This window comes from Acomys russatus, chromosome 15, assembly GCF_903995435.1.
Source record: "Acomys russatus chromosome 15, mAcoRus1.1, whole genome shotgun sequence".
Taxonomy (NCBI): Eukaryota; Metazoa; Chordata; class Mammalia; order Rodentia; family Muridae; genus Acomys; species Acomys russatus.
The window spans coordinates 61046837-61118130 of record NC_067151.1 but is presented as its reverse complement, the minus strand read 5'-3'; the positions used below and the strand labels follow the sequence as shown (position 1 = coordinate 61118130).

General features: G+C 51.9%; 1 protein-coding gene and 1 long non-coding RNA gene across 12 annotated transcripts; one reads left to right on the top strand and one right to left on the bottom strand.

Annotated features, from left to right (window-relative positions):
* The first annotated feature begins 29774 nt into the window (after window positions 1-29774).
* Window positions 29775-36659, top strand: LOC127199405 (uncharacterized). Its single transcript, XR_007831935.1, has 3 exons — window positions 29775-29890; window positions 36144-36317; window positions 36444-36659. It is a non-coding gene; the product is annotated as an uncharacterized LOC127199405 (long non-coding RNA).
* Mef2d (myocyte enhancer factor 2D) lies at window positions 34511-66596 on the bottom strand. 11 transcript variants are annotated; one of them, XM_051157444.1, is made up of 12 exons: window positions 66349-66596; window positions 52434-52613; window positions 51541-51744; window positions 49876-50013; window positions 48717-48927; window positions 48456-48512; window positions 46620-46810; window positions 46235-46255; window positions 44957-45086; window positions 40539-40758; window positions 39967-40273; window positions 38818-39691 (listed from the first exon to the last, which is right to left on the bottom strand). In XM_051157444.1, the coding sequence occupies exons 2-12, from the start codon at window positions 52485-52487 to the stop codon at window positions 39680-39682; spliced, it is 1545 nt and encodes a 514-aa protein (XP_051013401.1). In that variant the 5' UTR covers window positions 52488-52613; window positions 66349-66596; the 3' UTR covers window positions 38818-39679. The 11 variants fall into 11 exon arrangements, with proteins under 11 accessions (XP_051013409.1, XP_051013401.1, XP_051013399.1 ...); XM_051157442.1 differs by lacking the exon at window positions 66349-66596 and adding an exon at window positions 65733-65876; XM_051157447.1 differs by lacking the exons at window positions 49876-50013; window positions 66349-66596 and adding exons at window positions 49692-49826; window positions 65733-65876.
* Between the last annotated feature and the right edge of the window lie 4698 nt (window positions 66597-71294).

The following is a 71294-nucleotide window of genomic DNA, read 5'->3' as shown; positions in this document are numbered from 1 at the left end:
CAACTCAGGGAGAAGAAGACACCCTTTTGCCACTTGAGGTTAGGTGGGTCAGTCCCTCCCTCCCTCCCCCAAAACAGCGCTGGCCACCTAGCCCCACCGACTGGATTAATCATACATTTAGACCTTGGTTGTGAAGGAGTAAGTAGCCATTGGAAGATAAAGGCTGAGATCTGGACTGGGGGACAGGAGCCACCAGCTCTTGGCTGTCTAGACGGGAGGGGTGGGACCATAGGCTCAAAGCAGAGATAAATTATCTTGTTCTTAGAGGACAAGAACGGTTTGGAGGTTGGTTTCCAGGGAATAGGGTTTAATATTTGGTGGAAGGTGAGGCCCCAGTGGTACAATGGTCGGGTCAGGACTCTTTTCTTTCACCCCGACTCTCGGGCCCTCCCCTTTTCTCCCTCCCACTCTTCCTGGCCTGCATGGGAACTCAGTCTGAGCTCAGAGTGACAGACAGCAGGCCTGCATGCTAATGAAGTTTGTCTCAAGTTCATTGTCAAAGCCCCCCCTCCCCACGGCCCCCCTTCCCTTCTCTCTCATACACAAATCTCCCTCCAACTTTTGTCCTGCAGATCTGGAGGCCACTTGAGTCTCTTGCTGGCTGGTTCCCCTCTCTCACCCTCCCCCACGGCTTTCAGTCTCCCTTCCCCTCACTACTTTCCTCAAATGGGGAGCCTGGGAGGGGGCTTTCTTCTCCTGAGCCAGTCCCAGCCACCTTCTGGTCCAGGCATCCCTAAGCCCCAAGGAGGGAATCTGAGGATTGAAGTGTCCAGAATCTTCTAACAGTAGCCCTTACCCATTCCATAGTAGAAAGCCAGCCCCCCTTCCAAGTCTCCCTATCCCCCAACTCCCAGCCCCGTCTGGACCCAGTCTCCCCATCCTAGTCCAGCGGCCCATCCCCCATCCTTCCCATTATGACTATTTCACTCTCCCTTGATTACATCTGCTTCACTAGCTCAGAAATAAAGATCCTTTGAGACTAATTTTGCACCCCCACCCCTACCCTCCCTTTCCTCTAGCCCAGGCTCCCGTTAGCTCCTTTCTCACCGGCTGGAAGACATTGAGTTCCTTGTCTAGGGAGCTGGGGGGTTGATAGGAGGGGGTGCCAATGGAATGGGGGGGGTCTCTCCAACTCCAGGAGGACGTGTCCAGCAATCCAAACCTGTCTTTCTTTTGTTCCTACAATCTCTTCATACTGTCGTCACCCTCTGGAGCTTGCCTCTCCCCCAGTAACCAGGGACAGGGAAGGAGGGGAGGAGAACCCTGAACTCACCCCACCCTCCTTTCCAGGGAAAGAAGAAGAGAAAGGGGGAAAAATTTAAATCCCCCCTCATTAGCCAGAAAGGAAGCAAAAGGGATAATTATAATTAAAAGCAGACAGCTGTGGATCTGTCTTTTATGTCGCTCCAAGCCTCCGCCCCATTTCTCCCATCACCCAGAAATCTGCCCCCTGTGCATCCTGGCCCCAGTTCCTGCTAGAGTGAGGCTCATGCTGGGGGAGACATAGGTGTAGGGGTGGGCCACTCCACTTCCTCTCCCCTGATGGCACTTCCTGGAAAAATCTTATTAGGCCCAGGAAATATTGTCTTCCTCTTCCTGGCTTATAACCTGTACCTCAGAAGGTGGGTCTATGGGAGGTGGGGGCATTCAGAGGAGAATTGCTAACAGTGTAGGGGTAAATCTTTGCTTTTCCTAAAACTAGACATCATGTTAGTAATGGCATTAATACTAAGGATGAAACTATAACTCAGAATATTTTCTCCTTCCTCCTTGCTTGGAATTGCCTTAAAGCGTAGGAAGGGACCGCTGAAGGGAGCATGTGATAACAAAGAAGGCTAGTGGGCTAGAGTACAGGCTCACGATACATATGTATGCCTGATCATTTTGGGGGTGGAGTTGTAAGGCCTATCCCTGCTATCATATATATTTATAGAACTTGAGCTTAGGCCAGAACAGCAGGGTAATTGTAGCATCATTAGCATATATGCAAATCAGGCAACCTATATACACTGAATGGAGGCAAATTATTATTTATTCTCTTTCTTTTCTCCTCTGCTGGTATAAGCTCTGGTTCCTCTTGTAGCTGCACACCAGCAATTGTCTGACGTTGTGAGAGGAGGGGGCTGAGGTGGGGAAGACAGGGAAAAAGCAAAAATGATGAAAGCCAGCAAGAAGGGTTTACTCACTTTTTCCGGGAAGAGTAGGGGGAGCATCAGTGTGGAGACTTGAATGAACAAAGGGGGTGAGGTGCCAGGAGGGAGAGACAGAGGGGGAGGCAGGGTCTCAAGACGGCAGTGGTTCACAGGGACCGAGGAGCCAGGCACAGAGAGTTTTGATTTGGGAAGAACACAAAGATGGGTATATCTGGACTGAGCTGGGCTGGGGGTACCTCCACCTTGACAGCCACTGCAGGCCCAGAGACTATTTCCAGAGCCATCCCTTACTAAGTCTTCTCCCCTTCTACACCTGGCAAGCGGCCATGACCCCCCAAGCAGCAATTTCTGATGGACTTATTCATTGTCACCAAGGCATTATACAAACAAGGACCAAGGCTGACCTTAGAGGCTTTCTTATGAGCACTGGGGTGGAGAGCTCTCTTTGCTTCAGTTGGAGCTCCAGCCTGGACTCTCTGTGTTCTTCAGTCCCCGAGGAGGTGCTCACTAACCCCCCAACCTTCATATTCTATCCCCCTGTTACTCAGTCTTCCCACCACCCGGTTTTATTGATTTCTCTCTGTGTCTTCCTCTGCGTTGAAGGCAGGCTGCTGCTGGCCCTGGATGGCTGTAGAGGCTCCAGAGAGGCACAGTCCAGCTTCCACCCTGCTCAGAAGGAACCTCTAACTCCCAAGGGAGTGTTTCTCTTTGACTGATCCCAAAGCTCTTTAATTTTTTTTTCTATTACATTAATTTTTTTTATAGTGGGGGTTGCCACTGCATACACATGCATAGGGGAGTAGACTATCTGTTCCTGTCCCGCGAATCCCAGGGATTGAACTCTGGTCACCAGGCTTGCACAGCAAGTATTTTACCCACTAAGGCCTCTCCACTCTTTTCTTTGGACACCCCTAGAGGTATCTCTGTCAAGTCCCCCTTCCTTCTCCTCTTTCCCCTCCATCCATCTGGCATCTACAAAGTCTTTGCCAATGAAGTCACACTGTACAAAGGCAGCACTGGCGGGGAGGGGTTAGTGGTCACTGAAGTCACACTGTACAAAGGCAACACTCGGCGTCGGGGGTGGGTGGTCACTGAAATTAGAGTATGGTCTAAAATGTGCCTGAGAGAAATCCATATAAATATTCAAAGAACCAGGAGACAAAATAAAAGGACAGAAAAATAAATAAATAAATAAATTTAAAAAAAAAAAAAAAAAAAAAAAGGAAAGGACAGGAAACAATCTCAGGGCTTTACCCAGATGTCTGTGGGGGGAAAAAAAAAAGAACCTGTGTTTTCTACAGGGTTTGTCACTCAAGACTTCACGGCCACCTTGGGCATCTTTATTGGCCTTCACTCCGGCGTCCAGCCAGTCCAGCCAGTTTCTTTGGGGCCATGTTGAGTGGAAAGGCTGAAGAAGCAGAACCAGGAAGATGGGATGGGGAATGCGTCCTGTGGGAGGAGGGGAGGATGCTGGGGGGAGGCACCGGGAGCCCCGCTAAGGACTCAGCAGTGGGGAGACTGTCAGGCAGCCCCAGGGGCTGAGCCTTCCCACCCGGCAGGAAAGGGCTAGGATGGGGCCTTTTCTTCTGTTTTGTTCTGCCTTCTGAGCAGACTTGCTTGTCACCCCGCATAGTCTGTACTTTACTAACCTGGAGTGGCTTGGACGATGGAAGGATGCCATTGTACACTGGCTCCACACTGGGTGTGTGTGTGTGTGTGTGTGTGTGTGTGTGTGTGTGTGTGTGTGTGACAGCTGGCTTAGGGTTTATATACTTCCTACCTCTGGAGTTCTTCCGTGTGATAATTAAACCCCCAAACTCCCAGAGCTATGTACACAAGCAAATATCTTGTGCCCTCAACAGCTCTCCCACTGCTCCTCCCAGCAATTAGATTGGACACTGGTAACTGCACATGGCTGATCTGCAGGGCCGACCCCGGGGAGCAGATGCTCCTATACCTGTGGCCACATTTGTATTTTATTCAATGTAGTCTATAAGCATCAGACAGACATGCCTAGCTGCCACTTTCACTGACATTTGGAAGCTGAGATCTGGAGGTATAGTTCAGACAGCCCTTCACCCCAGCGTCTCTCTCTAAAGCAGCCCAAATGCCCTCGGTGGGTGGTGGGTGTTATCTCTACAAGAATCAACGATAAACCATCATAACCAACCACACACCCAAAGCACCAGTCACCTCCATCCTGCATCGAGAGAAGCAAAGCCAGCATGCCAGCTTGTTATCAGTGCTTGGAAGCTGGAGAGGACTGTCCTGCTGTCTAATCCCCCGCCTGGGTGTCAGGACCAATACCTCTGTACATGTTATTCCTGGAACTATATGCAACCTGTTTTCACATAAAGAGATCCCCACGTGGGGATCCTGGTTAAACACCAGCTCTGTCTTTGATACAGGTAGGATGGCGTCCCTCTTGGCAGGCAAATGGAATGGCTGTCTGTTGACTTGGTGCAGAACTGGTGGGCAGAATTTTCTAGGTCTGATATTCACTTCTGAGAGTTAGGCAGTCTTCTGGGCTTTGGCTGACCCCCTCTCCTTCCCTCCACTCTCCGCTCCCAGCAGCTCCTCCAAGTTTGGCAAAGGAAATGAATCTGGGTGGGTATATGCAAGTACTCTGTCCCTTTCCCCTACCAAGTTCTGTTCCCAGTGTCATCATGACCACTGAAACTGAAACATGCCCCCTTCCTGGGTGTGAGCAAGTAGGTTTACCTGCCTGTGCCTGGCTCATCCTCTCAGTGTGCAGGCTGTGTGTACTGACTGGTATATATACATCATGATTAAGTGTACAGCTGGGTTCTGTGTGTGCAGTTTGGGGCTTCAAGTAACATTCTGATTGTGTGTGTGTGTGTGTGTGTGTGTGTGTGTGTGTGTGTGTGTGTTGGGTAAACCACCACCCCACCCTGAGGAGCTCCAGTCTGTGCTGCCTCTGTTCTAGGTCAGAGCAGGCAGGACTAGCCTGCAGGCCCCTCTGTGTGACCCCTTCCTGGTCCTCCCCTCCTCCCCAGCTGTGGTTCAGTCTTGCAAATTCAGCAAAGTCCACTTAACGGACCAGTGTGCAGTGTGTGGTGTGGTCCAGCCAGGATGTACTCAGAGGCTCTGGGTGGAAGGGTGGAGTGTGGGAGGGTGGAACACAAGCACAGGGGTAGGAGGGTGTCCCTCGTTGGCCGTCTCTCCCTTGCCACTCACAGAGGATGCTACAGTGTGTGGTTTGTGGGTCTCCACAAAAGGGTCCTGTCCCTCAAGTGGGGAGGAGAGAATGAAAGGGATGAGAGAGAGATTTGGGGCAGGTGGAAGACGCTCGGAAACAGATTTTTGAAATCTACCTGGAAAGAAATAAAACATAATAGACAGTGATGCTAAATGAAGCAAGAAGGAAGACTGCCAAAGCCACCCTCGGGTTAGAACTCCACGCAGGAAGCCCAGCTGGGAGGGGCAGGGGCTGGGTGAGTGAAGCACCCGCCCGATGGGGCAGCGGAGGAGCGGGAGCCTGGCTGCTGGCTCACTGCACCCCAGACCTCGCTCGGACGAATAGCGCCCGGCCCATTGCCGCCCCAGGCCATCGGGCTGTGGGCCACAGAGGAACAGCTAAAGGCTTGAACCCTAAGCCGTCTAAGTGGCGCCCCGGGGGTCCCAGTCCTGACTGAGTGCCTTGGCCGGCGTTCGGGTGGGGCATGGGGGAAGGACGTAGAGCCCGGACTGCGGCTGCTCCCACGCTTTGGTCCTCAGCAGCCCAATTCTCATGGATGCTGCACCCCCCACTCCCCTCGCAGTGGGTTCTAGGCCGCATCCCAAGGCAAAGACTGAGGGAGAGGATGCCGGGAGGTGGCTCTGTGAGCTTGTACCAGGGTCGGGAACAGCCGACGGATCTCCTGAGGCGCTCAAGGATCCTGAAGGGTCCAGGCTCCCGTACCCGAGCAACCGGGACTCCAGTGTTGGGTCATTTCATTTTCTTCGAAAACTGTGCAGTGTCTGTGGGCCCTCCGGATCTTTCCTGTTGGGTGGGAGGCCGCGATGGGCTAGTAGCCACTCTCCCGGGGTCTGGTTCCCGCTGCCTTTTCGGTAAGAAAGGAATGAATAATTGCAACTTTTGCGGGCTAGTTCATGTAAGAGTAACCCTGAGCTGGTGGGTCAGTGCACCTGGTCACAGAAAGTTCTGCACCTTATCAATATAAACGATAGGTGTTACTGCGAGTGGGTGCGGACCACCCCCTTGCTTCTGTTGGGGGCCCAAGGGAACCCGCAGGGGGGCCGGGCCCGGTGATTTGCAGCTTAGCGCCCCCCATCCCGCCCGGGCCCTTTCCTAAATGAACAAAACGGAGGGAGAAAGCGGCAGGCGCCTGCTGTCTGAGCTCTTCTCATTAGCTCAGGGATGTAGTGTGGATTTTCCGTTTGATGTGTCGGAGTGAGTGGACGACTGTCCCTTGCCACTCCTCCTCTCTGTCTGTACCCCATTTCTGAATCCCGCCAACTTCTCTCTCAGATAAATAGATACATGACATACTGTCGCTCTTTTTTTTTTATAAAGGAGAACAATTCACGCCACATTGAAGTAGCCTGAAATGCTGTAGGAGTTAGATTCATCTCAGGGTCTCTTAGAAATGATACTCTCTAAAAAATTTGGAATTTTGTTTGTTTGTTTTTCTTTACGGGCAGTGCTGGGGCAAGCCTCCTGGGCCAGCACTCTGCACTTGAGCCACATGCCCAATCTCCAACTGATGTACCTTCTACTTGGAATTGAATTTGTACTGCCTTCCTATGTTTACCACCACCACCACCACTAGCAGCAGCATTATTACTTTGACACAGAGTTTTGCTTGTTGCCCTGGCTAGCCTTGAACTCACAGCCATCATCCTGGCTTAATAATTTGTATTTCTTAATAATGTGTCTTCTTCTTCTTCTTCTTCTTCTTCTTCTTCTTCTTCTTCTTCTTCTTCTTCTTCTTTCTTCTTCTTCTTCTTCTTCTCTCTCTCTCTCTCTCTCTCTCTCTCTCTCTCTCTCTCTCTCTCTCTGTCTCTCTCTCACTGTATGTGTGTGTTTGGGGGAGCTTTAGGTATTGCCCCTATGGCAAGCACTCTACCACTGGGCTGTCCCCTAGTCCCCTAGTCCCCACGTTCCTTAGTTGTGATTTCATTTTCAGAGAATTATGAAGATGGTGCATATTTTGATTGTGCTTTGGTTTTTCTTTTCGTGGTTTTTGCTTGCTTTTAATAACGCCCATATAGCCCAGGCTGGCCTGAAACTCATATAGTCATGGATAGCCTTGAATTCCTCATCCCCCTGCCTCTACTTTCAAGTGATGGGATTACAAGCACAGGGCACAATGTTTAGCTCTATGCTTTAGTTTTTAATAGTCAAAGTAAAATCTATAAATGTAATTAAATTCACTCAGATTCCTGTCCAAGATTAGAGCCACTGGGAAATGTAAACCAGCTATGGTGGTGTAAGCCTGTAATTCTAGCATTGGGGAAATACACACAGGAAGATAGCTCATAAATTTGTGGACAGTCTGGTCTATATAGCAAGTTCCAGGCTAGAAGTATACAGGGAAACCTTGTCCTAAACAAACAAACAAAAAAATAAAGTTTGAGAAATAACATGCTGAAGCCGGGCGTGGTGGCGCACGCCTTTAATCCCAGCACTCGGGAGGCAGAGGCAGGCGGATCGCTGTGAGTTCGAGGCCAGCCTGGTCTACAAAGTGAGTCCAGGATGGCCAAGGCTACACAGAGAAACCCTGTCTCGAAAAAACCAAAAAAAAAAAAAAAAAAAAAAAAAAAAAAAAAAAAAAAAAAAAAAAAGAGAAATAACATGCTGAAACAAACAAACAAGATGTAAAGGGGAAGTTTAGACTTGTTTATCAACATGAGTAGATTTTACAGCATAGTAATTGCATGAAAGGGTTAAAACTGCATGAGATAAATGACACTATCTGTACAAGTGTAAAACTTGCCATGTAAGGAAACTGAGAGCACGCAAGAGAAGCAAGGTGTGGGAAGAGGGCAGGGTGGAGAAGAGGGGTGCATGCAGAGGTTATTTCAGTCCTCTCTCTAACCGGGGTGACCTCAGCAAAGTCACCCGCCTCGTCTCCAGCCACTTCAGTGTCCCCTCACTCACTCAGTGCCAGTGCTGAATGGAACTCTGTAATCCAACTCTTTGTATAGACTGCAAGAAATCAGTTGAAATGGGTCCCCACAAATAACCTGTGAGTCAGCTTTCGTTAGCACCCACAGTCCTGCCATGCCTGGTGCCATTTAGAGGGGAGCCCTTCTTGTCTCTCCCAGGTTCTCAATCCCAGGCCCCAGGAGCCAGTGCTCTCCCCTGGAGTCTGCCGCTCACTGTGAAAGAGGACAAGATAGGCTTGGGCTAAAACTACATGCTGGGGAGGTCGTGGACAGAAAGTTTGAGGCAGAGAGAATTCTAAAAATTGTCTCCCCCACCCCACCCCAGGCAAGAGATTCAGGGACACTATCTTCCCCACCCTGCCCGCCCCACTACCCTGAGCCGCCCCGCACCCCACCCCGGGCAGCTAGGGCTAGCTGTGAGGACTGCCCAGCACATGCAGAAGAAGAAAAGCGAGCCTAGGGGCCCGGCGGTCCTTATTGCTGTCTCCAAGGAATAGAGTTTAAAGAACTTCCCTCGAAGTTCTGCAGTGCAGGATTCCACTGCTCCCAGAGGGGTCCGTTCTAACAAGGTGCCCCTCGGCCTGCCCCTCCCTCCCCAGGAGCTGAAGCCGCCAAAGGTTCTGGAATATAATGGATCATTTTCCAATTTACCAGGGTCTTAGAGATTACGCCGCTAATCCCATCAAAGACCATCTGCTTACATTGTCCCTCCTGAGCCAAAATAAATAGATCCTTTACTCCCTCCACTTGGGCTCCTCTGGGGTATTTGTACCAAGAGAATGGAAAAGCCCGCCCCATCCTCCCCACCCCCCATCTGAGCCCGGGACAGAAAGGCAGAAAACAAACTTAGCTTGTCTGAGGTGTGAAAGGTCACTTAGGCTCCTGACCTGCCTTCTTCCCCGATGGGAATGGGGAGAGGGGCGGGCCAGGGCTCTAGGGGTCTCTCAGGATCAGCCCCCACCCCCACCCCCGTGGAGGTGTGGGACAGGCTATTCAGTACCCTACCGCCCTGCTGTCTTTGCCTTGAGGCCTAGCCCGGGCCAATGCTGGTCTCTTTCTAGGCATTTTACATTTTTCCCACCTGAGACTACTGGGACATAATTACTGAAGTCTGGCTTTCATCGCCCCTTGGCAAAATTATGGGGAAAGGGGCATGGAAATCCAATAAGCACTAATTTGTTTTTATATCCAAGCATTTATTCTGTGGGATGTTCCCACTGGTCAGCACACTTTCTAGAAGGATTTGCTAAGCCACAGGGAAGGTTAGGGGACAATTTTTCAGTCAATCTCTTGGGGAGTGGACTACAAGAGAGTTAGGAGAGTGGGTGTGCAAACTGGGCTTTGGAAATGAGTAGCAGTGTACACAGGCAGCCAGAGTGGGGCTGGGGAGCTGGGTAAAGCAGGTGAGCCTGCAGGTTTAATGCCAACTTGACAAAGCAAGCCTCCATTGAGGAAATGCTGCTCTATCAGACTGGGCTGCAGGCAAACCTGTAGGGCATTTTCTTAATTAGTGATTAAGTGGGGATGGCCCAGCCTACGGTGGGTGCTGCCACCCCTGGCTGGTGGCTCTGGGTTCTCTGAGAACACAAGCTGAGCCTTGAGGAGCAAGCCAGTAAGCCCTCCATGGCCTCTGCGTCAGCTCCAGCCTCCAGGTTCCTGCCCTGCCTTCTGTCAATGACTGACTAGGATGTGGAAGTGTAAGCCAAACAAACCTTTCCTCCCCAGCTACCTTTTGTCATGGTGTTCCCCCACAGCAACAGAAACCCTGACTGAGACAGTTGGGACAGTGCTTGCTACAGGAGCCTGAGGAACTAAGCTTGGATTCCCAACAGCATGTAAAAGCTAAGAGAACTGGTGGCATGCGACTGTACTCACAGCAACGGGGGGGGCAGGCGGACGGGAACGCAAGCCCGGCGGGCGGGAGTCCTGACAGGGTAGGGTCCACAGGTGGCGCGAGGGGGCAAGAGAAACCGGAGGGCAAACACAAAAGGAGGGAAAGGCCAAGGGAGAAAGACACCACCAGCAGCGGGGGCCGCCACCGGCAGGCAGAGTGTCAACCCACACACACACACCACACACCCCCACACATACATGACAGGACATCACACACCCCACCCACCCACTACAGACAGACAGACCATCACAACCACCACACCCCACATCATGAAGGATCACATCAACACCCATACAACATGACAGACACCCACACACCCCACACCGTACAGACATCACTATCACACACCCCACATCAGCCAGGGACACACACACACCAAACCGACCCACATCATGGAGCTAGACCGAACCTCTACACTACATCACTCCCACACAGACAGACAGACACACCACACACACACACCCCACAACAGAAACAACCACACACACATCACCCCACCATCAGGACAGCCACCACACTACAACACACCACCTAAACCCCACGCAGACAGCCCCCACAGGTAGGCCAGACACAACACAGCCCCATCACATCCCCAACCCATGACGACAACATCACACACACACACCCCACAACAGGCCAGATCAACACACCCACACACACCCCAACACAGACAGACAGGACTACCACAAACACACATCCCCACATCAGACAGGACAGACACCCACAACCACACACCCCCCACCGAGACGACACACACACACCATCCATCACACCAACTCCACACATCCCCTAATCAGACAGCGCACACACACCCCCCACACAGACAGACACACACCACACAGCACCACCCCCCAACCGGGACAACACAGCACATCACCCCACACAGAGATCAGCACACACACACCACACCCCCACACAGCCATATCCACACACACAGCCACAGACGCCAACACACACAGCCATCCCACACCTACGCACCGCACACAGATCAGACAGACCCGCACACCCCCACACAGACATGACACACACACACACACCCCACACATACATACACACACACACCACACCCCACCACAGACAGACACACACAACACAACCCCACATCAGACAGAGACACAGATCACAACATACACACACACCCACACCATGACAAGACCACACCACCACACCCCACCACAGCCGACACGCACACCACACCACACACACCCCCACCTCCCAACAGACCCACACACACACCCCACACCGACAGACAGACACACACACACACCCACCCCACACAGACAGAACACACACACACACACCCCACACAGATCCAGCACAGACACACACACACACACCACACACCAGACCCAGACGACACACACACTCACCGCGCACACACAGACAGACACACACACACACCCCTCCCACACCCCACACAGCCAGCACTCACCACACACACATCCACACACAGACAGACAGACACACACGACACACACAACCACACACAGACAGACACACACACACACCACACCCCACAGACAGACAGACACAACACACACACACCCCCCACAGACAGACATCACACCACACAACCACACACAGACATGACACACACACACACACCACACCCGACAGACTAGACACCACCACACACACACACCACAGACAGACAGGACCACCACACACACCACACCCCCATCCCACACAGACAGACACACGCATCAACCACACACCCACACACCTAGCACCGACAGCCACACACACACCACACACTACCCACACACAGACCACTCCCACACACACACCCCACACAGACAGACAGACACACCCCACAACACACCACCCACACACAGACAGACAGACCACACACACACCACACCACACAGACAGACCACACACACCACACACCCACAACAGACAGACACACACACACCACACGCCCCCACCACACAGGACAGGACACTACACACAACACCACACAACCCACCACAGAACAGACACCACCCTCCCAACCACACCACACACACACCCCACACAGACAGACACACACACACCTCCCACACAAGACAGACACCACACACACACACCCCACATGACAGACACACCACACCACCCCACACGACGACACACCCACACACCCACCCCACACAGACAGATCACCACACACTCACACGACCACCCACACCACCACACACGGCACACACACACACACCACCCCACACGCTAGACAGTCACACACATCAACACCCACAACACACCCCACACAACAGACTCCAACCACCACACCACAACACACACACACACCCACCCACACAGACAGCCACCACACCTACACACACACCCCACACAGACAGACGCAACACACACACCACACCCCACACAGACAGTACAGACACACACCACCCACACACACCCACCCCACACACGACACCCACACTACACACCACACACAACACACAGACACCACACATACTACCCCACACAGACAGACACACACACCACACCCCACACAGACAGACAGACACACACACACACCACACACACCACACACGACAGGACACGCACACACACCCACACACACACACACACACACAGGACAGACACACCCACCACACACCCCCACACAGACCGACACACACACACCACCACCACGACCCCACACAACACCCCACACAGACAGACAGACACACACACACACCCCCACCCCACACAGACAGACACACACACACACACCAACCCCACACCACAGACTCCACACACACACCACCCCCACACAGGCACAGACACACACACACCCCACACAGACAGGACAGACCACACACACACACCACACACCACATCCCCCACACAGACAGACACCACACACACCACACCCCCCACAACCAGACACACACACACCCCACACAGACCGACACCACACACACACACACACCCCACTACACACAGCACACACACACCCCACCACCAGACACACCACACCACCACACCCCACACAGCAGACACACACACACACCCCACACAGACAAGACACACACACACACCACACGAGACAACACACACACACCCCACACACATGACAACACACCACACACCACACGACACCCCACACCACACACACACCACACACACCCCCACACACAACACAAACACACCACACCCCACCAACAGACACACACACACACCCACACAACCACCACAACACACCACACACTACACCACACACACCCCACACAGACAGACACACACACCCCACTCACGACAGAAACACACACACACTCCACATCCCCCACCACCGACAGACACACACACACACACTACACACCACAACCACACAACACACCACACACACACCCACACAGACAACACACACACACACACCCACAACCCCACACAGACACACCCACACCCACACACCACACAGAACAACAGACACACACAGACCACCACACCAAGACACCACCACACACCCCATCACCACACACCCCACACAGACACACACACACCCCCACACAGACAGACACACACACCACACAACACCCCACCACACTTACACACACACACACACACACCACCACACACCCCACACCAGTACAGACACACCACACCCACACAGCAGACACACACACACACCCACCCCACACAGGACATACACACACACACCCCACACAGACAGACACACACACACACACCCCACACACGCATACACACACACATACACCACCACACACACAGACCCCACACACCACACACACCCCACACACAGACACCACACCACCACACACACCACACACACACAACATACACCACACCACACCACACACACACCACCCCACACAGACACACACACAACAACACACCACACCCACACATACATACAGACACACACCCAACACACACACCCACACAGACCTACACACACACACACACACACCCACACAGACAACACACACACACACAACATACACACACCACACACACCCAACACACCACTCACACAAACCACCACACCACACACCCCCCCCACACCTACAACACACACACCACACACCAACCCCACACATACCTACATACACCACACACCCACACCCCACCCAACATAACAACACACACACACCCCACACATACATACACACACACACACACCACACACATACATACACACACACACACACACACCCCACACATACATACACACACACACACACACACACACCCCACACATACATACACACACACACCACACACACACCCCACACATACATACATACACACACCACACACACACCCCACACATACACACACACACACCAACACACACACCCCACACAACATACATACACACACACCACACCCACAAACATACAACACACACCACACACCACACACACCTACACTACACAACAACACACCCCCACACATACACACACACACACCACACACACACACCCCACACATACATACATACACACACCACACACACACCCCACACATACACACACACACACACACACACACACACACACACACACCACACACACACACACACCACCACCACCACCACCATGGATATAAATTCACACAGTGCTAGAAAGATTAAAAAGAAATAATAAAAAAAAATAGTGACTGCTGTGGAAAAGAAATATAAAACAGCACTAGATGGAGAGGGTGGGGCCTTATTGAGGAGGTGACTCACAGCTGGAGGAGGTCAGAGATTCTGAGTCAAGCCAGCAGAGTGCCCATCCCAGGAGCAGCCTATCTCTCCACTTTAGTCCTTCAGTTAAGGCTGTTTTCTATCATTCAGCTATTTTTTTTCTTGTTTTTGTTTATTATTTATACAGTGGTACATGTACATCTGCAGGCCAGAAGAGGGCATCAGATTACACTATAGATGGCTGTGAGCCACCATGTGGGTGCTGGGAATTGAATTCAGGACCTTTGGAAGAGCAGTCAGTGCTCTTAACCTCTGAGCCATCTCTCTAGCCCCATTTGGCTATTATTGCTAGCTGCTTTCTTCCTTGTTCCAAGACCTGAAGGGGACAATCTACAGAAGCCAATCTTCCCAGCTCTGCCAAACAACTGCTGGTTTTGGGTGACGCCCACGAATGACTGGTCCCCCCACTTAGAAAAACAGCTGAGGATGGGGGGCAGAGAAAAAAAGCAAATGGCCCTGCTCCTTCCAGCTGTGGGATGTAGGGCCTGGAGCCCTGTGCCTTCTGACCCACATCTCCTCCCTTTAAAACAGAGATCAAGCCTGCCCCCACACTATTCCTGGCGTGCTGCAGAGCCGGGACAGGGAACAAGCCCAGGCAGGACATCCATCCACTGAAGAGACTTAATGGGAATTTTTGAGGCTTTGCCTTCAGAGGCAAAAGATGAACACCCCCTTCCTAAGTTGATTCATTTGATGAATATTTCCTGGGTACCTCCATGTATAAGGCACTAAGGGACAAAAAGTGGGTTGGGGAAGTGTAATAACTAACGAGTGAAAACAGGGCCATCAATTATAGGTAGAAATTCTGTGGAGACATTCTAGCACACACCTGTAATTCCAGTGCCTGGGAGGCTACGGCAGGAAGATGAAGAATTTAAGGGCAGCCTGGGCTACAAGCTAGGAGGGAGAGGGAGAAGGAGAGAGAGAGAGAAAGAGAGTGGGGAGGGGGGTTAATTGGAGCAAAGTAGAATCAGGATGGTTTTGCCACAGGTGTATGAGCTGGGTTGTCTCTGAAGGAGAGTGACAGAGCACACAGGGGGTGGGAGAAAGCAGGTAGTATGAGGGACCATGTTTAATGATGCAGTTATCTGGGTACCCTTCAGCCCACTATGAGCCACCCTCATCGTGTGACCTCTTAGTGCTAAGGCTCGGTGAATGACCTTATCCAGACCAAAGAAGGTGACAAGTGCTGCTGAGACTCCGTCTGAAGCAGAAGGCTGACTGAAGAGACAAGCAGGGCCCGGCTCCATGTAAGGGATGTGGGGCCAGCGCTACTTCCCCTCACCCACCCCACCATCCGTCTGTATCACACATAGCATAGCACAGGCTTTCAGGTGAATGTGAAACGAGATGACATGACTTTGTAAAGTGCCTGCTGTATGGGAGGAATACTTTAAAATACTCTTGAAAAAGAAGGTGTCTTCTGAGGTGAAGATTTGTGGGGAGGAAATGACTCATAGGGATCAAGTGCCTGTCTTTAGCTGTTAGGTGGCTGCCCAGGCAGAAGAGGGTCAGACCTATCTAACAGTACAGGAGACGCTGCCTAGGGGTGGGAAGGAGGGAGGTCAGGGCAGGGTATACAGAACAACACGCAAGCACTGTGGCGTGTACTTCCGGGATCCAGCACTGGAGAGTGGAGGCAAGAGGAACAAGTTCAATGTCATCCTCCATGCTGCTTAGGACTTTTTCTTTTTCTTTTTTTCTTTGTCAATCGGGTTATCTGGGAAGAGGGAACCTCAATTGATTGGCCTACTGTAGGTAAGTCTGTGGAGCATTATCTTGATTGGTGACTGATGTGGGCCCTGCCAGCCCAGGCAGGTGGCCCTAGGATGAATAAGGAGGAAGACTGAGCAAGCCATGGGGGGGGGGGGGGGAAGCAAGCCAGTGAGCAGCATTTCCCCAAGATCTCTGCTTCAGTTCCTGCCTCCAGGTTCCTGCTTTGAGTTCCTGCCCTGATTTCTTTCTTTCAGTGAGGGTTGTGGTGGGAATGTGTAAGCCAAATAAACTTTTTTCTCCCCAGGTTGCTTTGGGGTATGGTGTTTAGCAAATTAGGATAGGTGGAAAGCAAATTAGGATATTGTGGTGGTTTGAATAAGAATGGCCCCCTAGGCTGGAGAAATGGCTCGGAGGTTAAGAGCACTGGCTGTTCTTTCAAAGGTCCTGAGTTCAATTCCCAGCAATTACCTGGTGGCTTACAACTATCCACAATGAGATCTGGTGTCTTCTTCTGGCGTGCAGACATACATGCAGGCAGAACAGTGTATGCATAATAAATAAATAAATCTTTTTAAAAAACGGTCCCCATATGTTCATAAAGGTGTGGCGTTGTTGGAGGATGTATGTCACTGGGGGGGGGGGTGGGCTTTGAGGTCTCAAAAGTTCATCCTAGGCCCCGACTTAATGTCTCTGCTTGGGAATCAGGATGTAGCTCTCAGCTCCTTCTCCAGCACCACGCCTGCCTTTCTGCCACCATGCTCCCAGTCTTCATGAGAATAGAGTAAGCCTCAGAAACTGTAAGCAAGCCCCCAGTTAAATGCTTTCTTTTATTTAAAAAAATTCCTTGATCATGGTGTCTCTTCACAGCAATAGATAGTGACTAAGACAGACATCCTCAAAGGTTAGCCTAGGGCTATGTGGGACTCTATCTCAGAAAATACAAACAAACAAAAACCATGAAAAAGACCATAAACGGCCAATTAGGGGATGAAGAAGGAATTTCTGTGTGGGGCCGATGACTGGAACATGGTTCTTTAGCTGTGGCATGCAGGCAGCACCTGCACCCTTGGCTCATTCTTCTACCAAGTGGCTAACGAGGGCTGAGCACACAGTGGGTGTCTTAAAAAGGCCTGACTAGGGCTGGCTGGTGGGGGCAGGAAGGGGATCACTCACCTTAGTGTCCCAGAGCCCATAGGCAGTGCAGCCAGTCTAGGAGTGGTGGCAGTGCTGTGTTGTGACACACAAGGCAGAGGTGGCTGGATCAACTTCCTGCAGCTGCCTATAGCCAAGGGCTTTTTGGAGTTTCCTGACCAGGACAGAATTACTCAGTGGCCTCTGGCTTCTCTCCTATAGCAAAGATCCACTAGAGGAGAGGCTGGCTCTAAGGTGTCTGCCCCAGGCAGGGCTGGCGAGGAAACACTTCCCCAGGGAGCCACTGTTTGATTTTTTACAAACTCCTGTTCCTCACTCTGCCCCGTCAGCATAGACTGAGGGCTCTAGGCAAAGCCTTCAGATTCCTGTTCCTCATGCCAGGTCTGAATTCCCCTTTGAAGAACTGGAGAAGGCTTGGCGTGGAGGCGCATGCCTGGAGTCCCGGCACGCTTGAGGCAGAGGCAGGCCATGAGTTCAAGGCCAGCCTGGTCTACAAAGCGAGTCTAGGACAGCCAAGGCTACACAGAGAAACCCTGTCTCGGAAAACCCCAAAAAACAAAAGCAAAACAAACAAACAAAAAACAAAAGAGAAAAGAAAGAAAGAAAGAAAAAGAACTGGAAAACTGTAATTTCTGGGATTCTGAGGAGAACCTCTAGGCATCTGGCTCTGCTAGGCTTCTTCCCCCTGCTGGTCAAGGTGTCTGTCCCACCTCTGAGTGGTTTTAGTAAAAGGCCCCATGGAAAGGGAGGCCTGGTGGAGGCCTTGGTTTCCTCTTCTGCTGCTTTGTGCTGCCACCTAGTGTGCCAAGACTGACATGGTGTCCCCTGGGGAGGGGCCACATTCCATAGTACATCCATACATTCACTCACTTGCTCACTCACACCTGGTGTACTAATTTTTGAGAGGGATCTCAAGTAGCTTGGGCTTTCCTACTTTTTAGTTAATGATAACCTTGAGCCCCTGACTCTGCCTCCAACTGCTAAGTATTGGGGTTATAGGCATATGCTGTCATTCCCAACTTTATTATTTTATTTACCAATTCACTCAACCTTTCAGCAAAAAGAGAAAAAAAGACTTTTTCGTCAGGTGGGGCATCTCATGGCTCCAGATGTTTCTGTAAATGCCCGCTGTCCTGCAGTTCTGATAGCTCTGTGTAGAAAGGGTCCAGCCTCTGTCCACAGAAGGTCCTGATCCCTCCTCATTTCCTCTTGTTTGCAGAAGCGGAGACAGGGTTCTCTGAGATCCCTTTCACAAGGCTCAGGCGTCTGGGCACGAGTGTCCACTGCGAAGACAGCAGGTAGAGGGAGGACACGGGTGAGGCCACAGGGTGAGTCTAACCTATTTGGTACTTCCTAGTTGACAAAGTGGTTTTGTTTGACTTTCTATCTATCCTGTGTTTGTTGTTGTTTACTTGCTTGTCTGCCTGAGACAGGAGCTCACTCTGCAGTCCAGGCTGACCTGGAGCTAGTGATGTGGCCCAGCCTGGCTGTAAACTCTTGGCCATCCTGCCTTAGCTTCCTAAGTGCTGCAGGAGAGGTGTGCACCAGAACACCAGGCTTAGGTCGAGGTTCTTCATTTTTACACTGCCTAACTAAGCCCCCACGGAGGGGACCTTTCATAGGCAAAGCAGGGGAGTCACCATCCTTGGCCCAGTGGGCTAAACCTAAAACTAGAGAGTTCCATTCTGGTGGGACCATCGTGGGGGGCAGAATAGAACATCACAAGCTGTTCTCTCCAGAGGCACTAGAGGCTGGCTTCTTGTCGCGGGACAGTTGAATTGCCTTCTGTGGCACATATGCTCCTCCTGGTGGCCAAGACTGTAACAGTGTCCTCTGGCAAAAGGGGTGTGTGAGGCCAGTGGGGCGAAGACAGGGCAGCGGTCCTGAGTCTGCACCAACCTGGGCTCCCAGCAAGGCAGACACACTGGGACTGAGGGGCTGGGACTGAGGGGGAGTAAACAGCTCGCTCCCATTGCTGCTGCACCTCAGAGTTCTCAGACTCCTGCCTGCTCTAACAGCTTTATTGGTTTCATGCTTCATTCTTTGCACTCTGTGACATCCTTGTAAACTCCGAGAGGCCGAGCATGCTGTGGAGTGCTACAGAAAGCCACAGGGAGCTAGGGGTTTTGTCCAGGGACTCAAAGCAGAGATGACTGGGTTAAGATAGTCAAGAATTAGAGACAGGGGCTGGAGAGATGGCTCAGCGTTTAAGAGCACTGGCTGCTCTTCAAAAGGTCCTGAGTTCAATTCCCAGCAACCACATAGTGGCTCACAACCATCTGTAATGAGATCTGGTGCCCTCTTCTGGTGTACATGCAGGCAAAACACTGTGTATGTATAATAAATAAATTGTTATTTTAAAAAAAGAATTAGGGACTGGAGTGATGGCTCAGTAGTTAAGAATGTTTGGTGCTCTCCCAGAGGACTCAGGATTGATTTCCCAGCACCCACATGGCAGCACCCACAACTGCCTCTAACTCCAATTCCAGGGGATCTGACACCGTCTTCAGGTCTCCATAAATACCAGGCATTTAAGTGTTGCACAGACATATGTGCAGGTAAAACATGCATACAATTTTAACACATAAAATAGTAGTAAAAAAATAGTAAATTTTATATAGTAAAATTAAAATTTAAAAACACAAGCAAGGAACCAAAAAACAAAAAAACTTCTGCTGGGCGTGGTGGCTCACGCCTTTAATCCCAGCATTCGGGAGGCAGAGGCAGGGGGATCGCTGTGAGTTCGAGGCCAGCCTGGTCTACAAAGTGAGTCCAGGATGGCCAAGGCTACACAGAGAAACTCTGTCTCGAAAAACCAAAAAAACCCAAAAAACAAAAACACAAGCAAGGAATAAATTATAATAAATTAAAAGTTTAAAAGAACAAATTATAACTAAAAAAAAAAAAAAAAAACCACCACACACACAGGAAAGAGTTACTAACATCAGAGTCCAGAAGGAAAATTACCCTCTTTTTAAAGGAGTAGCTCTGATATATTCCAGCACCTCAGGAATGACAACCTCCAACAAAGTACTTTAGTTAGGAAACATATCACCACAGCTCACCTTACAGAGCCCAAATGCAGGTGCTAACAGTAATGAGAACTGGCAAATCTTTCTATGACTAACTACAATCTGTCATGCTAAGAGGGAGACATTACACATGGCTACATTTTATCTGTGTTCTGCTGGACCCTTTGTGCATAAGTCACTGGGCTGTGCCCCAGCACCCTACCAGCAAGCTGTGGGCACTGAGTAGCTGCGGAGAGGATATTCTTGGTTCAAATGTGGCTAAGAAGTAGTCCCTGTAGCTGGACGTGGTGGTGCAGACCTGTAATCCCAGCACTCGGGAGGCAGAGGCAGAGGCAGAGGCAGAGGCAGAGGCAGGTGGATCTCTGTGAGTTAGAGGCCAGCCTGGTCTACAAAGTGAGTCCTGGACAGCCAAGACTACACAGAGAAACCTTGTCTTGAAAACAAACAAACAAACAAAAAACCAAAACCAATATAAAAAAATGTTAAATATACATAACATTAGGGGCCATGTGTGGTGGTATTGCTTTTAATTCTGCTTTTAATCCCAGAACTCAGGAGGCAGAGGTTCAAGGCCATCCTGGTCAACATAGTTCCAGATTAACCACAGCTTCATAGGGAGACCCCGTCTCAAAAACAAAATGATAACATTTAATTATTTACTTACTGTGTTGTGTACACCCACATGTCACTTCGTGCATATAGTGATCAGAAGACAACTCGAGGCAGCCAGTTCTCCCCTTTCACCTTGTGGGTTCTAGGGACAGAACTTAGGCTGTCAGGCTTGGTGGTGCCTTCACCAGCTAAACCTTCTTCTCACCTGTCTTTGCCAGTAGGATTTCAACAGATTTGTCTGGCAGTGGGAGATGAGTAGAGGAAGAAGAGCCTTAAAGAAGGGAGCAGTGTCAAGAAAGAGAAGGATAGGGCTTGCTAAAGACACACATTTTCAGCTAAATGGACTTAAGATTCACAAAACACTGTAGGATGGAGGGATAAGTGGTTTTTTTTTTTTTTGAGGGGGGTCGACTGGAGCTGACCTCAGGGCTTTGGGCATACCAGGCAGCCACTCACCACTGACCACTGAACTACACCAAAGCCAGAGGCTGACATTAGAAGATGCTAATCGCTGTGAGGAGGTAAGCCTGGAGCATTCTGGCTGTTAGACTAAAAGGTCTAACCTCATTTCTCAACAAGAGCCATTTAGGACTGTGATGCTTTGAATGAGCATGGTTCTCATTGGCGCTCATTGGCTCCCAGTCTGTGGAACTCCTTAGGAAGGATTAGGAGGCGTGGCCTTGTTGGAGGAGGTGTGTCATTGAGGGTGGTTTCAAAAGCTCATGATAGCTTTAGTCTGTCTGTCTGTCTGTCTGTCTGTCTGTCTCTTTATGACTCTCTTTTCTGCCTCCTGCATGTGGATCAGCATGTAAGCTCTCAGCTGCTGCCCCAGCGCCATGCATGCCTGTTGCCATGCTCCACACCATGATGACCATGGACTTACCCTCTGAAATGGTAAGCCAGCCCTCAATTAAATGCTTTCTTTTTTTTAATTGCTTATTTTTAATTTACATGCATGTGTTTTGCCTGCATGTATGTCTGTATGAGAGTGTCAGTTCTTAAAGTTTCAGACAGTTGTGAGCTGCCATGTCAGGGTTGGGAATGGAGCCCAGGACCTCTGGAAGAGCAGTCAGTGCTCTTAACCACTGAGCCATTCCTCCATCCCCCTAAATGCTTCTTTTTATAAGTTGCCTTGGTCATGGTGACTCTTCACAGCCACAGAACAGTAACTAAGGTAGACTTATACTACCAAGGAGTGATGTTTATTTAGTGTTCTTTCTTTCTCATGTGTGTATGTGTATGTGTGAGAGAGAGAGAAAGAGAGAGAGAGAGAGAGAGAGAGAGAGAGAGAGAGAGAGAGAGAGAGAGAGAGAGAGTGAGTGTTCAGGCCCACAGAGGCGAGAAAAGGATGTCATCTCTCCCAGAGCTAGAGTTACAGGAGAGTGTGAACCATCCAACACGGATGCTGAGAACTGAACCTAGGTCCTCTGCAAGAACACTAAGCACTCTCAAGCATCAAGTCATCTCTCCAACCCTCTGTTTTCAGAGATTGTCTCAGTCTTTAGCCCAGGCTTGCCTCAAACTCACAACAAGCCTGTGCTGGGATTGTAGACATGGCCCACCATATGGAGGAAGAGTGGTGCTTGAAGCCATGCTTTAAGGCTTTCCGCTCCACAGTGAGGAGCGCTGTGGCACGGCGCCTGAGTAGCAGCCGCTCATTGCTTTTATCAGAAAAGTCCCTTGGACCCTGTAGCAAGGGATCCGAGAGGAACACTGTTCACTGTGGCACATATGAACATGCACTGTGCCTTTTGACAGAGACTGGCTTGCACAGAGGCGTGGGTGGGCTCTGTTTTCTTCACGAGAACTTCAAAATGCACTCCAACAGAAAAATCACATTATTAAAGGAGTGCAACTCAATGCTCAAGCGTAGAGGCCAAGGGTTTTATAAGGGGATCAAATGTGTGATGAAGAGAAAGCTGTCTGGGTGAGGAGAGTGCTGTCTATTAGCTAATATCTATCATATAACTAGCATATTAATATGTCATATATAGTGCATGTGATATTTGTGACATATACATAATAAATATAACTGAACACACCCCTTTATTCACAGCACTTAGGAGGCAGAGACAGAGATGAACTCTGATTCTCATCTACACAGCAAGGGCTACATAGAGAGACCATATCTCAAAGAAGACCCCCCCAAAAAAGAAAAATTCACATAACTGAAGACAAAAGAAACCCAACTATGCTTTAAATGGAAATCTTATTGATAATTAAGAAAGTTTAGTAATTTTCATGCAAAACAAAAGTGAAGCTGCCTTAAGAAGTTACAGGAGACAGGTAAGGGAGGGACAGATTTCTAGGGAACATTACAAAGGAAAAGGGGGCCTGGGGAGATGGTTCAGAGGGTAACCACTGGCTGCTCATGCAGAGGACCTGGGTTCAATTCCCAGTACTCATGTGGATAACTTGAGTCTAGGGGAATCCAATGCTCTCCTCTGGCTTCTGTGGCATAAGACACTTATGTGGTATACAAGCACTGTGCAGACAAAACGCTCATACCTATAAAGTTTTAATGTTCTGTAAGAAAGATGTACAAAAGCACTTACTGTGACAAAATAAATATGACATTAGGAAGTGACAAAGAACGCACAAAACATGTTTGCTATTCCTCTTTTAAACCTACTGTCACTTGTGCCTGGTTGTCCGTGTGTGCAGACATGTAGACTGCTGGAGGAGGCCAGAAGACGGCACTGGATTCCATGGAACTGAGCTGGTGTCAGAGGTGGCTGTCAGCTGCCTGATGTGGGTGCTGGGGACCACACCTTGATCCTGGGTCCTCTGCAAGCGCAGCAGGTGTTCTTAACCACGGAGGTATCTGCTATTCTTTGTGTGTCTGTCTGCTTGTGTGAACTGGTGTGTGTGTAGGTCTAAGGATGATTCTGGACTGAGTTCTCTCCTTTCAACCTTTACATGGGTTCCAGGAATCAGCCCTGGGTCGTCAGGCTTGCACAGCAAAGGTTTTTTTTTCCCCCCCCCTGCTGGGCCATCTCACTGCTCCTGTTCCTGGTCTTTAAATACCTGCCTACCTACGTGCACACTTCTGTGCACACTCACATTTGGACAGAGAGACAGGCAGACACTATTTGAGCATCTAAGAAAGTAGTGTGACCGTTAGCTGTAGCCAAGAATTCAGCAGGCATCGATGTCTTCAGTGGTAAGGCTACTGGGTTCCCGCTTACATAGCCTATGAGACAGCTCGGGCACACCCCAGTGCCTGAGTACACAGCTGTGAAGCTCTAAAGGGACATTCAGGTTGTAGACAATGGACCGAGAGCCACTGGGATTTAAGGATTGTTTTAATTTGAGGAGCTGATGCTGCTACCCTGAAAAGGAGTAAAGGGAAGGCAGCCAAAAACAGACCTGTCTCCAAAAGAGTAGTACATCCTGCAGGCCAGTGTGCACCAGGTAGAGAAGACACTTGTTAGACAGCAACAATTTTGTTCCCTCACCCATTACGGCAAACAGGGCTTTTGGTACACCAGCCTCTCTGGTGCCACCTTCCCCAGCAGTTTTCTGTCCTGGAGCCTGCTCTGTAGACCACATTGGCCTCAAATTCAGAGATCCACCTGCCTCTGCCTCCTGACTGCTGGGATTAAATGTGTACACCTCCATGCTCCATTAAATTCAGGTTACTTTAAAACTCTGTGCCAAACATACCACAGCTCTCAGTCAGGGCCCACCCTCTCGGGCACGAAAGGCAAAGCAGCAGGTACCAGGAAATGAGTGCAGGGTACAGCTTACTCTGCGATCACCAGTATTCAGTACTGATCCCAGACTTTTACATCCTGCCAGCAATCTGTAGCCACTTCACTCTGTGAGCCTTGGCTATCCTGGACTCACTTTGTAGACCAGGCTGGCCTTGAACTCACAGCAATCTGCCTGCCTCTACCTCCCAAGTGCTGGGAGTAAAGGGGTGCACCACCACACCCGGCTTATTAGCAACTTCTTGTGTGTGTGCCTTCTTCTTCAGTCAAGAACTTACTAAGCAGCAGAGCATGATGGTGAATGCCTGTAATCCCAGTACATGGGAGGCAGGAGCAGTAGGATTTCTATGGGTTCAAGGCCATCTTGGCCTACATGGTAAATTCCAGAACAGCCAGGACTACATAGAGGGACCTGCCTCAAAACACAAATGAGAGCCGGGTGTGGTCGTGCACGCCTTTAATCCTAGCACTCAGGAGACAGAGGCAGGTGGGCTGCTGTGAGTTCGAGGCCAGCCTGGTCTACAAAATGAGTCTAGGACAGCCATGGAGAAACCCTGTCTCAAAAAACAAACAACAACAAAAAACCACAAATGAAAAAGAACTCATTATGCCATTCTACTTCCTAAAGCCACTGCTCCACTGTTTTATATACCCTGTAGGCACATCTTCAAAAGTTCTTTTTACATTTTTCTCCTACAAAAATATGGTAATATAGTGAACTGTATTTGCCATCTTCTTTCTCTCTTTTCCCATTATTAATTGCCACCACTTGTCAACTCAATGCCATGTAGGGTCAACTTCCATCTCTAAAAGGGAAAAGGGTCTTTGCCAGCCAAGTTCATGGATAGTGTCCCAAGAACCCCTTTACCTTGGAGACCAATACTGTGGCTTCCATATTTTAGCATCTCACTGAACTGGAAGATGGGGCAGAATGGGGTGGATGGGATGAGCCACTGGTCCTCACAGGCTGCCTTGAAGATCCCCTCAATGATGCATTTCAGCCTGACTTCTTGATGTCTTGTGCCCTGTCATGAGCAACACATCCCTGAAGGGCTGTGGCCTATGTCAGTGCCTACCTGCACCCCCAGCTGATGCCAGCGCATAGATCCCCTCTTTTGCCTTTTTAAAGATTTGTGTATGGACGGAAGAGAAGGCCCAGTTTAGAGTGCTTGTTGCTGTTACAGAGAACTGGGTTCCAAACCCAGCACCCACACAGTGGCTCACAACCATCCCAACTCAAGTTCCAGGGTATCCAATACTGTTTCTCACCTCCTTGGACACCAGGCACACACATGGTACACATACATACATTCAGGAAAAACATTCATACACACAAAGTTAAATAAATCTAATAAAAGATTTGGTCGGGCAGTGGTGGCGCACGCCTTTAATCCCAGCACTCAGGAGGCAGAGGCAGGAGAATCTCTGTGAGTTTGAAGCTGGTCTGGTCTAAGAAGTGAGTCCAGGACAGCCAGGGCTACACAGAGAAACCCTGTCTCGAAAAACAAACAAACAAAAAAAAAAAAAAAAAAAAAAAGATTTGTGTGTGTGAGGACCTCTTGACAGTTTGTAGATATGATTAGAAGCCAAGTGCAGCACATACAGGTGCACTGCTGCCACTGCCCCCTTTCTCCCTCTTCCTGGAGAGGAGCCCCAGAACACCATCCGTGCCTGACAAGGCTCTACCATTTGGCCACACCAACAGAGTCCTGAGAACTTTTGCAAACATCACATGGTGTGAGTTTTCAAGGGTGAAGAGGACAGAACATTGGGTCAGCACCTGACTTTACAGTGAACACCTTGCATTATTTGTTTTATCATTTATTTACTTAAATTTTTCTCTGGATCCTAATTTGTTCTATTTTGAAGTGCTGGGACTTGAACACGGCGCTGACGTGTGCTTGGCAAGCGTTCTACTCTCCTTCTCTTCTAAGTTCTGTGTAGGATGTGCAGCCTGCACGAATGTCTGCGCACCATGTGCACGCCCAGGGCCCTCAGAGGCCACAAGAAGGTGTCAATGTCTCTGGGACTGGAGTTACAGATGGCTGTGAGCTACCAGGTGGGTGCTGGGAACTGAACTTGATACCCCAGAAGAACAGCCAGTGCTCTGGACCTCTAAGACACCGCTCCAACAATCTTCTTCCTAAACAAAGACTTGCTGTGTAGCCCCGGCTGGCCTTGGACTGTTTCCCGCCAAGATTACAGGTGTGTGCCACCTTGTCTGGCTCATTGTAATCCTCTGAGACAGGGTCTTGATAAATGTCTCACACAGGCTGTGATGACTGATCTTGGCTGTCAGCTCCACACACCTGGGAAGAGGGATCTTCCATTGAAGAGTTGCCTCCATCAGGCTGGCCTCCGTCGGGCTGGCCTAGTTCAGGCTGGCGTCCGTCGGGCTGGCCTAGTTCAGGCTGGCCTCCGTCGGGCTGGCCTCCATCAGGCTGGCCTGTGGGCATATGGGGTATTTTCTTCTTTGCTAGTTGATACAGGAGGGTCCAGGCCACTGCAGGCAACAACCAGGCAGCTTGGCCTGGGCTGTATAAGACAAGGCAGTTCGGGGCTGGGGATATAGCTGAATAGTAAAATGCTTGTCTAGCATGGATGAGGCTGTGAGTTCTATTCCCAGCACCAACTAAACAGACACATTAACAAGGTAAGTTAAATTAAAAAAAAAAAAAGAGGGGCTGGAGAGATGGCTCAGAGGTTGAGCACCGACTGATCTTCCAGAGGTCCTGAGTTCAATTCCTAGCAACCATATGGTGGCTCACTACCATCTATAATGTGATCTGATGCTCTCTTATGGCCTACAGGTATACATGCAGACAGAGCACTGTATACAAAATAATAAATAAATAAATCCTTTTTGTTGTTTTTGTTTTTTTCGAGACAGGGTTTCTCTGTGTAGCCTTGGCTGTCCTGGACTCGCTTTGTAGACAGTGATCCACCTGCCTCTGCCTCCTGAGTGCTGGCGTGTGCCACCACTGCCTGGCAATAAATCTTAAAAAAAAAAAAAAAAAAAAAAAAGGAAAGAAAGAAAGAAAAGTAGTTAGGGGCTGCAGAAATGACTCAGTAGTTAAAAGTACTAACTGCAGCCAGGTGGTAGTGGCGCATGCCTTTAATCCCAGCACTTGGTAGAGGCAGACAGATCTCTGTGAATTCGAGGCCAGCCTGATGGAGGCCAGCCTGACGGATCTGGAGAGGACGTTTCCATGCTTTCTCTGAGGATGTCCTCCCCCCTCCAGTGGGGTGGAGGTGGAGGGGTAACTTAGCTTAGTGGCAGAGCTCTTGCCTACTGGAAGTTCCATTCCCAGATTACAATGACCAGCAAAACCCTGTAGACAGGTGGGTAACCAGGTCACACGTTTAGGATTAGGATTAGGAGTCCCCAAAACACTGTCCAGGTGAAGCAGCCTTGAGTCTTACTACTGTAACAGAACAGTAGCTCTCGGGCTATCTTACCGCCAGAAGACCGGAAAATACAGTCCGGCGTGTCCAACTTGTGGCCCATTAAGGCGGATGGTATCTGTGAATACTGCCCAACACAAAATCATTTGTGGTTTTTTTTTTTTTTTTTTTTTAAATTAAGACAAGAGTCTCATATATTCCAGAAGAATCTCTCTCTCCCTCTCCCTCTCTCTCAAAACTCAACTGGGCTGCTCTTCAGCGTGAACTTTGTAGATAACAACAGTTTTGACAGTGACAAACCGCTGCATTCGCCTGTCCGACGCTCCTTCTGGACCGCCCAGGCGATGACAGATTTTACGCAGCGCTGTCAATCTCAGTAAAACCGCCGAGAGGACTGGGGGCGCTAATTCTCTCAATTTGAGCAGGAAGTTGACTGTACGCGCACCTTCTGGAAGCCCTGGAGGAGCCGGCCTAAAGCAGTCGCCAAATCTGGAGCACGCACGCGTCTTACGCAGGCAGCGGTTGGCCCGTGCTTCCATCACTCACCGGGAGGACCAATGGGAGTGAGCCTTGCTACCTACTTCCCACTGAGCAGCAGGCGGCGCCGGGCGTGGCTTAGGGGGCCTTTGTTCCACTCGCGGCCGGGGAGCGTGTTCTGTTGCCCGTGAAGCCCGGGAGCGGAAGCCAAGCGCTCAGCGACGTCTCTGGGGACCAAACGTGCGGAAATGGCTGTCAGGCGATGCTACCGCTTGCCTCGTACACCTCCCTGCTTTCTCCTTGGAATCGGGGGCGGAGGGAGGCTGCGTGCGTGTGCTTTGATACCCGGAAGCACTTCGTCGGCCGCCGGAACACACTGCGGGTCACACAGGAGGGCGGTGCCAGGCGGGCGCGTGACCTGGCGTCCTGCGGGTCTTCCCGCTCCCTAGGGGCACCCAGCATGCTTTGGGCACGTGGCAGCTGATGTCCTAAATAGGAGTGGTCGTAGGCTGCCTTCCTATGTGGGTGGAGACGTTTCTCGAGACCCAACGAGCACTGAGAGGTTGAGTTGAGCTAATACGGGGTTAAGGGGTAAATCTGACCCACCCGAGAAGCCGGAACTGACCTGCACGTACCAAGGAACTGCGCTAGGCTGGGTGGAAAGAAGTGGGGTGGGGTGGAGGGGGTACACTGCAGGGCAATCTCTTCCTTGTGAGACCCAAGACTATGAAATAGGGCAGGAGAATGGATTTGCTCTTCGTCCAGGCAGAGACAGTAAGTTCAGGCTGCAAACTTTTAAGTCCGGACGGAGCCTGAGGTGGGATCGCCTGGGTCCCTTCCACATCTGCTGTTCCTTAAACAAGTTCTCACACAGTCACAAGGCTGGGAAAGCTGACCCATGGGACTTCAGGGTGAGTCAGAGCATAATAGCTGTATTAGCTTCCGTGGCATGAGCAATAAGATGTCAAACGATTGCACCCCGCGTCATAAGAATCACTGACCTTGATAGCTGAGTCCAAGAATCCCAGACCCCAGTCCCAGTTTATAAGGCAGTATTTAGGGAGCTTGGCCTTCAGCTAAAAAGGAGAGAAGTGGCAAAAAGCTACAACTTAAGAGCTTAAATTTTTATTTCTAAAAACTGTCTTTCTCTCTTTCTGTGTGTATGTGTACACGTGGCTTGAGGAGGCCAGAAACAGGTGTCGGATTGAGAATGTTTGCTGCAGCCAGAAGTGGTGGCGGGCGCCTTTAATCTCAACCCTCGGGAGGCAGAGGCAGGGGGATCTCTGAATTTGAGGGCAGCCTGGTCTACAAATCGAGTCCAGGACAGCCAAGACTATACAGAGAAACGAGAGAGAGGGAGAGGGGAGAGAGACAGACAGACAGACAGTTTGCTGCTCTTCCTGAGGACCTGAATTCAGTTTCCAGCACCTATGTCAGACAGTTCACGACGGCCTGTAACATTAGTTCCAATAGATTAGATGCCCTATTATGGTCTGCGAGGACACCCGCGCACATGTAATACATAGGGACACACATAAAAGTAAATCACATAAGAAAATAAAAATACACTGCATATACACTGTCTCACTTGTCATGTAGACACTGCCAGCTAATGTCATTCCATAGCCTGGTCCTAATTACTACTTTAAGTTCCTTGGGACCATATTGTTAGAATGTTTTGATTTTTTGTTTTTGTTTTTGTTTTTGTTTTTTGAGACAGGGTTTCTTTGTGTAGCCTTGGCTGTCCTGGACTCGCTTTGTAGACCAGGGTAGACCAGGCTGGCCTCGAACTCACAACGATCTGCCTGCCTCTGCTGGGATTAAAGGCGCGTGACACCACGCAGGGCGATTTTGTTTCATTTTATTTACTTCTTTTTTGGACAGAGTCTCATGCATTCCGTGTTGTCCCAAATTCACTATATAGCAGAGGATGACCTCAAAGCGATGACTTCACCTCTTACTGGGACTGCAGCTGGGTGGCACTACCCCGGAAATATTTGGTGCTGAGGTTTGAGCCCAGGACTTTCTGCGTGCTGGGCAAGATCTCTGAGCTACACTCCTGTCCCCAAACATCTGATATAGAGAGCTGCTGCTTGACCTGCCAACCTGAGTTCCATTTTGAAAGGTTAAATGAACTTTGGCTTGCAGCTTACTACTATCAACAGGGCCTAGAATGACTGAGGGGCCTCTGGCATGCCCGGCACGGGGTTTTCTTCCTCAGGCTCACTGAGGTGGGGCCCAGGGTTATAGAAAGGAGAACGTTATCTGAACACTAGCACCCATATCTCTCTCTTTTTTTTTTAAGATTTATTTATTTTGTATACAGCGCTCTGCCTGCTTGTACACCTGCATGCCAGAAGAGGGCACCAGATTACATTATAGATGGTTGTGAGCCACCATGTGGTTGCTGGGAATTGAACTCAGGACCTCTGGAAGAGCAGACAGTGCTCTTAATCGCTGAGCCATCTCTCCAGCCCCCATCTCTCTCTCTCTCTCTCTCTCTCTCTCTCTCTCTCTCTCTCTCTCTCTCTCTTTTTTTTTTTTTTTTAATTGTGAGTGCAAGGTGAGCAGCTGCCTCAAGAGCCTGCCAACATACCAGGCTATAGCCAGAGATTCGGAGCCAAAATGAGCCCTTCCTTTCTCAAGATTTTTTTGTTAACTATTCTGTCACAGCAATAGACTAATACTACCAGTTAGGACAAAATGTCCAGCCATTTCTGAAACAGCCCTCACCCAGTTGCCGTGGCAAACACAACTAAGAGCCTCTTAGTAAGCAAAGGGTTTATTTGGTTTCCACCTCTAGGTCACAATCCCTACAGGAAGGCACAGCAGGAAGTGCAGCAGAAGCCAGGGAGGGACGCTGCTTACTGATTCTGTCCCCTGCTTAAGCTCAGCTTATAAAGCCCAGGAGCACCAGCCTGTACCTGCATCAAGACACTGATCCCACAGCCATGGCCACAGGCCAATCTGATAGAACCGATTCTTTAAATACGTTTTTTGGTATTTTATTATTTTTAAAAAGATTTATTTATTATGAATGCAGTGCTCTGTCTGCATATACACGTGCACGCCAGAAAGAGGGCATCATATCACATTACAGATGGCTGTGAGCCACCATGTGGTTGCTGGAAATTGAACTCAGGACCTCTGGAAGAACAGTCAGTGCTCTTAACCTCTGAGCCATCTCTCCAGCCCTGGTATTTTTATGTGTATGTTTGTTTGTCTGAATAGGTGTATGTGTACCATGTGTGCAGTCCCCAGAGGCCAGAAGAGGGCGTTAGGTCCTCTGGGACTGGAATTACAACTGTGAGCTACCACGTGGGTGCTGGGAATTAAAGCCAGCTTCTGTGGAAGAGCAGCCAGTGTTGTTAACCGCTGAGCCGTCTCTGCAGCCCTGGAGGGTGGTCTTCAACTGAGGTTGCCTCTTCTAGGTGATTCTAGGTTGTTCAAATTGACTAAGTAGGCTACATCTGCCGTTTTGTACTAAATATTTAGGTGAAGCAGCATACTTAGCAAATGTTAATTCTGAAAAATACTGTAGAGGTTCTATATTGTAAACTATCAAATATTCAGCCAAGGTCCCCGCCCCCCACCCCCTCCACTGGGTTTCTCTGTGTAACCCTAGCTGTCCCGGTACTCACAGGGATCCACCTGCTTCTGTCTTGAAAGTGCTGGGAGTAAAAGTGTGCGCCACCATTGCCCAGCCTTTAGCTAAGATTTATATAAAAATACATTCATCTTATTAGTATGAAATTTTGCTTCAAAAAAATTTTTTTGAGACATAGTCTCATGTAGTCTTGACTGGATGCTTTCATCTTTAATAACCTAAAATTATATCAAATAATTTGTGTATTAAAGAATTTTCTTTAAAGTCACTTTTGTGGGCTGTGGAGACAACACTGCATGTGTTCAGGACCCCTGCACTGTAACTGGGCACAGTTGTGAGTGCCTATAGTCCCACACTGGGGCAGCAGAGACAGGAGGATCAGTGACTGGTACTTGTTGGCAAACTCCAGACGCAGTGGCCAGCAGGAGGAAGACTCCCCCCGCCCCATCAAACTGGCCTTCACATGTACCTGCACACACATGCATATACAAATATAAACCTGTGATTTCCAGTAAATGTCTGATTTGCATATTTCATGTTCTGTACATCCAGGACATGAATTCACCTCAAGAGTGTTCGTGAGAAGTTTAAGCCATGTGAGCTGGTCATGGTAGCACATGCTTTTAATCGCAGCAGAGACAGGTCAGTCTGTAAATTCAAAGCCATTCTGGTCTACATAGTGACTTCCAGGACAGCCAGGGCTATGCAGAGAGATCCTGTCTCGGAAGGAAAAAAAAAAAAAACCTGTGACAGACTCCTGACTGGCCTCTTGTCTCATCTCTTATTCGGTAATCCTTCCAAAATGCATTACTGTCAGTTTTCTGCTTGCAAAAGTGTTCTTTTATCTTAGTTTTTTGAAATAGTGTGTTATGTAAACCAGACTGCCCTCCAGTTCAGCCTGTCGTCCAGGGTCCTTGAACTCCTGCGCCTCCTGCCACTACTCCTCCATGCTAGGATTGTAGCCTGCATCTCTGCCCTGCTTTTGTTTTGTTTGCTCATTTCTTGACATGGTCCTACCGTGAAACCCAGGTTGTCATTAACTCCCATCCTCCTGTCTGTTGTCACTCCTGCGCCTGGCTGACCTGAGTCATTTCTAAAACTCTTCTGATGACCTAAAGTGTGCAGAGCAAAGCCTACCTTAGCCTACCTTAGCTTAGGGACAGTCTCTGCCTGTCCCTTCGTTCTTTTTGGCTTTTGCCAGTATCTGATTTCCATAAGGCCCCATAGGCCAGGGAATCCCTACACGTCTTCAAAAGTTCAGTTTGAATACTTCCTCTACGATGCCTCCCAGACCGCTAGTTTGGAGTGGATGTGCCTGGTTTCTCATCTCAAAAGCCTGGTTTCTGCTGGTTCTTTTGTTTCCAGTTCCTAATACAATTAAGAACCAACTGATTGCTTCCTGTTCTAGTGTACAAAACACCTAGTGTCCCAGGAATGGCATGGACTGAGCCTGGAAGGGGGCTTGCACTGGCCCTTTGGAGGCCTTATGAACCAGCAAAGTCTCTGTACTTTATATGGTGAGCTGTAGAGAAGCATGAAGGGTCAGATTATCAGCAGGGCCAAGGTAGGGGATACTTCAGAGAACGGCAGCTGAAAGTTAAAGGAAATAGGCAGCTATTAGTGTTGTTGTGTAGGGACATCCAGCAAGAGTCAGACGTAGGCCACACTCTGGACTATGCTGAGCCCAGAGACCTCTATAGGGGTTTTAAACAGTCAGGGTTGTGACTGAGAAGGTACCACACCGGCCAGTATAGGATAGTTATAGTGCAGGTCTCATTCCTAGTCACATAATGTTCCCCTGGTGCTAACACCGCCCTGAGGTGGTTTAGCAATCCTGGCTGCTTTAAATATTTATGTGTATAGGTATTTTGCCTGCATGCAGTGCTTGCGGAGACCAGAAGAGGGCGTCAGACACCCAATCCAGGCTGTTTTGATCCATGGCGCTGTACACTGTCTTGCTCTTCCATACCACTCAAGACCGGGAACCAGCACTTGGAGAGGCAGGGACTACCTGTATTTCAGAAGGGACACATATTACAGCTCATTAGTCCATTGGCCAGCCCCAGCCCCAAGACCCCACGAACTACACAGGGACTGGGAAAACACCAGAAAGAAGGGGAGCAGGAAGTCTTTGTGAGCACCCCAGAGGGCTATACCTGCTAGGAAGAGGTGGCAAGAAAGTCGGAGGCGGATGGGAGGTCACCTTGGAGAAGAGTCCTTCCCATGGGCACAGATGAGCTGCATGGTACTTCTTCCCTGTAGATTCTCCCCTGGAGCACGTCTGGGGAAGTTAGGAACTATACTGCTGGAGGAGATGACCTCATTCAAATGGCAGCTGGCAGGGGGCCACCAGTCCTCGGCATGTGAGCCTTCCACAGGGCTGGTGTGCAGCGCAGCATTAGGGCAGATAACAAGCAGATGCCACCCTTCCCATTTAAAAGCACGTCATTAGCTGCCTTCTCCTTTTCCTTTTTTTTTCCCCCCCCGAGATAGGGTTTCTCTGTATAGCCTTGGCTATCCTAGACTCGCTTTGTAGACCAGGCTGTCCTAGAACTCACAAAGATCCCCCTGCCTCTGCCTCCCAAGTGCTGGGATTAAAGGTGTGCACCACCATGTCCAGCTCTACTTGCCCTTTTCTATTGGTCACTCACTTGTGGGAACAAGGCAGATAATGAAAGGCCATCATGGAGGGACAGTGATACCTTTTTCTTTTAGACAGCGTCTCTATGTAGCTGAGGATGACCTTGAACCTCTGATCCTCCTACCCATATCTAGAATCACTAGTGTGGGCTACCATGCCTGCTTTTATGTGGTGCTAGAAACTGAACTAGGCAAGTACTCTGTCAACTGAGGTACAGCAAAAGCAGCACCAGCATACAGAACAGTAAGTATCCTATTAACCCTTTCTTGATCAGATGTCTTCTCTGCCACTGTTGAGGGAGAAGTGAGGTAAAATCAGCAGTGACCTTGTTGGAAAGGCAGGGCCAACACAGGTGCTAAGAATTTTGTAATATGGAAATCTGAGGCTCAAGGACATCCTGTGCTTTGCCCGACTTGACTCCTGTCCACTCACAATAGACCTATCAGGAGACCAAGTCATCTTAAGCATTTGTAGGGCAGCTTTTTTTTTTTTGGGGGGGGGGGTGTTTTGAGACAAGGTTTCTCTGTGTAGCCATGGCTGTCCTAGACTCACTTTGTAGACCACGCTGGCCTCGAACTCACAGCGATCTGCCTGCCTCTGCCTCCTGAGTGCTGGGATTAAAGGCGTGCACCACCACGCCTGGTGTGTAGGGCAGCCTTTGCTACTGAGCAAAGACCCCTCACCCATTCTGCTGCTTCCACACATGACAGACCAGGCGCAGAGCAGTGTTCCAGGCTCCCATCGTTGCCAAATCTGCCAACAGCCTGGCTGTGCTGGGAAGAGGAAGGAGTGCAGTACTATGCCGGAGGCACACTGGTGGATCGTGAAGGTGGGCTCCATCTGTGTAACTGTGCTGAGGAAGTCTGCAGGAAAGGCTGGACCTGACCAAGGAACATTTGTTTCTCCTGTGTTGCAGGATCTCCTTCAAGGCTTCTACTGTCCTCAGTGCTGGGGCTGCCCCTGCCTTAAGAGTGCCTGAGAAACCTAGCATCACAGTGAGTCCTCCAGACCCTCACCCACTCTGCCAGGGACACCAGGTCTGTCTTCCCGTACTTGCCGCCGCACCAAAAAAATCAAAACCCAAGCTGAGGTATCAGAAACGTGGTTTTTTTTTTTTTCCTTTTAATAGTAAACCTCTTTACAACAAATATAGTGAAAGAGTTTTCAAACCAAACTCGTAAGAATCTCAAGGACTTTGTCTCTTCTTAATGTGCAGAATACTAGGAAGCATCACCGTACAGCACGGAAAGAAATAATGAAAACAAATCAACAGCCACACACTGGGACTCACCCTGCCCCAGGACCCAGGAGCCAGGAGTGTGGGTGATTGTCAAGTCTGGGGATGGGTCACCTCTTGGCGGACCCACCCCTCCCTTCTTCCCTCTTGGGGCTGAATGGGGTAGAGAATTCAGACTCTCCTTGGGAGTCTCAGCCCTCCTGCCCCGTTAAGCCCCATCCCTTCTGCTTATTCAGGAGGCAGAAGCAGGTAGAACCAGGAGCTCCCAGCCTCCAGGAGAGCCTACATTCCCCCACAGGGGGTTCCAGAGTCAGTTAAAAATATATAGAGATAGAGAGATTTTTAGATACTTTTACATCATTTCTGTCTCCCCAAACAAATAAATAATCAGTAGAGAAGGTGCATTTCTTTCTTCCTTCCTGTCTGAGTTGGGAGGGATGGGGGAGTGCATTGCCGTGGGGTGGGGGGAGTGGGAGGGACTGTGTTCCACTGAGGCATGTGGGGGTGGCCCTCAGCCCCACTATCCCTGAAAACTGAGGGAAACCTGGGTGGGAAGGGCACTGGATGACGCCAGAGGCTACTTTGGCAAATACCCAGTTTTGCAGAGCGAGTAGATAGGAGGCAAATTTGGCTTGTGAGAGAAAGAAAATTAAGTCCCCATTTGAGGTCTAGGTTCCCAGGGATCCATTTACCTGGCCAGCCAGAAGCCCGACATAGCCCCAGGAGAAACCTGGAGATACTGAACTACAGAAATGTCACATATTCATTCACAGACTGCCCCTACTGTCAGGGACAGGTGGACACACACACACACACACACACACACATACACACACCATGCATGCACACACTCGTACATGGCAATCAGATGGCAAACTGTTGAGTAGCACGCTGTGAACTATAGGGGCCTCACCCCCAGCTGTGTGTAATGGTGGCCAAGCTCAGCCTAGAAGAATGGGCCTGAGAGGCCTGTGATTCCACATTTATTGAGCACCTGTCATTCACCCATTCAGCATTTACTGAGAGCCTACGATGTGCCAGCTACTTCAAGGGAGCTGACGTGCACAGGGCTACACCCTGGCTTCTTTCAAGGCCTTAAGCAAGTCTCAAAACTCCCTCTAGGAACTGAGAGGAGGGGTGGGAAGGCAGGGCATGTTGGTGATACCCCTGCCTGATCAGCAACTAGGGTAAAGCTCTGGGTGAGGGAGGGTCCCTGCCTTATAGAAGTCAGAGGGACTTGAGTTTGCTCCACAAACAAGCAGGGATGGAACTGTGACTGCGTGGGACTAGTGGACAGCCATATGAAGGCAGAGCTCTGAAAGCCAAGCTCTGGCAGAGGTAGGCTGTGGGGAGAAGCAGAAAGGCCAACTAGCAACCCCCCATAACTTTAGTACAAACATTTGGGGGCTGAGAGCAGCCCAGGGAAGAAGGGAGTGAGGCCAGAGCTGGAAGCCGTCTATCCCTTGTAAACACACCCAGCCGCAGAAACAGAGGCCCTTGGAGCTTGAGTCACTCAAAGGTACATCCACGCAGCTGCACACCAACACATAAATACAGGCTGCACCCACACACGCCCTCATGAGCATGCTTACACCCCTCTGCTTCTGGCTCCTTCCCTGCATCAAGTGTCAAAATACTATAAGAGGCTGGGCCACAGGTGGGCAAAGACCATCTCACTACACCACTGAGCCTTGTCTAACTCTACCCTCCAGCTGAGAGGAAGCCCCAAGTGAGCATGTGCTGTCTCCCGACCCGCCTCCCCTGGGTGGGAAGGCAGAGGAACGAGGAGGGGTGATGACAGAGAGCAGGCTGGTGGGGGGGGGGGGACGACACCATCTAGTCCCTCCAGTCTGATCTCAGATCCAGCAAGAGGTCCAAGGACCCAGTACTTCCACTGCCCCTGTGTGCTTGCTGCAGCCCCACAGAGGAGGCAACAAAGCCCGAGCCTGGGAGAGGAAGGCAAGAACACAGCAGAAGAATCTCATCTGTACAGTACGGGCCATTTGAGTCATTATTATTACAATATACTTTGACAAAAATAGAATCTCATTTCATATCAATACAACAACAACAAACACAACAGTTTCCTGGACTGTTACACCACTAACATTTTGAAAGGTCTCTATTTACAATTACAGTAGCAAGAGGGCAGGTTTGGGATGTGGCCTGGAGGCGAAGGGACAGGAGGTAGCGAGACAAGGAGCACGCAGAGCTGGGAGGTGGGTCAGGAGCAGGGACTGGCAGGCCTGGGGGGTGGGCTCAGGGGTCTCATCTACAGGAACCCCTAGCTCCGCAGACCATGCGGTGTGCCCTGGGTGCACAAAGCAGAGGGGCGCCCTCCCCACGCCTGCCCCTGGCCCACCCTGGAGCCACGTCTCTCCCCCAACTCTCCCAGCTTTCTAGGGTTGGGTTGGCTAAAGGACGGGAGCTATTGCACTGTACATCTTAAAGGAAAAGCTGGGGGTGGGGTCCCCACTCACCACACCCAGTCCTGCCCTCATCAGTCCTTCCCACAGCTGTCTCTCTCCCACGTTACTTCCAGAGGTTCTGGCTTCAAGCCCCTACCCTGGCCCAGGTTCGCAGGCAGCCTTCCTTGAACTCAGATCTTGGGGGGTGACACACAGGATCAGTGAGTGTGGAGTGTATGCAGGAAGCTGGAGGGACCAGGATGGGTATTAGCTGTGAACAGCTCAGAAGCAGACACTCTGCCTCCTCCTATCCCCTGAGACACAAGCCCACCATCAAGCCAGCTTTTGGGTTTCAGTCCACTGTCTGGGGTCTGTTGTTGGGTAGTTTTTGGTTCTTTACGTCTATCTGGGAATGGGATGGGAGGGCTCCACATGCAGGGCTCGGCACCTGTCCTTCTCCAAGGCCTACCGTGCCCCCCCTTCCTGCAGCATATGTGTACAACGTGCAAAGTGTCCCCCCCCTTTTCCCGCAATAAAGAGAGTCCCCCACCAGTGAAAATGGTGGGGACAAAAAAGGGGCAAGAGCATCCCTCTCTCTAAAGCGAGAATTCAAATTTAAAAATATAATAATAATAATAATAATAATTAATAATAATAATATAATTATACACAAATGTAACCATCAACAAGACATGGAGCAGAAGAAAGGAAGTGGGGGTCGAGCGGGAGGAGCCCGGGACAAGGAGGGGTGGGCGGTGAGATTGTCAACTCTTCATCAGGGAGGCTGAGAGGAGGGAGTGGGAACCGTCACTTTAATGTCTGTGAAAAGAGGAGATGGAGAAGGTGGTGTGAGGGCAGCTTGGACTGTAGGCCGCACCCCAACCCTCTCCCAAGGGGTAAAACTCTAGGGCGAGGCAGATGGAGATCAATGAGCAGGGCACAATGAGGCCAGGAGGGGGTCCAGGGCTGTGAGTACTAACCCAGAGGAAAGCTGGCCACAAGGCCTCTCAGGTGGGAAAGAAAACAGGCTGAGTGTATGTGGGCATCCCTGGGTGATGCAGACACCAGCAGACAGAAGGGCAATGTTACAGTACCCAAGTATCCAGCCGCATCCTCTTCACAGCTGAGGCCTCAGCCTCAGGCTCTGGGGCTGGGCGCAGTAGGCCTAGTGTGGGCCCAAAGTCCCCCCGTCCATCATCCCGGTCCCCGGTCTCATAGGATCCTCCAGCCGGGCTGCTGAGACCTTCTCCAGGCTCAGGACGGGCAGCTGGGAACACAGCTGGTGGAGGAGGTGCAGGGCTGCGTTCACGGCTTGGGGACACTGGTTCTGACTTGATGCTGATGTGGGGGTGGGTGGTGACAGTGAGAGCAGCACCCACATGGGGCAAGGGGCTGCCTGGGCTGGAGTTCAGGGACACAAGAGGCAGTAACAGAACAGATGAGAGCCAGGAGTTGGGAGAAGAGGGAGGCACATGTCAAAGGGAAAATAGAGAAACGAGTGTTAGCTCCAGTCTGTCCACACCATCTTCCAAAGCCCACACCCTCAGCCCTGCTGGCTGGGAGGAAAGACTCGTGACTGCCACTTACTGAATATGCACACAGCTCCACGGAGACCTTCTGTCCCTCACTCCCCACCAACCCCATGGAAAGCCTCCCAAAGACTCACATGAGGTTGCTGAGAGATACGGGGACCAAGTGGGACTGTTGCTGAGGTGGCTGCTGTGGTTGTGGCTGTGGCTGTGGTGGCTGTGACTGTGGCGGTTGTGGCGGTTGTGGCTGTTGTGGCTGCTGGGGCTGCTGCCAGGCGGTGACGTTGCCTAGTGCCAGCCCTGCAGGTGAGCTGAAGGCGGGTAAAGAGGCTAGCTCTGCACTGGGCAGCTGGTAATCTGCAGTAAGAGAGAGTGAGGGGAACCTGGGTGGGAGCACCTCGCCCACCCCTTTGGGGAGGACAGGCACAAATGTGAAGAATGAAGGAATCCTGGAGACGACACTCAGGGAGACGTAACCACAAGGCACTGTTCTCTCTAACAGGGCAAAAGGACAAGTGATTTTGAAAATAGCGTCAGTTTTAAAAATCAATTGTGTATAAGTATTGCGTCTGTAAGGACAGTTACAAAAAAAGCAGCAAGGAAGGGAAATGGAGACGGTTCAGATGGATCTGAGCGCAGTCTCGTCACCTGGCCAGCTTCAGGCAGTGGAGAGGCAGCAGGGAGCTCTGGGAACTCCAGGCTAATGGGAAGCTGTACTCTGTCTTCTGCCCTGGCTTCGCGTGTCTAGACTCTCCCTAAATAGGACTTCAGCTCCTACTCCCATAGACACATAAGAAATGGGTCTGACATCCAGTCTTCATGTCCCTGAAGCAGAAAGGGGCTTCAGGGCCTAAGCTAGGGATACCAGTGGGGGACTGCACTATGGGGGTACTTGCTCCATCTACGTGCTAATCTTAAGGAAGATACTGTAAACAAGTGACCCATACGTATTTCACTACTGGTACAGCTCCAGCACGCCTCATGTTGTCCCCTGTTTGAGGTATTTAGAAATGCCTTCCACCAGAGCCAAGAGATGTGCACACAGTGGGAAGACATACTAGAAAGAGATGTTCTGTCCAGCCAACCAACCTATGTTCAATAGTGGATCCAAGGTCACTTGTTCTAGCCCTGTTTATATATGAAGAGTCGTTTGACCTCTGTAACATTTGCGTCTTGGCAACCTCCGCCCACAGACTGTGAGGTCCTAGGCAAGTACTGTCTGTCACCAGCAGGGACAGCAATCCTTCCTATAGCATGGTCACCAAAGAAAAGCAGGTGTGCAAAGGCGTGCATGACAGCAATAGCATCAGACTCCTGGTGAACACTGCAAGACTTACCAAGCACCACTGCTCACACGAGACAGATGCAGCCTCAGGGTTGAGGACCTGCCTGCTCACGGAAAAAGCTAGCCCTGGACACTTCATGACTTTTATTTACTGTTTTTCTGCAGTGCTGGGAATACAAGGCAGGTCTTACACATGCTGGACAAGCACTCACCACTCATCTTACCTGCTGCACCCAGCCCTCTCCACTATTTTTTTGTTGTGGGGGGGTGGGGGGTGGGGGGGTGGACAGGGTCTCACTATGTAACCCTGGCTGACCTGGAATGAAACATGTAGGCCAGGATGGCCTTAAACTTATATAGGGAGCTGCCTGCCTCTGCCTCCTAAGTACTGGGATTAAAGGTGTGCACCACAATGCCCAGCTTTTCTCACTACCTTTAAACTTCACCCTAGCCAGGTCAATGCCAGTTACTAGCTTGCTTCATTTATGTTTACATTTGTTTTTACTTATTTTTTAAATGCCTTTTCCCCCCTAGAATTTTTTTTTGGGGGGGGGGTTACAAGACAGGGTTTCTCTGTGTAGCCTTGGCTGTCCTAGACTCACTTTGTAGACCAGGCTGGCCTCAAACTCACAGAGATCCGTCTGCCTCTGCCTCCTGAGTATGGGGATTAAAGACAGCCACCACACCCAGCTTCCCCTATAATTTTTAATAATCTTTTTTTCTTATTTATTTTATATGCTTTGGTGTTTTGCCTGCATGTGTGTCTGTGTAAGGGTGTTGGATCCCCTAGAACTGGAGTTATAGACTGTTGTGAGCCACCATGTGAGTGCTGGGAATTGGACCCAGGTCCTCTGGAAGATAACCCAATGCTCTTAACTGCTGAGCTATCTCTCCAGGCCCCTGGTTACTGGTTTTAATAAACAGTACAAGAGCAGAATGTGGGCTCTAGGAGTGACTGTATCCAATGCTTATTTTACAAGGCATAAAATAAGTGATGTACACCTTTAATCCCAGCACTTGGGAGGCAGAGGCAGGAGGATCGCTATGAGTTCAAGGCCAGCCTGGTCTACAGAGAAATCCTGTCTCGAAAAACTGGGGGGCACGGGGGTGGGGTGGGGGGGGGGAAGTAAAGAAAAAGAAGAGGGCAGTGCTTTGCCCAACAAACTCTGGGAGAGATCAGAAGAACCCAGCTCTTAGTCCCGCCCCATCCCAACACACTAACTCTACAGTGGGAGGCCAATTTCCTAAGGGCCAAGAGGTCAATCCCCGGGCCACCTGGCTACCTCAAGTCACTCTTGTAGTCACCACAGACAGATTTCTGGAGCTCTCTCCACAAGGACCAGGCCCATCTCTTAAACAGGATATTACCACAGTAGGCCACCCACAAATGCCTACTGCTGACATAAGTCTGCTTAGTTATTTCTGTGGCAATAGGAATTAGAGCCCTGCTTTCACCCCCTAGTGACACAAGGAGTCTATGGCCAGCTCTGCTGAGAGCCTGTTTCAGGTTTACTGACATAAACAAACTTCACTCCTGCTCATAAGACTGAGTGGGAAGAGCACAGAGAGCCACCATGGTAGGATTCCCAAGCAAGCAAAGCTGCCGGGGACAGCAGAGCTATGTGCAGCCCATTCTCCCACTAGACCCAGGAGTTTGGTTTTTCTCCTTGGCCTTGGGAGTGGGGAAAGGCTGCAGCAGCTCTCTGTTTCCTGACACAGGCCCACTTTCCCAGCCTCATAATGCAATTACTTGGGAGTGGGTATGCATGTGAAACACCCAAGGAACAGGGATCAGACACTTGAGCAGGAAAATCTGCCCAGACTCATCACCCCTGTAAAAGCATGAAATAGGCTGTTGGCTGCCACTCAGGATTTCTCCCACTGCCACGAAGAAGGGCAGAGATACGCTTCTGCTAGAAGAGGACTTAGGGAGGAGCCTGGGGGGGGGGTCTTCTGGTCTAGTCTAGTTCACCCCCACTCAAGTATGAGGGAAATGGATGACAAAGGGTGAGGAAGAGCTTACTGACACACACAAGCTCTGAACTTCCCCTTTAGGAAGCCCTTCCTGACAAACACAGCCACCTGAGTGCAGGCAAGGATGGCTGAGAGCCTCACACACTGTTCTGGGAGACGGTGTGAGAGGCTGACATAGCCATGTCAGCTTACACTGTATGTCCTACCACAGTCCCTCTACCCAGAGGGCCTTCCCATGTCCCCAGGAACATGTTCACCTTTAGACCCACCCAGCTTTCGCCAGGCTTATCCTGCCTCCTACTTACTGCTGCACTGAGCCATCTCTACTCAGAACTAGCAGGTCCACTGCACCGCGGCCTCTTCCCTCCCCTCCAGGAAGCTCTGCCCTCTTCCCTCCCCTCCAGGAAGCTCTGCCTCACTAACCATGCTCCCCTCCCCGGTACCCAAACAGCAAGTCTGTCAGGCTGGCGCTCAGGTCACCTCTGTCCTGCCTTCCTCACACTGGGCAGCATTACTCTTCCACAAGGACCTATATTAAAAACATTTGTTTTCACATAAACAATGCATTAAAAAATCTAAGTATGCTTTTGGGATATCTTTTAGCACAAAGAATGCCTTTGGGATATAGTTAAGACTCAAAGAGTACTTGTTTTATCTGACATTCAAATTTTTCCAAGAATTTTGTTATTTCTATTTATAAAGTTTTTATTAAAAAATTTCATTTATTTGTAAGTATGTGTGCTGTATGTATGCCACATGTGTGCAGGTGCGTTTAAGAGGCCAGCAGACGGTGTTGGATTCCCTGGAGCTGGAATTACAAGTAGTTGTGAGTAACCCAGTGTGGGTGCTAGGAACTGAACTTGGGCTTTCTGGAGGAGCAGCAGGTATTCCTAATTACTGAGCACTCTCTTTAGCCCTTGCTTTGTTTTTTTGAGACAAGGTCTCATGTAACTGAGCTAGACTTTAACTCCCGGTAGCTGAGGGTCACACTGAGCTTCTGATTCTCTGGTCTCCACTCCTGAGTGCTCAGATCACAGACAAGTGCTACCACATCTGGCTTACGTATAGTCCCCAGGGCTTCATGCTTGCAAGGTAAACCCTTTGCCAACTGGGCCACACCCAAGCCGGTCTGTTTTTATTTGTTTGATCTACTAACTACAACACTAATTAGGGAAGGACCTTCCTCACATTGTGACCTATCTAGCATTTTAATTCTCCCTCTGGTCACTTATCTGCTCTAAGCGCAACCCTGCCCCCCCTTTTTTTCACAATGCACCAAGTTACAGGAACACTCACCTGTGTTGTAGGCAGTGGGCATGGAGGAGAAGGGGAGGCCCTGGCTGAGTAAACTTGGTGTTGCCACAGAAACCACTGGGGTGGTGAGTGAGTGGGTAGACTGGGAGACCCCAAGGCGCTGGGCATTGTTCTGTAAGAGAAAACTGTGTGTCAAGAGATGGCAAATGGGTGGGCAGCCTCAAGGTAGTCAACCATACAACACCTGAGCTGGGTCCCTCAATTCCCAGGGACAGCACCTTAGCATGGAGGCCCACAGACACAAGTTGGTATGTTTAAAAGCCTGAAGACTCACGGAGAAAAAACATGCACAGATTCACTTGCATCTATACCCATGCAGACAGGAAGGCATGGAGGCAGCCTGGAGCCCTGACACCTAGGAGGAGGGACAGAGGAAGATTTGCAGTCTCTCTTGGGCTAAGACCACCGAAGTCTCCTCTACACCCATTACAGTAGCAGATGCCCCAGGAGACGCATACTGGCATCTGGGAATGAAGTGTGGGATCTGGGGTGGCACGTGATTGCATGTATGCACACACGTGTGTAGGGCTGTCAGCTCCATCTGCTGCTGAGTCACTTGTTTATTCCAACTCCACGCTAGGGCCGAAACTGCCGGTGTGTTGGCCGCCAAAGCCTGCTTGCCTTTCCCAGTCTTTCTGGCCTCCTGTCAGCAAGCTGGGGAGGAAGCACCTCCTCTTCCTGGCTGATGGTGAGTGTGCAGCCATAGGGAGGGGCTGTGCATAAAGTGCCTGTGAGGTGGGCTGGCGTAGGGTTAGTGAGCAGGCAGGCAGGGAAGGCCTTGCTAAGGACAACTTCAGTCCCGCCTCAGCTTCCCCTGGAAAACTGACTTTTCTAGATTCTCATAAGTTTTAGGTTCATATTTTGGGTTCCAATGTTGTGTGGGCCTATGTGGAGTCAGGAAGCCAGAGGGAACCAAGGGCTTAATCCAGGCATCTGGCGGGGGCCTCAAAGGCCTAGGGATAGCCTCATGCTCTTTTCCAGATGCACGCACACACACATACACACACACGTCTGAATAAATGCACATGCAGTTACACATGCACACACAGTTACACATGCATGCCTTGTCCAGCGCTTCCCACCGCCCCATTCACCTTAGTACCCACTCAACTCTAAGCACAGCTCCTAACAAACCACCAGTAACTGAACTCCACACTCGGCGCACACAGAGAAGACTGTACACATACGCATGCTGCAGGCTGAACAGCACGGGGCAACGCTGGAACTCAAAGGCACTGCTCACATCTCAGCCACACTTACCAGATCTAAATGGTCCTCAGTCTGGGAGCAGAAATAAAATCAAGAGGATGGTTGAGGCTATGGTTTCTGCCCTTCCCCCATGGCCACCCCATCCACCACTCTGCCGAAGTACTCTTTCTGGCCCAAAAGGATATCCAGATACTCTAGCCATATGATATCCAGAAAATGCTGTGTCCTGGCCTCCGTCAGCCAGACACCGTCAGCCAGTCCTTATTCCTCACGGAATCACCTCTCCTATCTCCTGTTCATTTCTACTGCCCTGTGGCCAGTACTGCTGCGGCCCAAAGGCCTTTAGGGCTACTGATCTTCACTTCTCCTGCTAGAGGTCATTCTTTTCTTCCCACCCCCACCCCCCACCCCGGCCACGGCCCAGAAACCCACTCACCAAATGATGCATTAACCCTTTGCCTCCCTGGGAAGTGATGACCCGCAGATCAGGCTTGCGGCTGGGGGCTCCAAGCTGGGTGTTGTGGGTGGGTGGGGGTGGAGACTTGGCAGGGATGACTTTGTTTAGGCTGTTGCCATTGGCCACAGGGAGGAGGCCAGGGGAAGCTCGGGCACTGACATAGCCATTCCCTGGAGAAGTGAGATGAGAAAGGAAAAATGCTGGCCTGTCCTCTAGCCCTACCAACTGCCCCATATCTGTCACCTGGAGGCTTCCAGAAGCATGCCAGGGTTCCACATGGATGCTGAGCTGCCCGATACTGTCTAAAGCCTTGGTCCCCAATCTTTGGCCCAAAGTCAGCCTCTAAGCCCCAGAAATGGGGACAGGGGAAGAACTGAAAAGCAACACTTTCACTGCCAGACCTGGGCACATAAGAGAGCCCTGCAGCCATGCTTTTCCCCGTGCCTGGCACCCAGATCCCTCACATAGGACGCACAATGACCAGAGTGGGGAAAAGCGGCAGGCTGTGTGACCTGGTCCTCCTTAAGGAGCCAGCCTGATGACCAGGGCCAGCCAAGCATTTAGACTGCTTCCTTGCCAGGAGCTGGAATGCTGTGCTTTTGGTCAGCATAAGACAAGCTGCCTGCCACCATGGGGGAGACAGGCCACTGAGTGCTGGTAATGGAGCTGCTGGCACCAGGGCTGGCGATACGATGACTACCATAACTAGACTGGGGATAAAAGCATCACAACCGCCTTTTACATTTGCTCTGCGCTCAGCAATGTATAGGTCTTCCACACAATGTCTCCTACATGTTTCTATCACGCTGTGAAGTACATGAGATGGGCACGCAGGTCAGAGCACAGAGGAGGAAGCATGGCAGTAGCTGAGAGAGGTAATGACTTCCCACAGCCACCCAGGGCATCTGCTGAGTTCCCAATGCTAGGCTTAAGGGCCCACGAGTGAAGTCTGGAAAGAAGGGGTATACCTCTAGTCTACAATTTCATAATTCTAGTGCACAATTATCACTAAGGCACCTTCATACCCACCAACTTACACAGGACAGAGAGAAAACAAGACAGAAACAGGCAGCACATTGGCTGAGACTGAGCTGGAAGAGATCGAGGTCCAGGAACATGTATGATAACTACAGTGAGAAATTTCACCATTCTGTCTCCCAGCACATGGTTACCCTCAAAGCATGCTGCTGTCTCTATCCCAACTCCAAGATCACTGTGTGAGTGGCAAGAATGACAGGGTGACATTAGAAGGTCACCAGCCAGACACCAGCACAGAGTAAAAGTGGCTGAGCACAGGTGCAGTGGTAGTTTCTTTTTATGACTCCAGTATGTATGCCTATAGGTACACATCTGTATGGTGACTCCGTGGGAGCACGGAGGCCTTTGTGCACGGGTGCTGTCTAAATGCCTACCCTTTTCTAGTTAAGTCCACACAGCCAGGTGTGGTGGCACACGCCTTTAATCCCAGCACTCAGAAGGCAAAGGCAGGTGGATTCTAAGGCTTCTCAGTCTACATAACAAGTTCCAGGCCAGTCAGGGCTACATAGTGAGACCTGCCTCAAAAAGAGAAGGAAAGAAAGGAAGGAAAGAAACAGCAAGCAAGGGAGCAGTGAGCCGGACCTTCCACTTCAGCAGCACAGCCTCAGTTTGTGTAATAATCTTCAGAGGTAAACTTCTGCTAACCAGTCACTGCTATAGCACCAAAGTCCAGGAGCTAACAATCCTCTGGTGCATCCTGTTTTGGCCCTGCCATTTTCCTTTCCTTGCCTTCAGGTCCCTTGCCTAAGCCACCCTGTGGAAGGCAGCAACACTCACCAACGGGGCTGGGGCAGGCTCCATTAGCATTGTTGAGATCTCCACCCAGCATGGCTCCTGGGAGAAAAGCAGAGCTACCATGAACTTTGTCTTGGGGACTGGACAAGAAGAGGAGGCTCTGAGGAGCCCTAGGCCTTTTCCCCTCAAGAGTCACACACATGCAGGATTGCTGCAAAGGGAAGACCCACCATTGAAAATGGAAGCCCAGGGGCCCTTCCACACCTCACTTCCACCTCAGCAACTCACCCTCTAGTCACTTACCTGCACTAGCAGGCCGCTGGGGCAGGCCTGGAGAAACACTGTTTCTCTGTAGTGCTGGCTGCTGAGGGGACAGGAGCCGTGGGTCCGTAAGGGATGACGTCACCAGGGAAGGAGTGACCAGAGAGCCACTGGGATTGCTGAACTGCATGGAGCTCTGATTGGACACGGGCACTGTGACAGGCATGGCAAAGTTGGGGGCCGGAACAGATGACTAGACAGAAAGACGAAGAGTAGCGTCACAATAGGTGACCCTCTCCCCGCGGACCCATTTTGCCTGAGAGGGTAGGCACAAAGGTTCTCTGCTTCCTGGACTGGATCTCCAAAAGCCTGGGCACCCTGCCTTCAGCCCTTTTGCAGCCCTGCCTACCACCCATCACAAAGGTGAGAGCACCTTGCAATACAGCTCTGATCCAAAGCAGGAGGGCAAGGCTCTGCCCACTGCAGATGGGACTGGATTCCCCCAGGAGGCGGGTTAGTCCTCAGCCAGGCAGGACACACTGGGAGCAAGTTAGTGCCCTGGCTACAGACCCAAACTCACAGCTGCTGAGGATAGGGCTTCGCTAAGTGGCCACACAGCGGGCCTGCTTCAGGAGCGGCTCATGCCCACCTCTCTCTGCCATCCCCTTAGCAGTTCTGCTTCCCTTACACAAAGCTGAGTGCCTGAGGCAGGGGCGCCAAAGCAACCCAAGGGGCCTCCTCCCAAAACAAGGAGACAAAACACAGCCCTCTCCCTTGCCCTCTGGAGACTCATGGCATTTGCATTTTCTGCTGGTGAGGGGACACTGTGGGTCTCTCTAGCTTAGGCAGGGACTTTACAAGAGGCTTTCAAGACCAAGGTCAGGAGTTCCTCAGCGGTCAAGACCAGCTCAAGGATGGCTCAGCATAGTACATCCATCAGAGGCAGCCGAGGGCCGGCAAGGCTGGGTGAAGCCACACCATGCAGCACAGGAGGCTGTCCTCCATGAGACTACTCACGGCCAGTCTATAACTCTGCATCATCTTATCAAACTCCTCGTCTATCTTTTTATACTTCTCCTCCGTCTGGGGGGTCAGGGCAAACGCCTCGTCCACCTCGGGGCTCTCACACTCCCTGTGCTTCTTGTGCAGCGCCTGGGGGAGGGGCCGGAAGGGGGCCAGAGAAAAGGTGAGGAGGGCTCACCCCATAGCGCCTGAAGAGCCCATCCAGCTCCTCGCTGGCCCGCCGGTACTTGTCCTCCAGCAGGGGGCTCTGCTCCAGTGAGTCCTCCCCATCCGGCTCTGGGCTGTCACAGCCGTTGAAACCCTTCTTCCTCAGGGTCTGCAACCGCATCACTCAGTCAGCCAGCCAGCAAGGGTCCTATGGCCTCCTCCAAGCTCCCCGCAAGGATCCCCAGCTCTTCTCCAACCGTGGTTCCCAGAACCTCCAGTCCCTCCCCCAGAGCCGTCCTCCCTCCCTCGTGTGCTCCCTGTGGCCTTGAGTGGAGCGGAACCCAAGTTAACCAGCATGGAGCAGGCATGCTCCACAGCTCAGTCTAGGGAGAGGCCAGGCCCAGTCTGCTCCCTACAAGGGTGTGCTTAGGGCTGGAGGCTCTTCCTGTCCAAATCCTAGCTCCTACTCAAGTGAGAGAAACTGAATGAGACAGGAGAGGACAGTACAGGAAAGCACAAAGGGTCTGCATTTGCTAAGCTTTCAAAGCCTTAAAGTGCCTGCGGCAGACCCAACCTACAAGTGGTCACTCAAAATTTTAAAGATGCTTGCTTTGTGGTTTTTTTCCCCTCCTCTGAGGCAGGGTTTCTCTCTGTGTAGCCTTGGCTAGCCTAGGCCAGGCTGGCCTCGAACTCACAGAGATCTGCCTGCCTCTACCTCCAGAGTGCTGGGATTAAAGGCATGAACTACCACGCCCAGTTGCTTCATGTTTTTAGTCAAATCACATTTATTTATGTGTGTCTGTGTATGTGTTGAGTGCACATCAGAGGACAACCTGCAGGGGTTGGTTCTCTTCCTTCCACAAGGAGGATCCTGGGAATTAAAACTCGGGTTGTCAGACTTGACAGTAAGTACGTTTACCTAATAAGCCATTTCGCCAGCCCTTGCTTTGTTTTTATTTACTTATTTATTTTGTTTGGTTTTTGCCCCCTAGTCAGGGTTTTACTACGTAGCCCTGGCTATCCTGGAACTAATTCTGTAGACCATGTTGGCCTTGAACTCTGCTGGGATTAAAGGATCGGCTTTTTTTTTTAACTTTATCTTATGTGTATGTATGTTTTGTCTGCATGCATGTGTACCACATGAGTGCTTGGTGCCCATGGGAAGAGGGTATACCCCCTGGAACTGGGGAACCATGAGCTGCCATGTGGGTGCTGGGAACTGAACCCAGTGTTCTTAACCTCTGTACCCTAAGTCGGCACCCTGGAGTGAGAAGCAGGAGGCTGGCTGTCCCGTTTGCTCAGGGAGCACTCGCTCTGTGTGTGGAGCAACCACAGCTCAGAGAAGATAGACCAGACCTAAGACCACATAGCCGGAAAAGGCCAGAGACGGCCTGTCCTTCAGCCGTTCACTTTGACTCTGAAACAGAAGACAAGACCCACAGACTCACAAAGGAGTAGGGCAGAAATGAGAGATGGGAAGACAGGGAGACACAAAAAAGAATATTATCTCAGAGAATGAAAGGAGGAGGAACTAAAAGAGAGAGCAGAAGATAGCAGAGTGCTCCTCACACCCAGCAGGTAACAGACTGCCTGCGTGCTCCAGGCCTTTGTTGCCATGCCCCTCCTTCCTCAGGGCCTGGGTTCAGAAGAGATGGGTTTACACATGGGCAGAGGTGGGCACAGACCAGGCGCGCACCTCAATGATGTCAGCATTGGTGCGGCTCTCGTGCGGTTCGTTGTACTCCGTGTACTTGAGCAGCACTTTGTCCATGTCGGTGCTGGCATACTGAAACAGCTTGTTGGAGTGGTTGAAGATGATGAGTGCGATCTCGCAGTCGCACAGCACACTCAGCTCGTAAGCCTTCTTCATCAGCCCGAACTTCCGCTTGGTGAAGGTCACCTGCAGGGGAGCAGTGGGAGGCCAGGTGTGACTGAGTGCCCCTCCATAAACATCTGGACACGGCCCTACCCTAGAGCTCTACTCTCAGGGTGACTCAGCCACTGCCTATGGAAATCCATGGTTTGGAAAGGAACAAAAGCACCCCTTGGGCAGACAAACAGCCAAGATACACCAGAGCCAGCCTAAGAGAGGAAAGGCTTTAGAGAGCCAGGAGGCCACATCTCTGTAAATGGGCTGAAAAGAGCAGTTAACTCCCAGCTAAGGAGAATGCCTGCCAGATGAGGGAGCTGTGGGTGTGGCAATGATGTGGGGCCCTGGCCCATCTCAGGCCAGTAGAACTAAAGAGGTGCACAAAGTGCTCCTCTGTCTGCTCAGACACAGCCTCTGTGCAACCTCCAGTGACTCCCTGGGCGGCCAAGAAAGCCCTCTATGGGTGACAGGAGCTGGAGAGATGGCTCAGTGGTTAAGAGCACTGACTGCTCTTCCAGAGGTCCTCAGTTCAATTCCCAGTAACCACATGCTGTCTCACCATCTATGTGATCTGATGCCCTCTTGTGCTCTGCAGGTGTACATGCAGGCAGAGCACTGCATACATAATAATAAATAAATCTTTAGAATTGGTCATGGGTGACAGGAGCTGGCTTCCTGTCCTTGCTCACCTACCATGTGGGCCTTGGGGACCTCCTCACCTGGCGGTTCCGCTCATCGGTGATTCGCTGGATCTGAATCTTTTTCCTCCCCATCTTCTCCGGGGGGTCCTTAGTGCCAGAGGAAGGGGCTGCTGGGTGGTCAGGAGCCTCACACTGTGCTCATGAATATCTGGGACTAGTGCTCAGTTCATGGTCTGCAGAACACCTGTGCACAGCCTCCTGGGAGGGGAGGGCCAGAGAGAACTGTTAGACACCCAGGCCAGCCTTGTTGCTTGGGATAGTGGTAAGGCTCATTACAGCCTGTGAGAGACTGGTGGCGTCTCTGCCCTAGCTCCAAATTGCAGCAACATTAGTTATAGAGGAAATGGCCATCCTGCCATACCAGGTGCAAGTTGGGCTCCCACTAGGACCAGCACTTGGGTCTAGGCTGTCCTTGGGCTTTAGGTCACACAGAAGATATAGGGTGCTTGGCTTCTGAGGAGCTGCTTCTTGGAGACCATCCACACCCTATTTCAGTAGGGCTTGTGCCTACTATATGTGGAACTCCCCCACCATCCCCATCCACCAGCAGCAGCTAGACCAGTGGAGGGTCCTAGGTGGAGACACAGTGAGGCCATGTTGGACTGACACCTGCCTAGACTGCAGGCGGCAGGCAGAGAAAGGATGTGCGACGCTATGAAGGGCGGCTGGAGCCCAGTTCAGGTTGACTGCAGGTCCTTACACGGAGTCTGGGCGCAGTGGAGCCTGGAGTTAGAAAGTGCCCATCCCTAACCACAGCTTGTGTACACCCGCATGCTTCATTCCTTCAGCCCAAGTACAGTCTTGTTTGAAGGGTTTTCTGCTGCTTAGACACAAACAAGGTACTTTGGGCCACCGGACAGCAAATGTACTTTCCCAAACCCCTCACCTCACACTGGGGTCTGAACCCAGTAGCCCTGCACGTGCTCTGAAGGTGTTGCACCCCCAACCCTCATTTTTATTCCTTGAGCTAAGGTCTTATTAGGTTTCCCAGGCTGGCCTTAAACTTGTGGTCGCCCTGCTTCAACTCCCTGAGAGCCAAGAAGGCAGGTCTACACCATAAAGGCTGGCTTTTTCTCTGGTAACTGTGATGCCGAGTATGGGACCTGGAGTTTCACAGCCCCTAGTAAACCCTCCATTATAGAATTTACCCTGATCCAGGCCAGTGTCTCTGTAAATTGCCAAAGAGTCAGCATTGCAGGCTGTAAATTGTGTGGCGCTGTTTAGCTCTGCTGTGGCAGGCAGCCTAGCTGAAGAAGACACTATGGGACAGCAGGTGGATGGGGTAGCTCATACCTTTAATCCTAGCGCTTGGGAGGCAGAGGCAAGCACCAGTAAGTTGAGGCCAGCCTGGTCTACCTAGTGAGACCTCTGCCTTGAAAAAACAATAGATTAGAGCCTGGCGGTGGTGGCACACGCCTTTACTCCCAGCACTTGGGAGGCAGAGGCAGGCAGATCACTGTGAGTTCAAGGCCAGCCTGGTCTACAAGGTGAGTCCAAGTTGGTCAAGGCTACACAGAGAAACCCTGTCTCGAAACCACCCCCCCAAAAAGGATGGAGTGGAAGATATGCAAAGAGGGTGCACTGGGAGACTAAAGAGATGGCTTAGCATTTAATTAAGAGCCCTTGGTGGGCCACACAGAGAAACCCTGTTTCGAAAAGTGGGGGGGGGGGGGGGGGGGGGGGGGGGGGGGGGGGGGCCGGACCGGCCTTGCTGGTCTTGTAGAGGGCCTAAGTTCAGTTCCCAGCAACCATTTGGAAGGTTATAAGTGTCTGTTCACTCCAGTTCCAGGGGGTCTGATGTCATCTTCTGGTTTACACAGGCCCTGCACATACATGGCAAACAGACACGAGTCAAGGAGGTATGAGGTCCCTCAGCAACAGCTGGGTGCCAATGGCTGCTGGGTGGAACCTCTGCCTTTCTAGCCCATTCCGCAAGGTCTGAGCGAGGGTTACAGAGTAGGTGAAATAGTTCATGGGGTGCCTGCCTATGATAGGGTAGAGGGAAGGGCTGGACCTGCTTAGCACCATCACAGATGACAGGACTGTCTCTGGGGCTTCACTGTCTAGCTCCCACTCAGCCTGTATATCTACAGAGAACATCCCAGCTCCCCTAGGAGGGTGTTATGTCTGTCTGCGTGTACATTAGGTCACCAAACGGGGGGGGGGGGGGGAACACAGGGACCAGCACTGTCTTCCCTTACGCTGATACTTGAGGAGTCCCATGTGCCTGGCCTTCACTGCTCACGGCACAGGCCCACACCAGCAGCAGCCTAGAGAGCCCTGTGTGGCCTAGCATGCATCTTCGCAAGCCAGCAGCAGTCACCTCTCCTGGCTGTGACCCTGACCCTGACGCTAGAGAGGCTCCGACGCCTAGGCTGTCACCCTGCCTCCCTACTGATCTGGGAGGTGGGGAGGCGCACTGCTGCAAGGGCTATCGAAAATTGGCTTTTGAAGCCGGGCGTGGTGGCGCACGCCTTTAATCCCAGCACTCGGGACAGATCACTGTGAGTTCGAGGCCAGCCTGGTCTACAAAGAGAGTCCAGGACAGCCAAGGCCACACAGAGAAACCCTGTCTCGAAAAACCAAAAAAAAAAAAAAAAAAGAAAGAAAGAAAGAAAAAAGAAAAAAAAAAAGAAAAAGAAAAAGAAAAGAAAATTGGCTTTTGGGGGTGGGTTTCTCTGGCTCAGCCTCAGGAACTCCAATCTAGACGCACAGTGCAGAGTCTCCTAGCCCTACCCCAACTGGCCAGGTGGCTGTTTTCCTTTTTATCCCCTTTCGTGTTTCCTGCTCCCCACATGTTGCAGATTCATTTTAATTTGTTTGAGACAGGGTTTCTAGGTGTAGCCTTGGCTGTCCTGGACTCACTCTGCAGACCAGGCTGGCCTTGAACTCACAAAGATGCACTTGCCTCTGCTGGGATCAAAGGTGTACACTCCCACAGTGAACACATTCTTGATGACAGAACCTCTCACCTGCATATCATGGCCACTACTGTCTCCTCAGGCAGGTTGGAATGAATTGGCTCAGTGTTTTTAGTTTTCCAAAAAGCTAAACCAACAATCTTTTTAGCATTACCATCTCTAAAGAATTGTGCTTCATTTCTGTGCCTGGTTCTCCCAAGGTTGGAGCTTCCTGAAGGCAGGAACCAGATCTGTCTTTTTACTATGCTATTACCCATAGGAAAGAGGCCAGGAAATAGCTATGTGAAAAAAATATTATGAGCCTATGAGAAGTCCTTCCTGCAGTCTAATCTCTGCCCGTCCTGCTGTTCTCACTGTCCTCTGTGGAGCTAGAACCTTCTACTAACTGCCCCCCAAACCTATCAGTTCAGATACCAGCAACCCTCCAATCAACCCTACTACCCTCCCCCTCAGCCCTCCCTACACTCAGCTAGGCTGGTGCAGAGGGTGAGACTCCAAGTCTTCTAAGGAGCAGACCTGAGCACATGGAGATGGAGAGGATGGGGTTGCTTAGGCAACTGTCGCCTGGCAACCAGCTCCCTGGCTGATCTCCTACACTGCCCCCCCCCCATCCCTGCCGCATGCTGGGGGATCTAGGATATGAGAGAGATCATGGCTGAGAAGGCAGGGAAGCCAGAGAGAGCCAGTGAGTATCCTTTAACAGAGGGACCCTGTCTAAGAGGCCAGACCCCAGCAGCCCTGACTTCTATACTAGCTCAGCCATTTATAAGCCCATGCTTCCCAGGGTCTTGCTCACTGCTGCTCTTCCTCTGCCTGAGGACAGATCCTGCCTTGAGCAGTCCTTCCTCCTAGCTAACCACAAGTTCTCTCACAAAGCAGGCTCTGACCCCTCTCCAGTCCATCCCACAGAGCTTCAGATTCTCTGGAAGCCCTGGGGCAGAACATGAACTCAGCCGTGTGTGGTGGTGCACACATTTGATCCCAGCACTTGGGAGGCAGAGGCTGCTGGATCTCTGTGAGTTCGAGACCACCTTGGTCTACAAAGTGAGCCCAGAATAGCCAAAGCTACACAGAGAAATCCTGTCTTGGAAAAAAACAAAAAACAAACAAACAAAAACCCCAAAGACTATGAACTTAATCTTGCTTCTGGAAGGATGGTGTCTGGGCAGGGATAGTCAAAGGACCCCAAACTGACCCCATTCAACTTGGGGGGCCTGTCCCGACCAAACTACTCTATCAAGAGGTTTTGTTTGTTTGTTTGTTTGGTTGGTTTTTTGAGACAGGGTCTCTCTGTGTAGCCTTGGCTGTCTTGGACTCACTTTGTAGACCAGGCTGGCCTCGAACTCACAGTGATCCACCTGCCTCTGCCTCCCAAGTGCTGGGATTAAAGGTGTGTGCCGCCATGCCCGGCTCTCTATCAAGAGGTTTTAATGAACACTGAATCTGCTTTATTAGTCCTCTGTTCAACAACCTAACTGCCAGGAGCCGGAGGCCTGGGCTCTGCTCGTGCCTGACCTGGCCAGCCCCTCTTCTCATGCCCTGGCCTCTGGACCGCTGCTCTTCTTTTTCGGTTTGTTTTGTTTTTTCGAGACAGGGTTTCTCTGTGTAACCCTGGCAGTCCTGGAGCTCACTCTGTAGAGCAGGCTGGCCTCGAACACAGATCCACCTGCTTCTGCCTCCCAACTACCATGATTAACAACAATGGGCACCAGCCGGGCTACTGCTCTTCTAAGCCTAGTCTGCAGCCCTGGGCAATCATGCTGAGGCCAGGCCCCAGGGGCCTTCCCATCCAGACCTCATGCCACATCTGTATCACAGCGGTGTCCCTCAGTAGGTTTTAGCCGGGCAGGGTGGTGTACCCAGCAGGCTGTGACAGCAGCAGCAGAAAGAAAAAACACTGGCTGGTGGGATCTTTAGGGAGGCCAACAGCAGGGGGGTGGGGATGGGGTGGGGGAAGCCTGGGATCCAGGATCCCATGGCAACTGTGCACTGTTTATACTGAAAAAGAAGGACAAGTGAAAAGCGAAGGGGTGCTGGTTTGGAGGATCATGGGAGAGTAAGCCCTTGTGTCCCTAATGTCACACCTCTCCATACCTGAGCAATAGTCAAACCACTCTTGGGTTTCAGAATGAGGCATCACAGTTCCTGTGTGAAGGGCTTGGGTGGAGATAGGAGTGAGGTCAAGACAGGTTCCTGTAGCCACTGCTGAGGGGCCGGGCAGGAATATTCACACACACACCCCACCCCACATGGCAGTCTCCATCCCTTTAGCAATGCACCCTCATTTTCTGCTCCCTGGGCGATGTGTCCTGAAGCTCTAGAATGCTTCTGGAGCGCTCTACCAGCAGGTTCCAGCAGGGCAGAGGCCAGAAAGGCCAAGCCTGGGCTCTTCCTGAGGGAGTGGGGGACAGGAGGGAACTGCTCATTAGGTACTCCCCCTCCCCTGCAGGCCGCTGGGGGGCCTCAGGCTGGGACTCGGAAAGCAGGCAGCACTGAAGACAGCTGTCACCCTCCTCCACCCTCTCCCTGGTAGGGCTGCAGGGCATGAAATAAGCAGCAGGCACTGGGGGAGGGGGGCGACAATCCAATCCACCTGTCACCCCCACAGTCGGGCAGCCTGCTTGCTAGTGGGAGGAGGCGGCGTGGGCAAGGTGGGGACAGATGCACAGACGCAGGAAGGAGACAGAAAGGGGCCAGTGAGAAGAAGGTACAAGGCTGGGAAAGCAGCTGGGCTTGCCAGCCGAGGGGGCGCCCTAACAGCCTGCCCTCGGGGCATCCTCCAGGCCCTCTCCTCTCCTCCCTGTCCCAAGCTGCCTCTCTTCTTCAGAGTTCCCATCAGCATCTGAAAGTGCAGGCCCAAGCCTTCTAAGTTCTGTCAGTCTGACTACCTAAAATCCTGGTTCCCACCACGTCCCACCATCCCCTCCCCCAGCCAGCAGCCTGGGGCTGGGCAGGGGCTATTTTTAGCCTGGGCAGTGAGCTAATTTTAACTCACCAACAGGGGACCTAAGGGCGGGCTAGGGGGCAGTCCAGGAAAGCAGGCTAGGGCGGGGTGGTCCCAGGCATGGCGGCCTGTAAAGAACAGAAACTGACTTGGGGGTACCAGGGGGGCTGGGCGCCCTTCCCTAGCTTCACCTGGCCCATTCCCCCATACCTCACTCTCAGCCTCCCACCTCTACTGTCTAGCAAACCTCCTGGGGAAGTGTCACCCCATTTTCTCCATGAGGGGCTGTCACCTGTGTTCCACTCCCTGTCCTTCCTGCTCTCACTCCTAGTGTAGCAGCTGAGCCCTGTGGATCCCCAGGCCTCTGCCCACCCACCTGCCCCCACCCACCAGAAGGTTGAGAGAGCCACCCGCTGGGCCTGGGGAACTATTAGGGGCTACAAGAGACTGCATCCAGGTGGAGAAGCAGTGAGTAGGTCAGGCAGGGAAGAACTTGCAGGGTCTGGGCCGCGTGCCCAAGTCAAGGGACTGGCCCTCTGGCTTCACCCACGGCGGATGGCATAACAGAGGGTAGAGTGATGAGGTCCCCTGCCCCCAGGGCCCTTCTACCCCACTATTCTGCTCCTGGACACCCAGCTATGTAGTTCCGAAGACAAGTGCCAGTCTCACCCCCTGCAGCTGCGGAAGCCAGAGGGGAGCAGACCCGCCCTGGATGTGTTTTTCTGAACTGTCACTCCTAGCAGACAGAGGGAGAGTTGGCTCTGGGCTGCTTTGCTGGGGCGCCCCAGCAGAGCCAGGTAGAACACAGGAGGGTCATAATATGACCGCTGCAGATATCAGGGTCCCCTCAAGCATCAATGGGACCCACAGTTTGGGGCCTCCAAGGGCCCAGCCTCAGTTAGGCCCAAGGTCACTGTCTCTGGTGTGGCCCAATTTTGAAGCCCAAGCTTTTGCTTTGCTTCAGCTCTGCCTAAAAGGCCAAGTAGTTATGACTCACCGTTGCTCATTTGCATGGTGATTTGCATAGTGTCTCCACCCTTATTCCTCCAAACTCAACTTCCCACTCCAAAGCATAGGCCACCCCTACCCAGCACCCTGAAGCATTCAAGACCTCAAAACTGGTCCATCTTCTCTGCCAGAAAGCAACCCTTGGATGCACAAACAACCCAGGGATGTAGCCAGCACCTCCCATCTTCACTCCTGTCCAGGGAAAGGCACAGAGAGGCATGGTGCAGCTAGTAAGCTCAGAGTGGAACAGCAGCACAGGCCGCTCCTGTTTTGCCTACACTGTACAAAGAGAGTGCATTACAGTGGACGTGAGCTACATGTTACAGACAGGACTTTGAAGACTGAGTCCTAAACCCAGAGCAGACTTTGGGACTGAAGCTCAACTTGTCAGAAGCTAAGCAACCAAGATGGGCAGCTGGAGACACAGAGGAGTCATGAAGGTGCTTGCTCATATCATGCTGGCAGACCACCAGGCCTCACCCCCTGCCCCCCCCCCCCCCCCCCCGCCAGGAGGCTTAACCTCCACCTGTCCAGTTACTGCACCTACACAGTAGTCACACCCTACTAACTGAGGCCCAGCAGAGTCTGCCTACTCTGGGAGGTCCTTTCTGGCGTCTAACTACAATCTTTCTTTCATAGCTAATCCTGCCATGGCAATCTAAGCCCACTCCAGTCACCTAAACAAGAATAGTGTATGGAGGACCTTGGCCATTAGAGGCCTTAGTTGAGAAGAGGTGAGGACAGTTGGGACCGTTAGTGTGTCACCTTCCACCTCCCTACCCTACTTCCCCTGGGGTCTCAGGAGACAGAAGTGAAAGTTGCAGCTGGGGCCTTGAGCACAGATCATCTTGACAGGCGTTGCTGGAAGATGCCACTGTGCTGGTTTAGGGCTGCCTGCTCTTGCAACACGTGGATGCTGGTTAATGAGTGGCCGGACTTCCATGGAAATGGGAACAGGAGGGAATTCTGAGCAAGACCTGGGCCACAGAGCAGGCTGGAGGATCTCAGAAAGGCTCTCTCCTGGGGCACCACTTTTTGTTCAAGCATCTAGGAACAGACCAAAAACTGAGCTCTAAATGCTGGGCTTCTGGCCTGGGGTAATGGGAGGCAGTGTACACAGACCCAAGGGCCACCCACACACAGACAGGCCAGGCCAGAAAGAGGCCAATCCAATCAGGGAAGGCAAATCCTCCTGGTATTGTGACCTCAAGGAGCACCAAGGGTTTAAAGGGGCCTTGGGCGGTGGCTGGGTTCCCTAAGCCATAGGCAGAAGGTGACAAGGTGGCTCTTACAGGGATTAGCCTAACTGCTTTCAGCCTGATGGGTCCTGAGCACCCTTGGGCAAACACACACTCTCATCAAAACACACCATCAAACAGGGTTCGCTGTTTTCATCAGAACACAGGAGAGACTCCTCTGACTTAGTCAGCAATGACTGCTGTTTGTCCTTCCTCTGAGGGGAAGCTCTCAGGGGCTTTTTACAAGCAAGGCCCACCCCTGGGAACAGGTGAAGACTTCCTTTCGCCTTAGCTCCCCACCCCCAACTACAGGCTGACAGGTGGGGGAGAAGAGTAGTAACAGCTGGGCCAGGACACCTGTTCCCACCCCATGCCTGGCCAAGGGCCTGTCAAGGGGACCATACAAGGGAAGTCTGCCAAGAGGCAGGCAGGTGTGGGGGCAAAAAGAGAGGGGTCCAGATGTCAAGGGGGGGAGACAAGAGCAAGAAGCACCCTCTTCAGGATACTCCACCCTCAACCATAGTACATGCCAGAGAAGGAAAACCCTGCCAGGCCCAAGGTCAGCCTCTAACCCCTTGCTCACAGCCCCTGCTTCGCATTTCACCTACTCAAACAGGAAGAACCCTGAAAATAGGCTGTTCCCCCTATCATCTGCCCCACCCCCCACCCCACTGAACCTCTTGTCTCTCTTCTCCCAGCCTTCAAACCCAGTGTAGGGGAGGAGGGTACCCTAGGAATGGCAAAGGACGGGCTTTTGAGGCCAGGAGGCAGCTTACTGGGCATGGGAGGGCGATCACCTCTTTTCCCATGCCACCCCAGGGTCTGCTGGTCCCTTCAAAACCTCAAGTCTGCATCCCCACACCCTGGGTCTTGGCTGAGAGTCCGGACTGCAGCTTCCCACTAACCCACTTCCTCTAGGAAAGGCAGGGGCCAGGGAGGAAGATAAAGCTGCCCTGCCCCTGTGCTGCCTTCAAGTCCTTTCCTGTCGGCCTCAAGCAGCAGTTCCAGGGGCCTTTGTGTGTTGCCGACTCCTGCTCCAGATCTTTGCTTTGGAGCCTCTTCCATTGATGGGGAAATCTGATGTAATTACTGTCTCAGAAGTCAGAAAACAATGCACCTTCAAATTGTCACCAAACCCTCCCGAGACCTGAGTGCTGCACCAAGGTGGTGCCATGGTCAAGAGTGGCTTAGAGCCTCCTTCCTGCTCGTGCAAACAGATGCCTCCCCCAGCACCCCCACCTCACATCTGTGTAGCCCTGGCTATCCTGGAACTCTGTAGACTTCACTAAATAAATCCTTAGTCTTTCAGCCTGTTTCCCCAATACCAAAGACGAGTAGCAGACAGAACCCTGCTCAGCTTAGAATTTTCACAGAGACAACAAACGGTTCCCTGCTCCCTTCACCCAGTTCTGAGGATCTCAAAAATCCTAATTTTTGTCTCTGAACCATGTACCTTGTTAAACAGGGTATACATGGGTGATGCCAGAGGGGAGAGCTAGGGACAGGCAGGACACGCCTTCCCTGTGGCATGCTGTCTGCCCAAAGCTGCGGGAGTGGCCCCAGAACAGCCAGGGGCATCACGCCAAGGTCAGTGACCAAGCCTAGAGCTCAGGGCCTCCTGGGAGGGTAAGTTTAAATGAGTAAATATGGTCCCGCCTGGGTGTGGCTTACCACAGGCCTGAGCCTGAGGCAGGTCACTCCCTCCAGCACCCTACACAGAAGGGGCTGTCAGCCAGTCAGCCCCCTCAATCCATGTCACACTAGCAGTCCTGCCTAACTCTGTCATTGGCAACTGGGGTAGGGGTGGGTGGCGTGTGTATGTGTCCTTGGCCTGGATGAAGGAAAGAGATACAAAATGTTTTGGGGACCTCCTAAACCAAGGATTTGCCTCCAAACAGTGGAGTGGCCTCGCTCATGGAAGATGGGAAGAGAGATGAGTGGGGGCCATCAGACACAGAGATGCCTATGCCCCCAAAAGAGAGGCTCCTGCACACGTAGAAAGCTGAGGCTGAGGTGGGAGAAGGGGCAACTTACCCAAGGACTCAGTCCAGGGTGGGGAGCAGTGGCTAGCCAGGGAACAGAACAGCAAGGGAGGGTGGAAGTCAGCCAGTGCTCCCTGACTCACAAAGCATGCTCTCCACAGACAGGCCCTGCCTGCCCATCTGTGCTCTGACCTCAGTCCCTGCACAGCACAGGCTCTCCGGGTTCTGTGCGCCTTTCGCCTTCCTGCCTCTAGTCCCTTACCACCCCCCACTCTCCAATCCTTTAATCATCTTTGCCGCTGCTGCCCCCACCCCCCACAGTGCAACAGCTGCTCTGTGGGTATCACACCCCCAAGGGTGCGCTGCACACCTTCCCCGCATGTGTCCCGTGACCTGCTGCGGCCCGCTAAGTGCAGCTGAGCCTGCGGGAGACCCTCAACCTGCTTTCTGGGGGGAAAGAGATGCTCAGAGGTCAGCCTTCCCACAGCCCAGGACAACTCCTCAGAATATGTTTTGTCCTAGGCAGGGAGAGATGAGAAAATATCCAGGAGCCAAACAGCACTAGCTCCACTAGGCCAAAGGTCAGAGCCTTTTGAGCAGTCTCTGGAGAATGCCTGAGATTCCCCCCTTTCTCCTGGCCGGGTTAAGAGCTATCTTTTCCCTAACCTAGCTTCAACGGGAAGTTGTGATATCCATCCACACGCCATCCAACCTTCTCGGAACTGTGTGGAGGACAACGTCAGCCAAGGCACAGCTGGCTGTCTCCCTCTAGAACGAACACAGCTCCTAGCAGCTAATGCCACCCTCTCCCCAATGAGTAAGTCACCAAACTGGGACAGAAGGACAGAGAGGGTAGGCTGGACTCTGGCCCCATGACGACCTCATAAAAGCCACTGGTGATTGCACCGATGCGGAAGCTGCACGGCGTGCGACCATTCCTCCTTCCCGCTTCTCTGGAAAGGGAGATAATTTTCTCAGGCCAATTGGCTTCAGAGAACCTACAAAGCCCAGCCATGGTCCCAAGGGATGGGATAGAGAACCCACCATCACAGACAGACCCGCAGCCCCAGATCTGACCCTCGCCGATGGGCTCTGGGCCTGCCTCCCATCATCAACCCCCTTAGGGAAACTGGACAGCATCAACTGTACTTGGGACCCACAGTGTCCCCTTTGCCTGCAGCTCTTCTCCTGTGGGCCACTCTCTCTAGGCAGTGCGTAGAGGCAACAGGAAAAAGCCAGCCTACCCACTCAATTCCAGTGTGGGAGGTAAAGTGTCCCATAAGGACCTGTGTCAGGCCAGGGCCAATCATGAAAGACAATGGGGGGGGGGCTCAGTTGGAATGGAAGCTGAAGGCAGGAAGATGGACAGAGGTCCAGGCCAAGGACATAAAGGCCAAGGATGCTGCAGCAGGGGCCCCTTTCCAGAGTAGGGTCAGAGTGGGGCCTCTCTGAACCTAACCCCATCCCCTGGTCCAGTTCCTAACCTGGAGAGTCTGTCTCTACCTTTCCCATCACACCAGAAGAAAGAAAGGAAGGGGGAGAAAAAAACCTGCTGGAGAGAGATTATATAACAGCAGCCAGCCAGCCTGTCACATAGCCCAGCCTATGAGGAGCACTAGAAGCCAGAGGGCCAGAGCTGGGAGCTGGGGCTCTCCAGCCCGGTATCACCACACAGAGGGGGATGGGCAACCCACACCTGCCTCCAGTCCAAGTCCCCCACACACTGTTCCAAGCACTGAGCTTAGCAGAGGCAGCACAAGCCCTGTGCCCATCCCCCAACAAAAGACTTCCCATACTTTCCGGCTGGGTCCTGTTTCTTCCCTAGGCCCACGCCTGCAAGAAGAGCAAAGCTTGTATATCTTCGCTCTTAATCTTAAGAGTCTCTCCCTGCGTGAAATCTGTGGCAGAAAGAGGGGCGCTCCGACACAAATTTGCTGTGTGATCTCAGGTAAAATGCTCTACCACTCTGGTAGATATGGGAATGAATGAAAGCTTCTGCCTCCCCAGGGAACCTTCTCACAAAAGTCCACGCAGCAAGCACAGGCACACACAGGGTATGTATGTGTGAAGGGCACAGGAGTCACAACAAAGAACATGACCACTGAGATGCCAAACCCCCAGTGTCCATTTCTGGGATAAATGGGAAAAGTGCTCTACAGGAGCTAAAGAACACCCCCCCCCCCCCCCCCCCCGCCAACCACTCCACATAACAAGGTTCTCAGCCACTCCCACAATCATCCCACCCCACCCCCCATCCTGGAAGACGCAGGAAGGAAATTCATTCACAGGCAAGGCCATGGGAGCTGGGATAGCCAAGCTGAGAACCAGGGCTAAGTGGCCAGAGGCCAGAAGCTGGGTGTCTGGGAACACTACCTCACCAATGCTCCCCTCCGAGGGTACCTCCGCTAGGACTGAGGGGAACAGAAGGTGGACAGCTCCCAAGGCCAAGTGCACTCAGTAGGCTCCCCTCCGAGATCCGAGATCCGGCCAGAGCAGCCCAAGGTCACCGTCCCAGACGGCAAACTTCCACTGTCAAGCAGCTCAGTCTGACCCACTGAGGGCTAGGGGCGGGGGAAGATCCGCCACTCACACAGCCAAGCAGCTAGGCCTCAGAGGGAAACTCACACGCGGAGGGCAGGGTACCGGATCCACCCACTGTACTACCCTTAGCCTGGCCCCAATGCGCGGGTCAGTCACAGGCAGAGCTGGCACTCGGGACAGGCTGGGTAGCCCAGGGCCACTGGAAACGCCGAGGGCTCGGGTGGAATCTCTAGGAGGCCTCCCTGGCCCATCTATGCGTTGGGAGGCCGGGAGGACCGCAGTCCCTTGGGCCAGCCTCTCATTGGAACCCCACTGGCACCGGCTCGGCCCGCACCGACCAAGGGAGGCCCGGAGAGGTCCTGCCAGATGTTAACAGCTGCAAACTCCTGGCCAGGGAGTCGCTGACACACCCGACCCAGGGACCCCCCACGGGCGCGAGATCGCGGCCGGAGCCACGTGCGTTGCGCTCGCCAAGAAGCGAGGCGGCGGGGTCTCGAGTGCCAGGAGCGGCTGTCACAGCAGACGCCCCAGCACCACCGCTGCCGCCGCCGCCGCCGCCCCGCCCGGCCCGGGACGCTCGTGCCAGGGCGCCCGTGCACCCCTCGCGCTCCAGACCACCCTGCGCCCAGCCGCGCGGCGTGGGGGAGGGGCTCTTAAAGGGGCCGGCGCGCGTCGCGACTCACCAGCCCGCGGGGGAAACGGGGTGTCACGGCACCGGGAGCCTCAGCCCGGCCCGCGGGATCCTCAGTTGTGCGAAGCCGCAGCTCCGGCGGCGAACAGCGAAGGCGCCGCGTCCACGCGGCCTGGGCGGCGCCGCAGGGCCCAGACCCCCTGGTGCGCGTGGGGGCGGCGGCGGCGGCGGGCGGCGGGGACGCGGCCGAGCGCCCAAGCCGCCTCGACGGTTGTTGATATTTTGCTTCCTTCCTCCTTTCGGGCTCCAAAGGCAACTCCTCCAACCCTAGACTCGAGGCCGACGTAGGCACCGCGCAGCCTAGCTTGCGGGATGGGAGGAGGGGTAGACGAGGGTGACGGACAAACCGGGGGCCAATGGGAGGGCCCCGCAGGGCGGGGGCGGGGTCTGGCAGGGCGGCCTGGGACGCAGCCCCGCCCCCTGCCCTCGGCCTGCGCCCCACCCCGCCGGGGCGCGCGACCGCGGCGCGTGGAGCCCAGATCCCTCCGCCTGCGGGACGGAGCGAGGCCGCCGGGACCCCAGCACCCCGGCAGCAGAGTTGGCAGGGGTCTAAGTAGATAAGTTCTGGGAAGATGAGAGTGTTGAGAGGCCCCAGCTCCCACACTTACTGTGTGACAAAGCTCCGACGCCGGATCGCGTTCCCTCCTCGGGGTTACCTGGGGAGCTCCGCTGCTCCCTCTACCTGTGACAGGTCCCCTCCTTTCCCTTGACCCGGCTCGGTTGACGCCCAGACATTTAAAGCGACAGCGCATAATTCTCGGGTGACCTAATCTTCAGTGCCTGCGGGGCCGCAGCGTACTTAACTACCGAGGGGGGTAATTTAAAGGGGCGGGACCCATCCACCACCTCCTTTGCTTCTCTGGAAACACACAGAAGCCTGGTCTTGAAGAAATAGTAACTCTCCTTAAAAAAAAAAAAAAAAAAAAAAAAAAAAAAAAAAAAAACTGTTTCGAAAAACAAAACAAACAACTTTTTAAAAAAATCCCTGGTAGCCTCTGGGCGTGGTGAATTTTTAAGTGCTTCACAACAAGATTGTAAGTACCATTGCTTCTGGACACTGACCCGGCAGACTTCCTGTCCAGCTTCCTGTCACTTCCAAGTCCTCCTCCGCTGGCTCTACCTGGAGCTTGAGGAAATGACAGGGTCTGGCGTGGACTTCAAAGCCTTGCAGGACAGAAGCATGAGGTTCTTCACACATTAGAGTCTGGAGACTTTACTGAACAAAGTCTCTGTTCTGACTTCGTGTGGGAGAGACTAGGAGACGCGACAAGTGGTGGGTTAAATTCAATCTCCAGAGTCAGACTGTTTTGGTTCAAATCCTTTCACTCTTTATGAAGAGGGCAGAGCACAGAGTTCTTAACTCTCCATCCTCTTGGATAAGATGAAGGTGGTGAGGGCAGAACCTAGCTTGTGAACTTGGTGTGAGTTGAGCTCCCAGTGGACTAGAACAGTGTCTCATGTTACACTGTATGACTCTTGGGCTGCTCAGATGAAAATGAGCCCTTTTGGGCCCCAGGTGAGTCCAAACAAGGCTCGTAATAAGGCACAAGTTCAAAAAGGCTGTTCTGCAGAGCTTGGAGGCAGACATGTACCTCCTTAAACAGGAAGCTAGCAGGCTCCTATTCCCTTGGCCTCCCTTTTCAGCCCTTTTACTTGGCCCCTCCTTCCAGAAGCCTGATTTATACAGTATCACACATGGTCCCCAAATGTTTCAGCTTAGTTTCCCTAGTAGTATTGGGGGGGGGGGTGTGCTCCCAGCACAGAGATGCCAGTACTCCTAAAGGAGGATGGTTTGCCCCCAAAGACTTGAAGGAGAGCATCTGTCCTCCCCCAAGCACTTGGAGATCACAGCCTTGTTCAGGCTTGAGGCTATGGTGGGAGCAGGATGAGAAAGTGCCCTCCCAGCGAGGAACCTCCCCTCACTGTGGCCTCTATTTTTAGTGCTTCCCCAGGCTCTAGTTGGAGAAACCGTTTAGTCATCAGGGTGTTTATTTTCCGGCTGTTTCCGACGTCGGGAAAAGCAGAATGTTGAGACTGGAGAGATCCCGGGCTGCTTGCTGTAAAGACTTCTTAGGAACAGGCCTGGGAACACAGCCTTCAGACCATTGGGTCCCAGCTCGTAGGAAAACAAAACAGGATGGGCCCAGGACAGCTAAGCCCTCAGGAGTTTTCAACCTGCCTCTCAACCTTGGAGGCCATCCAAGCTAGAGAGCCCTCTGGCCCAACTCTATTTGAAGGTTGTTTCTCAAAACCAAACCAAACCCGAAAGAAATCCTTTCCCAGAATCCCCCTCCCCAACCTCTCCTAGAGCAGCCTGGTGTACCTCCCGCCAACCATAACCCCAGCCAATCTCAAACCTGAGGCGGGCCTTCCAGAGCTATGATTGGCTGGCTGGTCCTCCAAGACCTGGAATGTTGAGTCCTTAACAAAGGAATGAGGAAGGAAGGTGAGTCACCTGGGGAAGGTTTTAAAGAACTAGCTAGAAGGAAAAAGAAGAGCTTCGGGGAGGTGGGGGCCCTGGACGCCTACGTGCTGACTTGACAACTCACACAAGACCAGAGCAGGGGACAGTGACACTACATGTGGGATAGAATTCAGACTCTGAAAATCGTCTTGGGAGAGGAGAGAGAAGGGAACAGTCGTGAGGTGTTGATTCCCACGGACGACTGAAAAGGGCCAAGGTAATGTTGGAGGTTGGATGAAAACTGGACTTCTGAAAGGGACTCTGAGTTCCTTTCTTCCGGCCCCTGGGCTTCCCATCTCAGAATCTCCTGGCGTGGCAAATGACCGAGTCTCCCAGCTCCTCAATACCTCTGGCTGTGCACCCATATCCTATCAGCCAGCTCACTGTGTTTGTTAGAGTATCACGGTGTATATTAGACAATTCTGTGGAGCCAATCTTCCACCTTTCAGTGGGTCTTGGGCTCAAACTCAGGTTTTCAGGCTTGCGCTTTACTGGCTGAGCCATCTCGCCGGCTCCTACCCATCTGTTCTAAAGAAGCCACCTTTCCAGCCTTGCGGTAAGATCCTCCGTGGGAGTTTGAAACACTTAGATGCCCACCGACGTCCTAAAAAGAATACTGTTTAAACTCACCTGCCGCGTCACCTAAGCGAGATTTAGCGGGCAACCCTTAACCCACCTTTACCGCCCCGTCTTAGGTTTCACCTGTGCTTGGAAAGGTCTTTCCCGCAGGTCCCCAGCCCTCTCAGCATCCCTCTAATACTTAGCAGTCCTTCCTCAACCTAGGAAAAGTGCTCCTGCCGCCCCCTCTGGTCTGGTGAGCTGCTCGGCTGGCCCTCCCCCTCTCACCTTCCCTCCCCCTGCGCCATCTGGACAGTTCTCAATCCCCACCTCCACCCGCAACTCAGCAACCGAGCTCATCCTTCTTCCTCCAGTTTTTGGACGATCACAGCAAAAGACCCCCCCCACCTCCTTCCAATCCCTCCCCGCATCTGCCACCACGCTGGTGAACCGGACCCCCAGCAAGCGGGCGTGTATAGTCTCGGCGTGAGGGTGGGACCCTCCACTCTGCCCCTGTCCCTCTCTTCTGGACGCTCTAGCTTGCTTGTTTTGGTACCTAAAGTACTCCTCACCAGCTGCTGAGTTCTTGCGGGGATGCAGAGCTGACTGCCGTGGAGCGCGCTTAGCAAAATGTACTCGCGCAGCCGTGTGAGTTAGAATTGTGCTAACTCTACTGTACACCTCATTTCTGCATCGATAACCATGGTAGCCAAGGACAGGGGTCGAGTCTGGGGGGGGTGGTCCTACAACTCCACTTCGGGCCAAAGTTGAGGTGAGGAATAGCAGAATCGGCTAGAAACCTGTCAAGGTCCGTGTGGCACCGTAGTATCCTATGCTGAGAACCAGGGTGCCTGGGACCAGACACGGGGAAGAGAGCAGAGGCTCCTGGAACTGAGGGATAGGAAGAGGTGCCAGAGCGGGTCCTGGGTCCGTGTACCCCCACAAGGGCTCCCTGCCCCCGGCTGGGCAGGATGTGGTGGCAGCTGCAGTTGGGTGGGCAGGATGTGGGGGTGGGGGCAGACGAACGCGCACCGTAGTCTCTCCCCCCCCCCCCCCCGCTCCTGCCTCCACCCCCTCCGGGTCACGTGCTTGGGCACCGACGGACTATTTCCCATTTTCCGCGGAAGGACATCTCAAACCCCGTCGCCATGGACTTAAGTTATACCACGCCATTTTCTTGTCCCCATCTCCAGCCTAGGACAGAAAGTTTGCCCAGAACACATTTCTCTAAAGTGCGAATTAACATGGGAGAGGCCCCTTTAAATGCAAATGATCGCCTTCTTGCTCCGCTCACACCCCCACCCCCACCCCCATTCCAACTTCTCTCCTCGTGCCCAAACTCCACCAGCTGCTATTGACGTCAAGCGTGCGTCAGCATCGCCAGCCCAACCAGACAGCACGTGGGGGGAAGAAGGCAGTCTTAAAGGGCCAGTAGCTCAGGGCCTGTTAGGTTGCCAGGGTGGAAAAGCGAAGTGGGATGTTGGAAACTACTGGAACAGGAAGAGTTGCAGGAAAGACATTCGGAAGGACTGCCCAAGGCCAGCGAAGTGGCTCGGCGGGTAAAGTTGCTTCTGTGCAAGACCAAGAATCAACTCCTCAAAGTTATCCTCTGGCCTTCAAACATTATTTCTCCTCCAAACACCTACAATACTAATAAATATTTTTCAGAAGAACTTTGCAGAGTAGGAGAATATATTCTTTTTTGTTTTTCAAAACAGGGTTTCTCTGCGGAGCCCTGACTTTCCTGGAAATCCGTAGATCAGGCTGGGATTAAAAGCGTGCACCACCACCACCCTGCACTTTCTTTTTTTTTAACTTTCTATTATGTGTTGGGAGATTAAGGCCAACTTTCAGTAGCTGGTTCTCTCCACCTCGTGCGTTCTAGGGTTCGAACTCAGATCACTGGGTGGCTTGGTGCTACAAGGCTCTTTAAGGCTTAGCCTGAAGCCCCCCCCCCCCCCATTTAACCTTCTTTCTCCTCCCTCTTCCCCTCTAGGGCTTGAATTTAAAGCCTCACACATGCTAAGCACACATTCTACCACTGAGCTAATATGCCCCAGCTCAAAAGAGCGAATCCTAAACCAGATTCTTCCTTTAGATTCCCCAGACTTTTGGTTTTGTTTATCTGGGAAGGAAACCCCGCAGTTGGAGAAGCAGTCTGGAGTCTAAGGGCATGAGTTCTAGCCAGCGCAAGCATCAGGCAGGGCCAGGCTGACCTCTGCGAGTCCCAGCTAGGTCTGCATAGTGAGTTCCAGGACAAACCAGTAAACAAGCAGAAGGGTCCACTGAAAATGCCCTATTCAGCTAATACTTGTTTATTTGATAGGGTCTCACTGTGTGGCACTGATTGGTCTGGGGACTCATGGAAATCCCTCTGCCTCTGCCTCTGCCTCTGCCTCTGCCTTCAGAGTGCTGGGTTTAAAGTGTAAGCCACCATGCTAAGCGCGCGTCTCTCTCTCTCTCTCTCTCTCTCTCTCTCTCTCTCTCTCTCTCTCTCTCTCTCTCTCTCACACACACACACACACACACACA

What these genes read in the sequence shown, in the direction of transcription:
- Mef2d (XM_051157444.1), bottom strand. Translation starts at nt 52,487, where the DNA reads ATGGGGAGGAAAAAGATTCAGATCCAGCGAATCACCGATGAGCGGAAC. An exon ending in AGCCTGCCCCAGCCCCGTTG is followed by an intron (nt 46,811 to 48,455) that starts GTGAGTGTTGCT and finishes TCACTTCTCCAG; the next exon opens with GGAATGGCTATGTCAGTGCC. An exon ending in CTGAGGACCATTTAGATCTG is followed by an intron (nt 45,087 to 46,234) that starts GTAAGTGTGGCT and finishes TTTCTCTTACAG; the next exon opens with AACAATGCCCAGCGCCTTGG.